The sequence below is a fragment of the Narcine bancroftii genome, chromosome 1 (assembly GCF_036971445.1).
Source record: "Narcine bancroftii isolate sNarBan1 chromosome 1, sNarBan1.hap1, whole genome shotgun sequence".
NCBI lineage: Eukaryota > Metazoa > Chordata > Chondrichthyes > Torpediniformes > Narcinidae > Narcine > Narcine bancroftii.
This window is the reverse complement of record NC_091469.1, coordinates 185,476,858-185,548,692: the sequence shown is the minus strand read 5'-3', so window position 1 is coordinate 185,548,692 and position 71,835 is coordinate 185,476,858.

Sequence of the window (71,835 nt, the reverse complement as noted above, 5' to 3'; positions counted from 1 at the left end):
GGGAATCAGAGGCAGGGAATCGGATGTGCAGAATCAGAGATAGGGAATCAGAGGAGGGGAATCAGAGTCTGGGAATCAGAGATGGGGAATCAGAGGCGGGGAATCAGAGGCGGGGAAACATAGGTGGGGAATAAGATATGGGGAATCAGAGGTGGGGAATCAGAGGGGATGAATCAGAGATGGCGAATCAGAGGCAGGGAATCAGAGGCAGGAAATCAGACATGGGGAATCAGAGGCTGGGAATCAGACGCGGGGAATCAGAGGCGGGGAATCAGAGCTGGGGAATCAGAGGCGGGGAATCAGAGTTGGGGAATCAGAGGCAGGAAATCAGACATGGGGAATCAGAGGCTGGGAATCAGACGCGGGGAGTGAGAGGCGTGGAATCAGAGCTGGGGAATCAGAGGCGGGGAATCAGAGTTGGGGTATCAGAGGCGGGGAATCAGATATGGGGAAACAGAGGCGGGGAATCAGAGGCAGGGAAACGGAGGCGGGGAATCAGATATGGGGAATCAGAGGAGGGGAATCAGAGGTTGTGAATCAGAGGCAGGGAATCAGAGGTGGGGATTCAGAGGCAGTGAATCAGATGTGGGGAATCAGAGGCGGGGATTCAGAGCTGGGGAATCAGAGCGGGGAATCAGAGTTGGGGAATCAGATGCGGGGAATTAGATATGGGGAAACAGAGGCGGGGAATCAGAGGCGGGGAAACAGAGGCGGGGAATCAGAGGCGGGGAAACAGAGGCGGGGAATCAGATATGGGTAATCAGAGGTGGGAAATCAGAGGCAGGGAATCAGATGTGCGGAATCAGAGATGGGGAATCAGAGGCAGGGAATCAGAATCAGAAGCGGGGAATCAGAGGCCGGGAATCAGAGGCCGGGAATCAGATGCCGGGAATAAGAGGCCGGGAATCAGAGATGGGGAATCAGAGGCTGCGAATGAGATATGGGGAATCAGAGGCGGGGAATCAGAGGCGGCGAAACAGAGGCGGGGAATCACATATGGGGAATCAGAGGTGGCGAATCAAAGGCGGTGAATCAGAGATGGGGAAGCAGAGGCGGGGAATCAGAGGCAGGGAATCAGAGCTGGGGATTCAGAGGCGGGGAATCAGAGTTGGGGAATCAGAGGCGGGGAATCAGATATGGGGAAACAGAGGCGGGGAATCAGAGGCGGGGAAACAGAGGCGGGGAATCAGATATGGGGAATCAGAGGTGGGGAATCAGAGGTTGGGAATCAGAGGCTGGGAATCAGAGGCTGGGAAACAGAGGCGGGGAATCAGATATGGGGAATCAGAGGTGGGGAATCAGAGGTTGGGAATCAGAGGCAGTGAATCAGAGGCGGGGAATCAGAGGCGGGGAATAAGAGCCAGGGAATCAGATGTGCGGAATCAGAGATGGGGAATCAGAGGCAGGGAATCAGAGGCGGGGAATCAGAGGCGGGGAATCAGGGGCAGGAAATCAGACATGGGGAATCAGAGGCTGCGAATCAGACGTGGGGAGTCAGATGCGGGGAATCAGAGCTGGGGAATCAGAGGCGGGGAATCAGAGTTGGGGAATCAGAGGCGGAGTATCAGATATTGGGAATCAGAGGTGGGGAATCAGAGGCAGGGATTCAGACGCGGGGAATCAGAGGTGGGGAATCATAGCTAGCGAATCAGAGGCGGGGAATCAGCGTTGGGAAATCATAGGTGGGGAATCAGATATGGGGAATCGGAGGCGGGGAATCAGAGGCGGGGAAACAGAGGCGGGGAATCAGATATGGGGAATCATAGGTGGGGAATCAGAGGCGGGAATTCAGAGCTGGGGAATCAGAGCGGGGAATCAGAGTTGGGGAATCAGAGGCGGGGAATTAGATATGGGGAAACAGAGGCGGGGAATCAGAGGTGGGGAAACAGAGGTGGGGAATCAGAGGTGGGGAATCAGAAGTGGGGAATCAGAGGCAGGGAATCAGAGGCGGGGTAACAGAGGTGGGGAATCAGAGGCAGGGAATCACAGGCAGGGAATCAGACGCGGGGAATCAGAGGCCGGGAATCATAGCTGGCGAATCACAGGCGGGAAATCAGAGTTGGGGAATCAGAGGCGGGGATTCAGATATGGGGAATCAGAGGCGGGGAATCAGAGGCAGGGAAACAGAGGCGGGGAATCAGACATGGGGAATCAGAGGCGGGGGATCAGAGGTGGTGAATCAGAGATGGGGAATCAGAGGCGGGGAATCAGAGGCAGGGAATCAGACGCGGGGAATCAGAGGCGGGGAATCAGAGCTGGTGAATCAGAGGCGGGGTATCAGAGTTGGGGAATCAGCGGCGGGGAATCAGGTATGGGGAATCAGAGGCGGGGAATCAGAGCTGGGGAATGAGAGGCCGGGAATCAGATATGGGGAAACAGAGGCGGGGAGTAAGAGGCGGGGAAACAGAGGCGGGGAATCAGATATGGGGAATCAGAGGTCGGGAATCAGTGGTTGTTAATCAGAGGCAGTGAATCAAAGGCGGGGAATCAGAATTGGGGAATCAGTGATAGGGAATCAGAGATGGGGAATTAGAGGCGGGGAATCAGACGCGGGGAATCAGAGGTGGTGAATCAGAGCTGGGGAATCAGAGGCGGGGAATCAGTGTTGGGGAATCAGAGGAGGGGAATCAGATATGAGGAAACAGATGCAGGGAATCAGAGGCGGGGAAACAGAGGCGGGGAATCAGATATGGGAAATCAGAGGTGGGGAATCAGAGGTTGGGAATCAGAGGCATGGAATCAGAGGCTGGGCATCAGAGGCGGGGAATCAGAGGCAGGGAATTGGATGAGCAGAATCAGAGATGGGGAATCAGAGGTGGGGAATCAGAGTCCGGGAATCAGAGATGGGGAATCTGAGGCGGGGAATCAGAGGCGGGGAAACATAGGTGGGAAATCAGATATGGGGAATCAGAGGTGGGGAATCAGAGGCGATGAATCAGAGCTGGCGAATCAGAGGCGGGGAATCATAGGCAGGAAATCAGACATGGGGAATCAGAGGCTGGGAATCAGACGCGGGGAGTCAGAGGCGGGGAATCAGAGCTGGGGAATCAGAGGCGGGGAATCAGAGTTGGGGTATCAGAGGCGGGGAATCAGATATGGGGAAACAGAGGCGGGGAATCAGAGGCAGGGAAACGGAGGCGGGGAATCAGATATGGGGAATCAGAGGAGGGGAATCAGAGGTTGTGAATCAGAGGCAGGGAATCAGAGGTGGGGATTCAGAGGCAGTGAATCAGATGCGGGGAATCAGAGGCGGGGATTCAGAGCTGGGGAATCAGAGCGGGGAATCAGAGTTGGGGAATCAGAGGCGGGGAATTAGATATGGGGAAACAGAGGTGGGGAATCAGAGGCGGGGAAACAGAGGCGGGGAATCAGAGGCGGGGAAACAGAAGCGGGGTATCAGATATGGGTAATCAGAGGTGGGAAATCAGAGGCAGGGAATCAGATGTGCGGAATCAGAGATGGGGAATCAGAGGCAGGGAATCAGAATCAGTAGCGGGGAATCAGAGGCCGGGAATCAGAGGCCGGGAATCAGATGCCGGGAATAAGAGGCCGGGAATCAGAGGTAGGGAATCAGAGTCCGGGAATCAGAGATGGGGAATCAGAGGCTGGGAATGAGATATGGGGAATCAGAGGCGGGGAATCAGAGGCGGGGAAACAGAGGCGGGGAATCACATATGGGGAATCAGAGGTGGCGAATCAAAGGCGCTGAATCAGAGATGGGGAAGCAGAGGCGGGGAATCAGAGGCAGGGAATCAAACACAGGGAATCAGAGGCGGGGAATCAGAGCTGGGGAATCAGAGGCAGGGAATCAGTGTTGGGGAATCAGAGGCGGGGAATCAGATATGGGGAAACAGAGGCGGGGAATCAGAGGCGGGGAAACAGAGGCGGGGAATCAGATATGGGGAATCAGAGGTGGGGAATCAGAGTTTGGGAATCAGAGGCAGGGAATCAGAGGCGGGGAATCAGAGGCGGGGAATCAGAGGCAGGGAATCAGATGTGCGGAATCAGAGATGGGGAATCAGAGGCAGGGAATCAGAGGCGGGGAATCAGAGGCCGGGAATCAGAGGCGGGGAATGAGAGGCCGGGAATGAGAGGCCGGGAATCAGAGGCCGGGAATCAGAGGCCGGGAATCAGAGGTGGGGAAAAAGAGGCAGGGAATCAGATGTGCAGAATCAGAGTTGGGGAATCAGAGGCGGGGAATCAGATATGGGGTAACAGATGCGGGGAATCAGAGGCAGGGAAACAGAGGAGGGGAATCAGATATGGGGAATCAGAGGAGGGGAATCAGAGGTTGGGAATCAGAGGCAGGGAATCAGAGGTGGGGATTCAGAGGCAGGGAATCAGATGCGGGGAATCAGAGGCGGGAATTCAGAGCTGGGGAATCAGAGCGGGGAATCAGAGGTGGGAAATCAGAGGCGATGAATCAGAGATGGCGAATCAGAGGCGGAAAATAAGACATGGGGAATCAGAGGCTGGGAATCAGACGCGGGGAATCAGAGGCGGGGAATCAGAGCTGGGGAATGAGAGGCGGGGAATCAGAGTTGGGGAATCAGAGGCGGGGAATCAGATATGGGGAAACAGAGGCGGGGAATGAGAGGCAGGGAAACGGAGGCGGGGAATCAGATATGGGGAATCAGAGGAGGTGAATCAGAGGTTGGGAATCAGAGGCAGGGAATCAGAGGTGGGGATTTAGAGGCAGGGAATCAGATGCGGGGAATCTGAGGCGGGGATTCAGAGCTGGGGAATCAGTGCGGGGAATAAGAGTTGGGGAATCAGAGGCGGGGAATTAGATATGGGGAAACAGAGGCGGTGAATCAGAGGCGGGGAAACAGAGGCGGGGAATCAGATATGGGGAATCAGAAGTGGGGAATCAGAGGCAGGGAATCAGATGTGCGGAATCAGGGATGGGGAATCAGAGGCAGGGAATCAGAATCAGAAGCGGGGAATCAGAGGCCGGGAATCAGAGGCCGAGAATCAGATGCCGGGAATCAGATGCCGGGAAAAAGAGGCCGGGAATCAGAGGTGGGGAATCAGAGTCAGGGAATCAGATATGGGGAATCAGAGGCGGGGAATGAGATATGGGGAATCAGAGGCGGGGAATCAGATGCGGGGAAACAGAGGCGGGGAATCACATATGGGGAATCAGAGGTGGCCAATCAAAGGCGGGGAATCAGATATGGGGAAACAGAGGCGGGGAATCAGAGGCGGGGAAACAGAGGCGGGGAATCAGATATGGGGAATCAGAGGTGGGGAATCAGAGGTTGGGAATCAGAGGCAGGGAATCAGAGGCAGGGAATCAAACACGGGGAATCAGAGGCGGGGAATCAGAGCTGGGGATCAGAGGTGGGGAATCAGAGTTGGGGAATCAGAGGCGGGGAATCAGATATGGGGAAACAGAGGCGGGGAATCAGAGGCGGGGAAACAGAGGCGGGGAATCAGATATGGGGAATCAGAGGTGGGGAATCAGAGGTTGGGAATCAGAGGCAGGGAATCAGAGGCAGGGAATCAGAGGCGGGGAATCAGAGGCAGGGAATCAGATGTGCGGAATCAGAGATGGGGAATCAGAGGCAGGGAATCAGAGGCGGGGAATCAGAGGCGGGGAATCAGAGGCCGGGAATCAGAGGCCGGGAATGAGAGTTCGGGAATCAGAGGCCGGGAATCAGAGGCCGGGAATCAGAGGTGGGGAATAAGAGGCCGGGAATCAGAAGCGGGGAATCAGACGCGGGGAATCAGAGGTGGTGAATCAGAGCTGGGGAATCAGAGGCGGGGAATCAGTGTTGGGGAATCAGAGGCGGGGAATCAGATATGAGGAAACAGAGGCAGGGAATCAGAGGCGGGGAAACAGAGGCGGGGAATCAGATATGGGGAATCAGAGGTGGGGAATCAGAGGTGGGGAATCAGAGGCGGGGAATCAGAGGCAGGGAATCGGATGTGCAGAATCAGAGATAGGGAATCAGAGGAGGGGAATCAGAGTCTGGGAATCAGAGATGGGGAATCAGAGGCGGGGAATCAGAGGCGGGGAAACATAGGTGGGGAATAAGATATGGGGAATCAGAGGTGGGGAATCAGAGGGGATGAATCAGAGATGGCGAATCAGAGGCAGGGAATCAGAGGCAGGAAATCAGACATGGGGAATCAGAGGCTGGGAATCAGACGCGGGGAATCAGAGGCGGGGAATCAGAGCTGGGGAATCAGAGGCGGGGAATCAGAGTTGGGGAATCAGAGGCAGGAAATCAGACATGGGGAATCAGAGGCTGGGAATCAGACGCGGGGAGTGAGAGGCGTGGAATCAGAGCTGGGGAATCAGAGGCGGGGAATCAGAGTTGGGGTATCAGAGGCGGGGAATCAGATATGGGGAAACAGAGGCGGGGAATCAGAGGCAGGGAAACGGAGGCGGGGAATCAGATATGGGGAATCAGAGGAGGGGAATCAGAGGTTGTGAATCAGAGGCAGGGAATCAGAGGTGGGGATTCAGAGGCAGTGAATCAGATGTGGGGAATCAGAGGCGGGGATTCAGAGCTGGGGAATCAGAGCGGGGAATCAGAGTTGGGGAATCAGATGCGGGGAATTAGATATGGGGAAACAGAGGCGGGGAATCAGAGGCGGGGAAACAGAGGCGGGGAATCAGAGGCGGGGAAACAGAGGCGGGGAATCAGATATGGGTAATCAGAGGTGGGAAATCAGAGGCAGGGAATCAGATGTGCGGAATCAGAGATGGGGAATCAGAGGCAGGGAATCAGAATCAGAAGCGGGAAATCAGAGGCCGGGAATCAGAGGCCGGGAATCAGATGCCGGGAATAAGAGGCCGGGAATCAGAGATGGGGAATCAGAGGCTGCGAATGAGATATGGGGAATCAGAGGCGGGGAATCAGAGGCGGCGAAACAGAGGCGGGGAATCACATATGGGGAATCAGAGGTGGCGAATCAAAGGCGGTGAATCAGAGATGGGGAAGCAGAGGCGGGGAATCAGAGGCAGGGAATCAGAGCTGGGGATTCAGAGGCGGGGAATCAGAGTTGGGGAATCAGAGGCGGGGAATCAGATATGGGGAAACAGAGGCGGGGAATCAGAGGCGGGGAAACAGAGGCGGGGAATCAGATATGGGGAATCAGAGGTGGGGAATCAGAGGTTGGGAATCAGAGGCTGGGAATCAGAGGCTGGGAAACAGAGGCGGGGAATCAGATATGGGGAATCAGAGGTGGGGAATCAGAGGTTGGGAATCAGAGGCAGTGAATCAGAGGCGGGGAATCAGAGGCGGGGAATAAGAGCCAGGGAATCAGATGTGCGGAATCAGAGATGGGGAATCAGAGGCAGGGAATCAGAGGCGGGGAATCAGAGGCGGGGAATCAGGGGCAGGAAATCAGACATGGGGAATCAGAGGCTGCGAATCAGACGTGGGGAGTCAGATGCGGGGAATCAGAGCTGGGGAATCAGAGGCGGGGAATCAGAGTTGGGGAATCAGAGGCGGAGTATCAGATATTGGGAATCAGAGGTGGGGAATCAGAGGCAGGGATTCAGACGCGGGGAATCAGAGGTGGGGAATCATAGCTAGCGAATCAGAGGCGGGGAATCAGCGTTGGGAAATCATAGGTGGGGAATCAGATATGGGGAATCGGAGGCGGGGAATCAGAGGCGGGGAAACAGAGGCGGGGAATCAGATATGGGGAATCATAGGTGGGGAATCAGAGGCGGGAATTCAGAGCTGGGGAATCAGAGCGGGGAATCAGAGTTGGGGAATCAGAGGCGGGGAATTAGATATGGGGAAACAGAGGCGGGGAATCAGAGGTGGGGAAACAGAGGTGGGGAATCAGAGGTGGGGAATCAGAAGTGGGGAATCAGAGGCAGGGAATCAGAGGCGGGGTAACAGAGGTGGGGAATCAGAGGCAGGGAATCACAGGCAGGGAATCAGACGCGGGGAATCAGAGGCCGGGAATCATAGCTGGCGAATCACAGGCGGGAAATCAGAGTTGGGGAATCAGAGGCGGGGATTCAGATATGGGGAATCAGAGGCGGGGAATCAGAGGCAGGGAAACAGAGGCGGGGAATCAGACATGGGGAATCAGAGGCGGGGGATCAGAGGTGGTGAATCAGAGATGGGGAATCAGAGGCGGGGAATCAGAGGCAGGGAATCAGACGCGGGGAATCAGAGGCGGGGAATCAGAGCTGGTGAATCAGAGGCGGGGTATCAGAGTTGGGGAATCAGCGGCGGGGAATCAGGTATGGGGAATCAGAGGCGGGGAATCAGAGCTGGGGAATGAGAGGCCGGGAATCAGATATGGGGAAACAGAGGCGGGGAGTAAGAGGCGGGGAAACAGAGGCGGGGAATCAGATATGGGGAATCAGAGGTCGGGAATCAGTGGTTGTTAATCAGAGGCAGTGAATCAAAGGCGGGGAATCAGAATTGGGGAATCAGTGATAGGGAATCAGAGATGGGGAATTAGAGGCGGGGAATCAGACGCGGGGAATCAGAGGTGGTGAATCAGAGCTGGGGAATCAGAGGCGGGGAATCAGTGTTGGGGAATCAGAGGAGGGGAATCAGATATGAGGAAACAGATGCAGGGAATCAGAGGCGGGGAAACAGAGGCGGGGAATCAGATATGGGAAATCAGAGGTGGGGAATCAGAGGTTGGGAATCAGAGGCATGGAATCAGAGGCTGGGCATCAGAGGCGGGGAATCAGAGGCAGGGAATTGGATGAGCAGAATCAGAGATGGGGAATCAGAGGTGGGGAATCAGAGTCCGGGAATCAGAGATGGGGAATCTGAGGCGGGGAATCAGAGGCGGGGAAACATAGGTGGGAAATCAGATATGGGGAATCAGAGGTGGGGAATCAGAGGCGATGAATCAGAGCTGGCGAATCAGAGGCGGGGAATCATAGGCAGGAAATCAGACATGGGGAATCAGAGGCTGGGAATCAGACGCGGGGAGTCAGAGGCGGGGAATCAGAGCTGGGGAATCAGAGGCGGGGAATCAGAGTTGGGGTATCAGAGGCGGGGAATCAGATATGGGGAAACAGAGGCGGGGAATCAGAGGCAGGGAAACGGAGGCGGGGAATCAGATATGGGGAATCAGAGGAGGGGAATCAGAGGTTGTGAATCAGAGGCAGGGAATCAGAGGTGGGGATTCAGAGGCAGTGAATCAGATGCGGGGAATCAGAGGCGGGGATTCAGAGCTGGGGAATCAGAGCGGGGAATCAGAGTTGGGGAATCAGAGGCGGGGAATTAGATATGGGGAAACAGAGGTGGGGAATCAGAGGCGGGGAAACAGAGGCGGGGAATCAGAGGCGGGGAAACAGAAGCGGGGTATCAGATATGGGTAATCAGAGGTGGGAAATCAGAGGCAGGGAATCAGATGTGCGGAATCAGAGATGGGGAATCAGAGGCAGGGAATCAGAATCAGTAGCGGGGAATCAGAGGCCGGGAATCAGAGGCCGGGAATCAGATGCCGGGAATAAGAGGCCGGGAATCAGAGGTAGGGAATCAGAGTCCGGGAATCAGAGATGGGGAATCAGAGGCTGGGAATGAGATATGGGGAATCAGAGGCGGGGAATCAGAGGCGGGGAAACAGAGGCGGGGAATCACATATGGGGAATCAGAGGTGGCGAATCAAAGGCGCTGAATCAGAGATGGGGAAGCAGAGGCGGGGAATCAGAGGCAGGGAATCAAACACAGGGAATCAGAGGCGGGGAATCAGAGCTGGGGAATCAGAGGCAGGGAATCAGTGTTGGGGAATCAGAGGCGGGGAATCAGATATGGGGAAACAGAGGCGGGGAATCAGAGGCGGGGAAACAGAGGCGGGGAATCAGATATGGGGAATCAGAGGTGGGGAATCAGAGTTTGGGAATCAGAGGCAGGGAATCAGAGGCGGGGAATCAGAGGCGGGGAATCAGAGGCAGGGAATCAGATGTGCGGAATCAGAGATGGGGAATCAGAGGCAGGGAATCAGAGGCGGGGAATCAGAGGCCGGGAATCAGAGGCGGGGAATGAGAGGCCGGGAATGAGAGGCCGGGAATCAGAGGCCGGGAATCAGAGGCCGGGAATCAGAGGTGGGGAAAAAGAGGCAGGGAATCAGATGTGCAGAATCAGAGTTGGGGAATCAGAGGCGGGGAATCAGATATGGGGTAACAGATGCGGGGAATCAGAGGCAGGGAAACAGAGGAGGGGAATCAGATATGGGGAATCAGAGGAGGGGAATCAGAGGTTGGGAATCAGAGGCAGGGAATCAGAGGTGGGGATTCAGAGGCAGGGAATCAGATGCGGGGAATCAGAGGCGGGAATTCAGAGCTGGGGAATCAGAGCGGGGAATCAGAGTTGGGGAATCAGAGGCGGGGAATTAGATATGGGGAAACAGAGGCGGGGAATCAGAGGTGGGGAAACAGAGGTGGGGAATCAGAGGCGGGGAATCAGAAGTGGGGAATCAGAGGCAGGGAATCAGATGTGTGGAATCAGAGATGGGGAATCAGAGGCAGGGAATCAGAATCAGAAGCGGGGAATCAGAGGCTGGGAATCAGAGGCCGGGAATCTGATGCCGGGAATAAGAGGCCGGGAATCAGAGGTGGGGAATCTTAGTCCGGGAATCAGAGATGGGGAATCAGAGGTGGCGAATCAAAGGCGGTGAATCAGAGATGGGGAATCAGAGGCGGGGAATCAGATGCGGGGAATCAGAGGCAGGGAATCAGAACTGGGGAATCAGAGGCGGGGAATCAGAGTTGGGGAATCAGAGGAGGGGAATCAGATATGGGGAATCAGTGGCGGGGAATCAGAGGCGGGGAATCAGAGTTGGGGAATCAGAGGAGGGGAATCAGATATGGGGAATCAGAGGCGGGGAATCATAGCTGGCGAATCACAGGCGGGGAATCAGAGTTGGGTAATCAGAGGCGGGGAATCAGTTATGGGGAATCAGAGGCGGGGATTCAGAGGCGGGGAAACAGAGGCGGGGAATCAGACATGGGTAATCAGAGGCGGGGGATCAGAGGTGGTGAATCAGAGATGGGGAATCAGAGGCGGGGAATCAGAGGCAGGGAATCAGACGCGGGGAATCAGAGGTGGGGAATCAGAGCTGGGGAATCAGAGGCGGGGTATCAGAGTTGGGGAATCAGCGGCGGGGAATCAGATATGGGGAATCAGAGGCGGGGAATCAGAGCTGGGGAATGAGAGGCCGGGAATCAGATATGGGGAATCAGAGGCGGTGAATAAGAGGCGGGGAAACAGAGGCGGGGAATCAGATATGGGGAATCAGAGGTCGGGAATCAGAGGTTGGGAATCAGAGGCAGGGAATCAAAGGTGGGGAATCAGAATTGGGGAATCAGAGATAGGGAATCAGAGATGGGTAATCAGATGCGGGGAATCAGACGCGGGGAATCAGAGGTGGTGAATCAGAGCTGGGGAATCAGAGGCGGGGAATCAGTGTTGGGGAATCAGAGGCGGGGAATCAGGTATGAGGAAACAGAGGCAGGGAATCAGAGGCGGGGAAACAGAGGCGGGGAATCAGATATGGGGAATCAGAGGTGGGGAATCAGAGGTTGGGAATCAGAGGCATGGAATCAGAGGCGGGGCATCAGAGGTGGGGAATCAGAGGCAGGGAATCGGATGTGCGGAATCAGAGATGGGGAATCAGAGGTGGGGAATCAGAGTCCGGGAATCAGAGATGGGGAATCAGAGGCGGGGAATCAGAGGCGGGGAATCAGAGGCAGGAAATCAGACTTGGGGAATCAGAGGCTGGGAATCAGACGCGGGGAGTCAGAGGCGGGGAATCAGAGCTGGGGAATCAGAGGCGGGGAATCAGAGTTGGGGTATCAGAGGCGGGGAATCAGATATGGGGAAACAGAGGCGGGGAATCAGAGGCAGGGAAACGGAGGCGGGGAATCAGATATGGGGAATCAGAGGAGGGGAATCAGAGGTTGGGAATCAGAGGCAGGGAATCAGAGGTGGGGATTCAGAGGCAGTGAATCAGATGCGGGGAATCAGAGTCGGGGATTCAGAGCTGGGGAATCAGAGCGGGGAATCAGAGTTGGGGTATCAGAGGCGGGGAATTAGATATGGGGAAACAGAGGAGGGGAATCAGAGGCGGGGAAACAGAGGCGGGGAATCAGAGGCGGGGAAACAGAGGCGGGGAATCAGATATGGGTAATCAGAGGTGGGAAATCAGAGGCAGGGAATCAGATGTGCGGAATCAGAGATGGGGAATCAGAGGCAGGGAATCAGAATCAGAAGCGGGGAATCAGAGGCCGGGAATCAGAGGCCGGGAATCAGATGCCGGGAATAAGAGGCCGGGAATCAGAGGTGGGGAGTCAGAGGCTGGTAATGAGATATGGGGAATAAGAGGCGGGGAATCAGAGGCGGGGAAACAGAGGCGGGGAATCACATATGGGGAATCAGAGGTGGCGAATCAAAGGCGGTGGATCAGAGATGGGGAAGCAGAGGCGGGGAATCAGAGGCAGGGAATCAAACACGGGGAATCAGAGGCGGGGATTCAGAGCTGGGGAATCAGAGGCGGGGAATCAGAGTTGGGGAATCAGAGGCGGGGCATCAGATAGGGGGAAACAGAGGCCCGGAATCAGAGGCGGGGAAACTGAGGCGGGGAATCAGATATGGGGAATCAGTGGTGGGGAATCAGAGGTTGGGAATCAGAGGCAGGGAATCAGAGGTGGGGAATGAGAGGCAGGGAATCAGATGTGCAGAATCAGAGTTGGGGAATCAGAGGCGGGGAATCAGATATGGGGTAACAGAGGCGGGGAATCAGAGGCAGGGAAACAGAGGAGGGGAATCAGATATGGGGAATCAGAGGAGGGGAATCAGAGGTTGGGAATCAGAGGTGGGGATTCAGAGGCAGGGAATCAGATGTGGGGAATCAGAGGCGGGAATTCAGAGCTGTGGAATCAGAGCGGGGAATCAGAGTTGGGGAATCAGAGGCGGGGAATTAGATATGGGGAAACAGAGGCGGGGAATCAGAGGTGGGGAAACAGAGGTGGGGAATCAGAGGCGGGGAATCAGAAGTGGGGAATCTGAGGCAGGGAATCAGATGTGTGGAATCAGAGATGGGGAATCAGAGGCAGGGAATCAGAATCAGAAGCGGGGAATCAGAGGCTGGAAAGCAGAGGCCGGGAATCAGATGCCGGGAATAAGAGGCCGGGAATCAGAGGTGGGGAATTAGAGGTGGCGAATCAAAGGAGGTGAATCAGAGATGGGGAATCAGAGGCAGGGAATCAGACGCGGGGAATCAGAGGCAGGGAATCTGAGATGGGGAATCAGAGGCGGGGAATCAGAGTTGGGGAATGAGAGGAGTGGAATCATATATGGGGAATCGGAAGCGGGGAATTAGAGGCGGGGTAACAGAGGTGGGGAATCAGAGGCAGGGAATCACAGGCAAGGAATCAGATGCGGGGAATCAGAGGCGGGGAATCATAGCTGGCGAATCACAGGCGGGGAATCAGAGTTGGGGAATCAGAGGCGGGGAATCAGATATGGGGAATCAGAGGCGGGGATTCAGAGGCGGGGAAACAGAGGCGGGGAATCAGACATGGGTAATCAGAGGCGGGGGATCAGAGGTGGTGAATCACAGATGGGGAATCAGAGGCGGGGAATCAGAGGCAGGGAATCAGACGCGGGGAATCATAGGCGGGGAATCAGAGCTGGGGAATCAGAGGCGGGGTATCAAAGTTGGGGAATGAGAGGCCGGGAATCAGATATGGGGAAAGAGAGGCGGGGAATAAGAGGCGGGGAAACAGAGGCGGGGAATCAGATATGGGGAATCAGAGGTCGGGAATCAGAGGTTGGGAATCAGAGGCAGGGAACCAAAGGCGGGGAATCAGAATTGGGGAATCAGAGATAGGGAATCAGAGATGGGTAATAAGAGGCGGGGAATCAGACGCGGGGAATCAGAGGTGGTGAATCAGAGCTGGGGAATCAGAGGCGGGGAATCAGTGTTGGGGAATCAGAGGCGGGAAAGCAGGTATGAGGAAACAGAGGCAGGGAATCAGAGGCAGGGAAACAGAGGCGGGGTATCAGATATGGGGAATCAGAGGTGGGGAATCAGAGGTTGGGAATCAGAGGCATGGAATCAGAGGCGGGGCATCAGAGGCGGGGAATCAGAGGCAGGGAATCGGATGTGCGGAATCAGAGATGGGGAATCAGAGGTGGGGAATCAGAGTCCGGGAATCAGAGGTGGGGAATCAGAGGCGGGGAATCAGAGGCGGGGAAACATAGGTGGGGAATCAGATATGGGGAATCAGAGGTGTGGAATCAGAGGCGATGAATCAGAGATGGCGAATCAGAGGCGGGGAATCAGAGGCAGGAAATCAAACATGGGGAATCAGAGGCTGGGAATCAGACGCGGGGAGTCAGAGGCGGGGAATCAGAGCTGGGGAATCAGAGGCGGGGAATCAGAGCTGGGGAATGAGAGGCAGGGAATCAGATATGGGGAAACAGAGGCGGGGAATAAGAGGCGGGGAAACAGTGGCAGGGAATCAGATATGGGGAATCAGAGGTTGGGAATCAGAGGCAGGGAATCAAAGGCGGGGAATCAGAATTGGGGAATCAGAGATTGGAATCAGAGATGGGGAATCAGACGCGGGGAATCAGACGCGGGGAATCAGAGGTGGTGAATCAGAGCTGGGGAATGAGAGGCAGGGAATCAGATATGGGGAAACAGAGGTGGGGAATAAGAGGCGGGGAAACAGAGGCGGGGAATCAGATATGGGGAATCAGAGGTCGGGAATCAGAGGTTGGGAATCAGAGGCAGGTTATCAAAGGCGGGGAATCAGAATTGGGGAATCAGAGATAGTGAATCAGAGATGGGGAATCAGAGGCGGGGAATCAGACGCGGGGAATCAGAGGTGGTGAATCAGAGCTGGGGAATCAGGGGCGGGAAATCAGTGTTGGGGAATCAGAGGCGGGGAATCAGATATGAGGAAACAGAGGCAGGGAATCAGAGGGGGGAAACAGAGGCGGGGAATCAGATATGGGGAATCAGACGCGGGGAATCAGTGTTGGGGAATCAGAGGAGTGGAATCAGATATGAGGAAACAGATGCAGGGAATCAGAGGCGGGGAAACAGAGGCGGGGAATCAGATATGGGAAATCAGAGGTGGGGAATCAGAGGTTGGGAATCAGAGGCATGGAATCAGAGGCGGGGCATCAGAGGCGGGGAATCAGAGGCAGGGAATTGGATGTGTGGAATAAGAGATGGGGAATCAGAGGTGGGGAATCAGAGTCCGGGAATAAGAGATGGGGAATCAGAGGCGGGGAATCAGAGGCGGGGAAACATAGGTGGGGAATCAGATATGGGGAATCAGAGGTGGGGAATCAGAGGTGATGAATCAGAGCTGGCGAATCAGAGGCGGGGAATCAGAGGCAGGAAATCAGACATGGGGAATCAGAGGTCGGGAATCAGAGGTTGGGAATCAGAGGCAGGGAATCAAAGGTGGGGAATCAGAATTGGGGAATCAGAGATAGGGAATCAGAGATGGGTAATCAGATGCGGGGAATCAGACGCGGGGAATCAGAGGTGGTGAATCAGAGCTGGGGAATCAGAGGCGGGGAATCAGTGTTGGGGAATCAGAGGCGGGGAATCAGGTATGAGGAAACAGAGGCAGGGAATCAGAGGCGGGGAAACAGAGGCGGGGAATCAGATATGGGGAATCAGAGGTGGGGAATCAGAGGTTGGGAATCAGAGGCATGGAATCAGAGGCGGGGCATCAGAGGCGGGGAAACAGAGGCAGGGAATCGGATGTGCGGAATCAGAGATGGGGAATCAGAGGTGGGGAATCAGAGTCCGGGAATCAGAGATGGGGAATCAGAGGCGGGGAATCAGAGGCGGGGAATCAGAGGCGGGGAATCAGAGGCAGGAAATCAGACTTGGGGAATCAGAGGCTGGGAATCAGACGCGGGGAGTCAGAGGCGGGGAATCAGAGCTGGGGAATCAGAGGCGGGGAATCAGAGTTGGGGTATCAGAGGCGGGGAATCAGATATGGGGAAACAGAGGCGGGGAATCAGAGGCAGGGAAACGGAGGCGGGGAATCAGATATGGGGAATCAGAGGAGGGGAATCAGAGGTTGGGAATCAGAGGCAGGGAATCAGAGGTGGGGATTCAGAGGCAGTGAATCAGATGCGGGGAATCAGAGTCGGGGATTCAGAGCTGGGGAATCAGAGCGGGGAATCAGAGTTGGGGTATCAGAGGCGGGGAATTAGATATGGGGAAACAGAGGAGGGGAATCAGAGGCGGGGAAACAGAGGCGGGGAATCAGAGGCGGGGAAACAGAGGCGGGGAATCAGATATGGGTAATCAGAGGTGGGAAATCAGAGGCAGGGAATCAGATGTGCGGAATCAGAGATGGGGAATCAGAGGCAGGGAATCAGAATCAGAAGCGGGGAATCAGAGGCCGGGAATCAGAGGCCGGGAATCAGATGCCGGGAATAAGAGGCCGGGAATCAGAGGTGGGGAGTCAGAGGCTGGTAATGAGATATGGGGAATCAGAGGCGGGGAATCAGAGGCGGGGAAACAGAGGCGGGGAATCACATATGGGGAATCAGAGGTGGCGAATCAAAGGCGGTGGATCAGAGATGGGGAAGCAGAGGCGGGGAATCAGAGGCAGGGAATCAAACACGGGGAATCAGAGGCGGGGATTCAGAGCTGGGGAATCAGAGGCGGGGAATCAGAGTTGGGGAATCAGAGGCGGGGCATCAGATAGGGTGAAACAGAGGCCCGGAATCAGAGGCGGGGAAACTGAGGCGGGGAATCAGATATGGGGAATCAGAGGTGGGGAATCAGAGGTTGGGAATCAGAGGCAGGGAATCAGAGGCGGGGAATCAGAGGCGGGGAATTAGAGGCATGGAATCAGATGTGCGGAATTAGAGATGGGGAATCACAGGCAGGGAATCAGAGGCGGGGAATCTGAGGCCGGGAATCAGAGGCGGGGAATGAGAGCCCGGGAATGAGAGGCCGGGAATCAGAGGCCGGGAATCAGAGGTGGGGAATAAGAGGCAGGGAATCAGATGTGCAGAATCAGAGTTGGGGAATCAGAGGCGGGGAATCAGATATGGGGTAACAGAGGCGGGGAATCAGAGGCAGGGAAACAGAGGAGGGGAATCAGATATGGGGAATCAGAGGAGGGGAATCAGAGGTTGGGAATCAGAGGTGGGGATTCAGAGGCAGGGAATCAGATGTGGGGAATCAGAGGCGGGAATTCAGAGCTGTGGAATCAGAGCGGGGAATCAGAGTTGGGGAATCAGAGGCGGGGAATTAGATATGGGGAAACAGAGGCGGGGAATCAGAGGTGGGGAAACAGAGGTGGGGAATCAGAGGCGGGGAATCAGAAGTGGGGAATCAGAGGCAGGGAATCAGATGTGTGGAATCAGAGATGGGGAATCAGAGGCAGGGAATCAGAATCAGAAGCGGGGAATCAGAGGCTGGAAAGCAGAGGCCGGGAATCAGATGCCGGGAATAAGAGGCCGGGAATCAGAGGTGGGGAATTAGAGGTGGCGAATCAAAGGAGGTGAATCAGAGATGGGGAATCAGAGGCAGGGAATCAGACGCGGGGAATCAGAGGCAGGGAATCTGAGATGGGGAATCATAGGCGGGGAATCAGAGCTGGGGAATCAGAGGCGGGGTATCAAAGTTGGGGAATCAGCGGCGGGGAATCAGATATGGGGAATCAGAGGCGGGGAATCAGAGCTGGGGAATGAGAGGCCGGGAATCAGATATGGGGAAAGAGAGGCGGGGAATAAGAGGCGGGGAAACAGAGGCGGGGAATCAGATATGGGGAATCAGAGGTCGGGAATCAGAGGTTGGGAATCAGAGGCAGGGAACCAAAGGCGGGGAATCAGAATTGGGGAATCAGAGATAGGGAATCAGAGATGGGTAATAAGAGGCGGGGAATCAGACGCGGGGAATCAGAGGTGGTGAATCAGAGCTGGGGAATCAGAGGCGGGGAATCAGTGTTGGGGAATCAGAGGCGGGAAAGCAGGTATGAGGAAACAGAGGCAGGGAATCAGAGGCAGGGAAACAGAGGCGGGGTATCAGATATGGGGAATCAGAGGTGGGGAATCAGAGGTTGGGAATCAGAGGCATGGAATCAGAGGCGGGGCATCAGAGGCGGGGAATCAGAGGCAGGGAATCGGATGTGCGGAATCAGAGATGGGGAATCAGAGGTGGGGAATCAGAGTCCGGGAATCAGAGATGGGGAATCAGAGGCGGGGAATCAGAGGCGGGGAAACATAGGTGGGGAATCAGATATGGGGAATCAGAGGTGGGGAATCAGAGGCGATGAATCAGAGATGGCGAATCAGAGGTGGGGAATCAGAGGCAGGAAATCAAACATGGGGAATCAGAGGCTGGGAATCAGACGCGGGGAGTCAGAGGCGGGGAATCAGAGCTGGGGAATCAGAGGCGGGGAATCAGAGCTGGGGAATGAGAGGCAGGGAATCAGATATGGGGAAACAGAGGCGGGGAATAAGAGGCGGGGAAACAGTGGCAGGGAATCAGATATGGGGAATCAGAGGTCGGGAATCAGAGGTTGGGAATCAGAGGCAGGGAATCAAAGGCGGGGAATCAGAATTGGGGAATCAGAGATTGGAATCAGAGATGGGGAATCAGACGCGGGGAATCAGACGCGGGGAATCAGAGGTGGTGAATCAGAGCTGGGGAATGAGAGGCAGGGAATCAGATATGGGGAAACAGAGGTGGGGAATAAGAGGCGGGGAAACAGAGGCGGGGAATCAGATATGGGGAATCAGAGGTCGGGAATCAGAGGTTGGGAATCAGAGGCAGGTTATCAAAGGCGGGGAATCAGAATTGGGGAATCAGAGATAGTGAATCAGAGATGGGGAATCAGAGGCGGGGAATCAGACGCGGGGAATCAGAGGTGGTGAATCAGAGCTGGGGAATCAGGGGCGGGAAATCAGTGTTGGGGAATCAGAGGCGGGGAATCAGATATGAGGAAACAGAGGCAGGGAATCAGAGGGGGGAAACAGAGGCGGGGAATCAGATATGGGGAATCAGACGCGGGGAATCAGTGTTGGGGAATCAGAGGAGGGGAATCAGATATGAGGAAACAGATGCAGGGAATCAGAGGCGGGGAAACAGAGGCGGGGAATCAGATATGGGAAATCAGAGGTGGGGAATCAGAGGTTGGGAATCAGAGGCATGGAATCAGAGGCGGGGCATCAGAGGCGGGGAATCAGAGGCAGGGAATTGGATGTGTGGAATAAGAGATGGGGAATCAGAGGTGGGGAATCAGAGTCCGGGAATAAGAGATGGGGAATCAGAGGCGGGGAATCAGAGGCGGGGAAACATAGGTGGGGAATCAGATATGGGGAATCAGAGGTGGGGAATCAGAGGTGATGAATCAGAGCTGGCGAATCAGAGGCGGGGAATCAGAGGCAGGAAATCAGACATGGGGAATCAGAGGCTGGGAATCAGACGCGGGGAGTCAGAGGCGTGGAATCAGAGCTGGGGAATCAGAGGCGGGGAATCAGAGTTGGGGTATCAGAGGCGGGGAATCAGATATGGGGAAATAGAGGCGGGGAATCAGAGGCAGGGAAACGGAGGCGGGGAATCAGATATGGGGAATCAGAGGAGGGGAATCAGAGGTTGTGAATCAGAGGCAGGGAATCAGAGGTGGGGATTCAGAGGCAGTGAATCAGATGTGGGGAATCAGAGGCGGGGATTCAGAGCTGGGGAATCAGAGCGGGGAATCAGAGTTGGGGAATCAGATGCGGGGAATTAGATATGGGGAAACAGAGGCGGGGAATCAGAGGCGGGGAAACAGAGGCGGGGAATCAGAGGCGGGGAAACAGAGGCGGGGAATCAGATATGGGTAATCAGAGGTGGGAAATCAGAGGCAGGGAATCAGATGTGCGGAATCAGAGATGGGGAATCAGAGGCAGGGAATCAGAATCAGAAGCGGGGAATCAGAGGCCGGGAATCAGAGGCCGGGAATCAGATGCCGGGAATAAGAGGCCGGGAATCAGAGATGGGGAATCAGAGGCTGGGAATGAGATATGGGGAATCAGAGGCGGGGAATCAGAGGCGGCGAAACAGAGGCGGGGAATCACATATGGGGAATCAGAGGTGGCGAATCAAAGGCGGTGAATCAGAGATGGGGAAGCAGAGGCGGGGAATCAGAGGCAGGGAATCAGAGCTGGGGATTCAGAGGCGGGGAATCAGAGTTGGGGAATCAGAGGCGGGGAATCAGATATGGGGAAACAGAGGCGGGGAATCAGAGGCGGGGAAACAGAGGCGGGGAATCAGATATGGGGAATCAGAGGTGGGGAATCAGAGGTTGGGAATCAGAGGCTGGGAATCAGAGGCTGGGAAACAGAGGCGGGGAATCAGATATGGGGAATCAGAGGTGGGGAATCAGAGGTTGGGAATCAGAGGCAGGGAATCAGAGGCGGGGAATCAGAGGCGGGGAATAAGAGCCAGGGAATCAGATGTGCGGAATCAGAGATGGGGAATCAGAGGCAGGGAATCAGAGGCGGGGAATCAGAGGCGGGGAATCAGAGGCTGGGAATCAGAGGCGGGGAATGAGAGGCCGGGAATGAGAGGCCGGGAATCAGAGGCCGGGAATCAGAGGCCGGGAATCAGAGGTGGGGAAAAAGAGGCAGGGAATCAGATGTGCAGAATCAGAAGTTGGGGAATCAGAGGCGGGGAATCAGATATGGGGTAACAGAGGCGGGGAATCAGAGGCAGGGAAACAGAGGAGGGGAATCAGATATGGGGAATCAGAGGAGGGGAATCAGAGGTTGGGAATCAGAGGCAGGGAATCAGAGGTGGGGATTCAGAGGCAGTGAATCAGATGCGGGGAATCAGAGGCGGGAATTCAGAGCTAGGGAATCAGAGCGGGGAATCAGAGTTGGGGAATCAGAGGCGGGGAATTAGATATGGGGAAACAGAGGCGGGGAATCAGAGGTGGGGAAACAGAGGTGGGGAATCAGAGGCGGGGAATCAGAAGTGGGGAATCAGAGGCAGGGAATCAGATGTGTGGAATCAGAGATGGGGAATCAGAGGCAGGGAATCAGAATCAGAAGCGGGGAATCAGAGGCTGGGAATCAGAGGCCGGGAATCAGATGCCGGGAATAAGAGTCCGGGAATCAGAGGTGGGGAATCAGAGTCCGGGAATCAGAGATGGGGAATCAGAGGTCGGGAATCAGAGGTTTGGAATCAGAGGCAGGGAATCAAAGGCGGGGAATCAGAATTGGGGAATCAGAGATAGGGAATCAGAGATGGGGAATCAGAGGCGGGGAATCAGATGCGGGGAGTTAGAGGTGGTGAATCAGAGCTGTGGAATCAGAGGCGGGAAATCAGTGTTGGGGAATCAGAGGCTGGGAATCAGATATGAGGAAACAGGGGCAGGGAATCAGAGGCGGGGAAACAGAGGCAGGGAATCAGATATGGGGAATCAGAGGTGGGGAATCAGAGGTTGGGAATCAGAAGCATGGAATCAGAGGCGGGGCATCAGAGGCGGGGAATCAGAGGCAGGGAATCGGATGTGCGGAATCAGAGATGGGGAATCAGAGGTGGGGAATCAGAGTCCGGGAATCAGAGATGGGGAATCAGAGGCGGGGAATCAGACGCGGGGAAACATAGGTGGGGAATCAGATATGGGTAATCAGAGGTGGGGAATCAGAGGCGATGAATCAGAGATGGCGAATCAGAGGTGGGGAATCAGAGGCAGGAAATCAGACATGGGGAATCAGAGGCTGGGAATCAGACGCGGGGAGTCAGATGCGGGGAATCAGAGCTGGGGAATCAGAGGCGGGGAATCAGAGTTGGGGAATCAGAGGCGGAGTATCAGATATGGGGAAACAGAGGCGGGGAATCAGAGGCAGGGAAACGGAGGCGGGGAATCAGATATTGGGAATCAGAGGCGGGGAATCAGAGGCAGGGATTCAGACGCGGGGAATCAGAGGCGGGGAATCATAGCTAGCGAATCAGAGGCAGGGAATCAGCGTTGGGAAATCATAGGTGGGGAATCAGATATGGGGAATCAGAGGCGGGGAATCAGAGGCGGGGAAACAGAGGCGGGGAATCAGATATGGGGAATCATAGGTGGGGAATCAGAGGCGGGAATTCAGAGCTGGGGAATCAGAGCGGGGAATCAGAGTTGGGGAATCAGAGGCGGGGAATTAGATATGGGGAAACAGAGGCGGGGAATCAGAGGTGGGGAAACAGAGGTGGGGAATCAGAGGCGGGGAATCAGAAGTGGGGAATCAGAGGCAGGGAATCAGAGGCGGGGTAACAGAGGTGGGGAATCAGAGGCAGGGAATCACAGGCAGGGAATCAGACGCGGGGAATCAGAGGCCGGGAATCATAGCTGGCGAATCACAGGCGGGGAATCAGAGTTGGGGAATCAGAGGCGGGGATTCAGATATGGGGAATCAGAGGCGGGGAATCAGAGGCAGGGAAACAGAGGCGGGGAATCAGACATGGGGAATCAGAGGCGGGGGATCAGAGGTGGTGAATCAGAGATGGGGAATCAGAGTTGGGGAATCAGCGGCGGGGAATCAGATATGGGGAATCAGAGGCGGGGAATCAGAGCTGGGGAATGAGAGGCCGGGAATCAGATATGGGGAAACAGAGGCGGGGAATAAGAGGCGGGGAAACAGAGGCGGGGAATCAGATATGGGGAATCAGAGGTCGGGAATCAGTGGTTGTTAATCAGAGGCAGTGAATCAAAGGCGGGGAATCAGAATTGGGGAATCAGTGATAGGGAATCAGAGATGGGGAATTAGAGGCGGGGAATCAGACGCGGGGAATCAGAGGCGGGGAATCAGAGCTGGTGAATCAGAGGCGGGGTATCAGAGTTGGGGAATCAGCGGCGGGGAATCAGATATGGGGAATCAGAGGCGGGGAATCAGAGCTGGGGAATGAGAGGCCGGGAATCAGATATGGGGAAACAGAGGCGGGGAATAAGAGGCGGGGAAACAGAGGCGGGGAATCAGATATGGGGAATCAGAGGTCGGGAATCAGTGGTTGTTAATCAGAGGCAGTGAATCAAAGGCGGGGAATCAGAATTGGGGAATCAGTGATAGGGAATCAGAGATGGGGAATTAGAGGCGGGGAATCAGACGCGGGGAATCAGAGGTGGTGAATCAGAGCTGGGGAATCAGAGGCGGGGAATCAGTGTTGGGGAATCAGAGGAGGGGAATCAGATATGAGGAAACAGATGCAGGGAATCAGAGGCGGGGAAACAGAGGCGGGGAATCAGATATGGGAAATCAGAGGTGGGGAATCAGAGGTTGGGAATCAGAGGCATGGAATCAGAGGCTGGGCATCAGAGGCGGGGAATCAGAGGCAGGGAATTGGATGAGCGGAATCAGAGGTGGGGAATCAGAGGTGGGGAATCAGAGTCCGGGAATCAGAGATGGGGAATCTGAGGCGGGGAATCAGAGGCAGGGAAACATAGGTGGGAAATCAGATATGGGGAATCAGAGGTGGGGAATCAGAGGCGATGAATCAGAGCTGGCGAATCAGAGGCGGGGAATCATAGGCAGGAAATCAGACATGGGGAATCAGAGGCTGGGAATCAGACGCGGGGAGTCAGAGGCGGGGAATCAGAGCTGGGGAATCAGAGGCGGGGAATCAGAGTTGGGGTATCAGAGGCGGGGAATCAGATATGGGGAAACAGAGGCGGGGAATCAGAGGCAGGGAAACGGAGGCGGGGAATCAGATATGGGGAATCAGAAGAGGGGAATCAGAGGTTGTGAATCAGAGGCAGGGAATCAGAGGTGGGGATTCAGAGGCAGTGAATCAGATGCGGGGAATCAGAGGCGGGGATTCAGAGCTGGGGAATCAGAGCGGGGAATCAGAGTTGGGGAATCAGAGGCGGGGAATTAGATATGGGGAAACAGAGGCGGGGAATCAGAGGCGGGGAAACAGAGGCGGGGAATCAGAGGCGGGGAAACAGAGGCGGGGTATCAGATATGGGTAATCAGAGGTGGGAAATCAGAGGCAGGGAATCAGATGTGCGGAATCAGAGATGGGGAATCAGAGGCAGGGAATCAGAATCAGTAGCGGGGAATCAGAGGCCGGGAATCAGAGGCCGGGAATCAGATGCCGGGAATAAGAGGCCGGGAATCAGAGGTAGGGAATCAATCAGAGATGGGGAATCAGAAGCTGGGAATGAGATATGGGGAATCAGAGGCGGGGAATCAGAGGCGGGGAAACAGAGGTGGGGAATCACATATGGGGAATCAGAGGTGGCGAATCAAAGGCGCTGAATCAGAGATGGGGAAGCAGAGGCGGGGAATCAGAGGCATGGAATCAAACACAGGGAATCAGAGGCGGGGAATCAGAGCTGGGGAATCAGAGGCAGGGAATCAGTGTTGGGGAATCAGAGGCGGGGAATCAGATATGGGGAAACAGAGGCGGGGAATCAGAGGCGGGGAAACAGAGGCGGGGAATCAGATATGGGGAATCAGAGGTGGGGAATCAGAGGTTGGGAATCAGAGGCAGGGAATCAGAGGCGGGGAATCAGAGGCGGGGAATCAGAGGCAGGGAATCAGATGTGCGGAATCAGAGATGGCGAATCAGAGGCAGGGAATCAGAGGCGGGGAATCAGAGGCGGGGAATCAGAGGCCGGGAATCAGAGGCGGGGAATGAGAGGCCGGGAATGAGAGGCCGGGAATCAGAGGCCGGGAATCAGAGGCCGGGAATCAGAGGTGGGGAAAAAGAGGCAGGGAATCAGATGTGCAGAATCAGAGTTGGGGAATCAGAGGCGGGGAATCAGATATGGGGTAACAGATGCGGGGAATCAGAGGCAGGGAAACAGAGGAGGGGAATAAGATATGGGGAATCAGAGGAGGGGAATCAGAGGTTGGGAATCAGAGGCAGGGAATCAGAGGTGGGGATTCAGAGGCAGGGAATCAGATGCGGGGAATCAGAGGCGGGAATTCAGAGCTGGGGAATCAGAGCGGGGAATCAGAGTTGGGGAATCAGAGGCGGGGAATTAGATATGGGGAAACAGAGGCGGGGAATCAGAGGTGGGGAAACAGAGGTGGGGAATCAGAGGCGGGGAATCAGAAGTGGGGAATCAGAGGCAGGGAATCAGATGTGTGGAATCAGAGATGGGGAATCAGAGGCAGGGAATCAGAATCAGAAGCGGGGAATCAGAGGCTGGGAATCAGAGGCCGGGAATCTGATGCCGGGAATAAGAGGCCGGGAATCAGAGGTGGGGAATCTTAGTCCGGGAATCAGAGATGGGGAATCAGAGGTGGCGAATCAAAGGCGGTGAATCAGAGATGGGGAATCAGTGGCGGGGAATCAGATGCGGGGAATCAGAGGCAGGGAATCAGAACTGGGGAATCAGAGGCGGGGAATCAGAGTTGGGGAATCAGAGGAGGGGAATCAGATATGGGGAATCAGTGGCGGGGAATCAGAGGCGGGGTAACAGTGGTGGGGAATCAGACGCAGGGAATCACAGGCAGGGAATCAGACGCGGGGAATCAGAGGCGGGGAATCATAGCTGGCGAATCACAGGCGGGGAATCAGAGTTGGGTAATCAGAGGCGGGGAATCAGATATGGGGAATCAGAGGCGGGGATTCAGAGGCGGGGAAACAGAGGCGGGGAATCAGACATGGGTAATCAGAGGCGGGGGATCAGAGGTGGTGAATCAGAGATGGGGAATCAGAGGCGGGGAATCAGAGGCAGGGAATCAGACGCGGGGAATCAGAGGCGGGGAATCAGAGCTGGGGAATCAGAGGCGGGGTATCAGAGTTGGGGAATCAGCGGCGGGGAATCAGATATGGGGAATCAGAGGCGGGGAATCAGAGCTGGGGAATGAGAGGCCGGGAATCAGATATGGGGAATCAGAGGCGGTGAATAAGAGGCGGGGAAACAGAGGCGGGGAATCAGATATGGGGAATCAGAGGTCGGGAATCAGAGGTGGGGAAACAGAGGCGGTGAATCAGACATGGGGAATCAGAGGCGGGGGATCAGAGGTGGTGAATCAGAGATGGGGAATCAGAGGCGGGGAATCAGAGGCAGGGATTCAGACGCGGGGAATCAGAGGCGGGGAATCAGAGGTGGGGAATCAGAGACGGGCTATCAGAGTTGGGGAATCAGCGGCGGGGAATCAGATATGGGGAATCAGAGGCGGGGAATCAGAGCTGGGGAATGAGAGGCCGGGAATCAGATATGGGGAAACAGAGGCGGAGAATAAGAGGCAGGGAAACAGTGGCGGGGAATCAGAGGTGGGGAATCAGAGGTTAGGAATCAGAGGCAGGGAATCAAAGGCGGGGAATCAGAATTGGGGAATCAGAGATAGGGAATCAGAGATGGGGAATCAGAGGCGGGGAATCAGACGCGGGGAATCAGAGGTGGTGAATCAGAGCTGGGGAATCAGAGGCGGGGAATCAGTGTTGGGGAATCAGAGGCGGGGAATCAGATATGAGGAAACAGAGGCAGGGAATCAGAGGCGGGGAAACAGAGGCGGGGAATCAGATATGGGGAATCAGAGGTGGGGAATCAGAGGTTGGGAATCAGAGGCATGGAATCAGAGGTGGGGCATCAGAGGCGGGGAAACATAGGTGGGGAATCAGATATGGGGAATCAGAGGTGGGGAATCAGAGGCGATGAATCAGAGATGGCGAATCAGAGGCGGGGAATAAGACATGGGGAATCAGAGGCTGGGAATCAGACGCGGGGAATCAGAGGCGGGGAATCAGAGCTGGGGAATGAGAGGCGGGGAATCAGAGTTGGGGAATCAGAGGCGGGGAATCAGATATGGGGAAACAGAGGCGGGGAATGAGAGGCAGGGAAACAGAGGCGGGGAATCAGATATGGGGAATCAGAGGAGGTGAATCAGAGGTTGGGAATCAGAGGCAGGGAATCAGAGGTGGGGATTTAGAGGCAGGGAATCAGATGCGGGGAATCTGAGGCGGGGATTCAGAGCTGGGGAATCAGTGCGGGGAATAAGAGTTGGGGAATCAGAGGCGGGGAATTAGATATGGGGAAACAGAGGCGGTGAATCAGAGGCGGGGAAACAGAGGCGGGGAATCAGATATGGGGAATCAGAAGTGGGGAATCAGAGGCAGGGAATCAGATGTGCGGAATCAGGGATGGGGAATCAGAGGCAGGGAATCAGAATCAGAAGCGGGGAATCAGAGGCCGGGAATCAGAGGCCGAGAATCAGATGCCGGGAATCAGATGCCGGGAAAAAGAGGCCGGGAATCAGAGGTGGGGAATCAGAGTCAGGGAATCAGATATGGGGAATCAGAGGCGGGGAATGAGATATGGGGAATCAGAGGCGGGGAATCAGATGCGGGGAAACAGAGGCGGGGAATCACATATGGGGAATCAGAGGTGGCCAATCAAAGGCGGGGAATCAGATATGGGGAAACAGAGGCGGGGAATCAGAGGCGGGGAAACAGAGGCGGGGAATCAGATATGGGGAATCAGAGGTGGGGAATCAGAGGTTGGGAATCAGAGGCAGGGAATCAGAGGCAGGGAATCAAACACGGGGAATCAGAGGCGGGGAATCAGAGCTGGGGATCAGAGGTGGGGAATCAGAGTTGGGGAATCAGAGGCAGGGAATCAGATATGGGGAAACAGAGGCGGGGAATCAGAGGCGGGGAAACAGAGGCGGGGAATCAGATATGGGGAATCAGAGGTGGGGAATCAGAGGTTGGGAATCAGAGGAAGGGAATCAGAGGCAGGGAATCAGAGGCGGGGAATCAGAGGCAGGGAATCAGATGTGCGGAATCAGAGATGGGGAATCAGAGGCAGGGAATCAGAGGCGGGGAATCAGAGGCGGGGAATCAGAGGCCGGGAATCAGAGGCCGGGAATGAGAGTTCGGGAATCAGAGGCCGGGAATCAGAGGCCGGGAATCAGAGGTGGGGAATAAGAGGCCGGGAATCAGAAGCGGGGAATCAGACGCGGGGAATCAGAGGTGGTGAATCAGAGCTGGGGAATCAGAGGCGGGGAATCAGTGTTGGGGAATCAGAGGCGGGGAATCAGATATGAGGAAACAGAGGCAGGGAATCAGAGGCGGGGAAACAGAGGCGGGGAATCAGATATGGGGAATCAGAGGTGGGGAATCAGAGGTGGGGAATCAGAGGCGGGGAATCAGAGGCAGGGAATCGGATGTGCAGAATCAGAGATAGGGAATCAGAGGAGGGGAATCAGAGTCTGGGAATCAGAGATGGGGAATCAGAGGCGGGGAATCAGAGGCGGGGAAACATAGGTGGGGAATAAGATATGGGGAATCAGAGGTGGGGAATCAGAGGGGATGAATCAGAGATGGCGAATCAGAGGCAGGGAATCAGAGGCAGGAAATCAGACATGGGGAATCAGAGGCTGGGAATCAGACGCGGGGAATCAGAGGCGGGGAATCAGAGCTGGGGAATCAGAGGCGGGGAATCAGAGTTGGGGAATCAGAGGCGGGGAATCAGATATGGGGAAACAGAGGCGGGGAATCAGAGGCAGGGAAACGGAGGCGGGGAATCAGATATGGGGAATCAGAGGAGGGGAATCAGAGATTGGGAATCAGAGGCGGGGCATCAGAGGCGGGGAATCAGAGGCAGGGAATCGGATGTGTGGAATCAGAGATAGGGAATCAGAGGTGGGGAATCAGAGTCCGGGAATCAGAGATGGGGAATCAGAGGCGGGGAATCAGAGGCGGGGAAACATACGTGGGGAATAAGATATGGGGAATCAGAGGTGGGGAATCAGAGGCGATGAATCAGAGATGGCGAATCAGAGGCGGGGAATCAGAGGCAGGAAATCAGACATGGGGAATCAGAGGCTGGGAATCAGATGCGGGGAATCAGAGGCGGGGAATCAGAGCTGGGGAATCAGAGGCGGGGAATCAGAGTTGGGGAATCAGAGGCGGGGAATCAGATATGGGGAAACAGAGGCGGTTAATCAGAGGCAGGGAAACGGAGGCGGGGAATCAGATATGGGGAATCAGAGGAGGGGAATCAGAGGTTGGGAATCAGAGGCAGGGAATCAGAGGTGGGGATTCAGAGGCAGGGAATCAGATGCGGGGAATCAGAGGCGGGGAATGAGATATGGGGAATCAGAGGCGGGGAATCAGAGGCGGGGAAACAGAGGAGGGGAATCACATATGGGGAATCAGAGGTGGCGAATCAAAGGCGGTGAATCAGAGATGGGGAAGCAGAGGCGGGGAATCAGAGGCAGGTAATCAAACACGTGGAATCAGAGGCGGGGAATCAGACCTGGGGAATCAGAGGCGGGGAATCAGAGTTGGGGAATCAGAGGCGGGGAATCAGATATGGGGAAACAGAGGCGGGGAATCAGAGGCGGGGAAACAGAGGCGGGGAATCAGATATGGAGAATCAGAGGTAGGGTATCAGAGGCCGGGAATCAGAGGCCGGGAATTAGAGGTGGGGAATAAGAGGCAGGGAATCAGATGTGCAGAAACAGAGTTGGGGAATCAGAGGCGGGGAATCAGATATTGGGTAACAGAGGCGGGGAATCAGAGGCAGGGAAATGGAGGTGGGGAATCAGATATGGGGAATCAGAGGAGGGGAATCAGAGGTTGGGAATCAGAGGCAGGGAATCAAGGTGGGGATTCAGAGGCAGGGAATCAGATGCGGGGAATCAGAGGCGGGGAATAAGAGGCAGGGAATCACAGGCAGGGAATCAGACGTGGGGAATCAGATGCGGGGAATCAGATATTGGGAAACAGAGGTGGGGAATCAGAGGCGGGGAAACAGAGGCGGGGAATCAGATATGGAGAATCAGAGGTGGGGAATCAGAGGCCGGGAATCAGAGGCCGGGAATTAGAGGTGGGGAATAAGAGGCAGGGAATCAGATGTGCAGAATCAGAGTTGGGGAATCAGAGGCGGGGAATCAGATATGGGGTAACAGAGGCGGGGAATCAGAGGCAGGGAAATGGAGGCGGGGAATCAGATATGGGGAATCAGAGGAGGGGAATCAGAGGTTGGGAATCAGAGGCAGGGAATAGCGGTGGGGATTCAGAGGCAGGGAATCAGATGCGGGGAATCAGAGCTGGGGAATCAGAGGCGGGGAATCAGAGGTGGGGAAACAGAGGCTGTGAATCAGACATGGGGAATCAGAGGCGGGGGATCAGAGGTGGTGAATCAGAGATGGTGAATCAGAGGCGGGGAATCAGAGGCAGGGATTCAGACGCGGGGAATCAGAGGCGGGGAATCAGAGCTGGGGAATCAGAGGCGGGCTATCAGAGTTGGGGAATCAGCGGCGGGGAATCAGATATGGGGAATCAGAGGCGGGGAATCGGAGCTGGGGAATGAGAGGCCGGGAATCAGATATGGGGAAACAGAGGCGGGGAATAAGAGGCGGGGAAACAGAGGCGGGGAATCAGATATGGGGAATTAGAGGTGGAGAATCAGAGGTTGGGAATCAGAGGCAGGGAATCAAAGGCGGGGAATCAGAATTGGGGAATCAGAGATAGGGAATCAGAGATGGGGAATCAGAGGCGGGGAATCAGACGCGGGGAATCAGAGGTGGTGAATCAGACCTGGGGAATCAGAGGCGGGGAATCAGTGTTGGGGAATCAGAGGCGGGGAATCAGATATGAGGAAACAGAGGCAGGGAATCAGAGGCGGGGAAACAGAGGCGGGGAATCAGAGGTTGGGAATCAGAGGCATGGAATCAGAGGCGGGGCATCAGAGGCGGGGAAACATAGGTGGGGAATCAGATATGGGGAATCAGAGGTGGGGAATAAGACATGGGGAATCAGAGGCTGGGAATCAGAGGAGATGAATCAGAGATGGCGAATCAGAGGCGGGGAATCAGAGGCAGGAAATCAGACATGGGGAATCAGAGGCTGGGAATCAGACGCGGGGAATCAGAGGCGGGGAATCAGAGCTGGGGAATCAGAGGCGGGGAATCAGAGTTGGGGAATCAGAGGCGGGGAATCAGATATGGGGAAACAGAGGCGGTTAATCAGAGGCAGGGAAACGGAGGCGGGGAATCAGATATGGGGAATCAGAGGAGGGGAATCAGAGGTTGGGAATCAGAGGCAGGGAATCAGAGGTGGGGATTCAGAGGCAGGGAATCAGATGCGGGGAATCAGAGGCGGGGAATGAGATATGGGGAATCAGAGGCGGGGAATCATAGGCGGGGAAACAGAGGAGGGGAATCACATATGGGGAATCAGAGGTGGCGAATCAAAGGCGGTGAATCAGAGATGGGGAAGCAGAGGCGGGGAATCAGAGGCAGGTAATCAAACACGTGGAATCAGAGGCGGGGAATCAGACCTGGGGAATCAGAGGCGGGGAATCAGAGTTGGGGAATCAGAGGCGGGGAATCAGATATGGGGAAACAGAGGCGGGGAATCAGAGGCGGGGAAACAGAGGCGGGGAATCAGATATGGAGAATCAGAGGTAGGGTATCAGAGGCCGGGAATCAGAGTCCGGGAATTAGAGGTGGGGAATAAGAGGCAGGGAATCAGATGTGCAGAAACAGAGTTGGGGAATCAGAGGCGGGGAATCAGATATTGGGTAACAGAGGCGGGGAATCAGAGGCAGGGAAATGGAGGTGGGGAATCAGATATGGGGAATCAGAGGAGGGGAAGCAGTGGTTGGGAATCAGAGGCAGGGAATCAAGGTGGGGATTCAGAGGCAGGGAATCAGATGCGGGGAATCAGAGGCGGGGAATAAGAGGCAGGGAATCACAGGCAGGGAATCAGACGTGGGGAATCAGATGCGGGGAATCAGATATGGGGAAACAGAGGTGGGGAATCAGAGGCGGGGAAACAGAGGCGGGGAATCAGATATGGAGAATCAGAGGTGGGGAATCAGAGGCCGGGAATCAGAGGCCGGGAATTAGAGGTGGGGAATAAGAGGCAGGGAATCAGATGTGCAGAATCAGAGTTGGGGAATCAGAGGCGGGGAATCAGATATGGGGTAACAGAGGCGGGGAATCAGAGGCAGGGAAATGGAGGCGGGGAATCAGATATGGGGAATCAGAGGAGGGGAATCAGAGGTTGGGAATCAGAGGCAGGGAATAGCGGTGGGGATTCAGAGGCAGGGAATCAGATGCGGGGAATCAGAGCTGGGGAATCAGAGGCGGGGAATCAGAGGTGGGGAAACAGAGGCGGTGAATCAGACATGGAGAATCAGAGGTGGGGAATCAGAGGCCGGGAATCAGAGGCCGGGAATTAGAGGTGGGGAATAAGAGGCAGGGAATCAGATGTGCAGAATCAGAGTTGGGGAATCAGAGGCGGGGAATCAGATATGGGGTAACAGAGGCGGGGAATCAGAGGCAGGGAAATGGAGGCGGGGAATCAGATATGGGGAATCAGAGGAGGGGAATCAGAGGTTGGGAATCAGAGGCAGGGAATAGCGGTGGGGATTCAGAGGCAGGGAATCAGATGCGGGGAATCAGAGCTGGGGAATCAGAGGCGGGGAATCAGAGGTGGGGAAACAGAGGCTGTGATTCAGACATGGGGAATCAGAGGCGGGGGATCAGAGGTGGTGAATCAGAGATGGTGAATCAGAGGCGGGGAATCAGAGGCAGGGATTCAGACGCGGGGAATCAGAGGCGGGGAATCAGAGCTGGGGAATCAGAGGCGGGCTATCAGAGTTGGGGAATCAGCGGCGGGGAATCAGATATGGGGAATCAGAGGCGGGGAATCGGAGCTGGGGAATGAGAGGCCGGGAATCAGATATGGGGAAACAGAGGCGGGGAATAAGAGGCGGGGAAACAGAGGCGGGGAATCAGATATGGGGAATTAGAGGTGGAGAATCAGAGGTTGGGAATCAGAGGCAGGGAATCAAAGGCGGGGAATCAGAATTGGGGAATCAGAGATAGGGAATCTGAGATGGGGAATCAGAGGCGGGGAATCAGACGCGGGGAATCAGAGGTGGTGAATCAGACCTGGGGAATCAGAGGCGGGGAATCAGTGTTGGGGAATCAGAGTCGGGGAATCAGATATGAGGAAACAGAGGCAGGGAATCAGAGGCGGGGAAACAGAGGCGGGGAATCAGAGGTTGGGAATCAGAGGCATGGAATCAGAGGCGGGGCATCAGAGGCGGGGAAACATAGGTGGGGAATCAGATATGGGGAATCAGAGGCGATGAATCAGAGATGGCGAATCAGAGGTGGGGAATAAGACATGGGGAATCAGAGGCTGGGAATCAGAGGCGATGAATCAGAGATGGCGAATCAGAGGCGGGGAATCAGAGGCAGGAAATCAGACATGGGGAATCAGAGGCTGGGAATCAGACGCGGGGAATCAGAGGCGGGGAATCAGAGCTGGGGAATCAGAGGCGGGGAATCAGAGTTGGGGAATCAGAGGCGGGGAATCAGATATGGGGAAACAGAGGCGGTTAATCAGAGGCAGGGAAACGGAGGCGGGGAATCAGATATGGGGAATCAGAGGAGGGGAATCAGAGGTTGGGAATCAGAGGCAGGGAATCAGAGGTGGGGATTCAGAGGCAGGGAATCAGATGCGGGGAATCAGAGGCGGGGAATGAGATATGGGGAATCAGAGGCGGGGAATCAGAGGCGGGGAAACAGAGGAGGGGAATCACATATGGGGAATCAGAGGTGGCGAATCAAAGGCGGTGAATCAGAGATGGGGAAGCAGAGGCGGGGAATCAGAGGCAGGTAATCAAACACGTGGAATCAGAGGCGGGGAATCAGACCTGGGGAATCAGAGGCGGGGAATCAGAGTTGGGGAATCAGAGGCGGGGAATCAGATATGGGGAAACAGAGGCGGGGAATCAGAGGCGGGGAAACAGAGGCGGGGAATCAGATATGGAGAATCAGAGGTAGGGTATCAGAGGCCGGGAATCAGAGTCCGGGAATTAGAGGTGGGGAATAAGAGGCAGGGAATCAGATGTGCAGAAACAGAGTTGGGGAATCAGAGGCGGGGAATCAGATATTGGGTAACAGAGGCGGGGAATCAGAGGCAGGGAAATGGAGGTGGGGAATCAGATATGGGGAATCAGAGGAGGGGAAGCAGTGGTTGGGAATCAGAGGCAGGGAATCAAGGTGGGGATTCAGAGGCAGGGAATCAGATGCGGGGAATGAGAGGCGGGGAATAAGAGGCAGGGAATCACAGGCAGGGAATCAGACGTGGGGAATCAGATGCGGGGAATCAGATATGGGGAAACAGAGGTGGGGAATCAGAGGCGGGGAAACAGAGGCGGGGAATCAGATATGGAGAATCAGAGGTGGGGAATCAGAGGCCGGGAATCAGAGGCCGGGAATTAGAGGTGGGGAATAAGAGGCAGGGAATCAGATGTGCAGAATCAGAGTTGGGGAATCAGAGGCGGGGAATCAGATATGGGGTAACAGAGGCGGGGAATCAGAGGCAGGGAAATGGAGGCGGGGAATCAGATATGGGGAATCAGAGGAGGGGAATCAGAGGTTGGGAATCAGAGGCAGGGAATAGCGGTGGGGATTCAGAGGCAGGGAATCAGATGCGGGGAATCAGAGCTGGGGAATCAGAGGCGGGGAATCAGAGGTGGGGAAACAGAGGCGGTGAATCAGACATGGGGAATCAGAGGCGGGGGATCAGAGGTGGTGAATCAGAGATGGTGAATCAGAGGCGGGGAATCAGAGGCAGGGATTCAGACGCGGGGAATCAGAGGCGGGGAATCAGAGCTGGGGAATCAGAGGCGGGCTATCAGAGTTGGGGAATCAGCGGCGGGGAATCAGATATGGGGAATCAGAGGCGGGGAATCGGAGCTGGGGATGAGAGGCCGGGAATCAGATATGGGGAAACAGAGGCGGGGAATAAGAGGCAGGGAAACAGAGGCGGGGAATCAGATATGGGGAATTAGAGGTGGAGAATCAGAGGTTGGGAATCAGAGGCAGGGAATCAAAGGCGGGGAATCAGAATAGGGGAATCAGAGATAGGGAATCAGAGATGGGGAATCAGAGGCGGGGAATCAGACGCGGGGAATCAGAGGTGGTGAATCAGACCTGGGGAATCAGAGGCGGGGAATCAGTGTTGGGGAATCAGAGGCGGGGAATCAGATATGAGGAAACAGAGGCAGGGAATCAGAGGTTGGGAATCAGAGGCATGGAATCAGAGGCGGGGCATCAGAGGCGGGGAAACATAGGTGGGGAATCAGATATGGGGAATCAGAGGTGGGGAATCAGAGGCGATGAATCAGAGATGGCGAATCAGAGGTGGGGAATAAGACATGGGGAATCAGAGGCTGGGAATCAGAGGCGATGAATCAGAGATGGCGAATCAGAGGCGGGGAATCAGAGGCAGGAAATCAGACATGGGGAATCAGAGGCTGGGAATCAGACGCGGGGAATCAGAGGCGGGGAATCAGAGCTGGGGAATCAGAGGCGGGGAATCAGAGTTGGGGAATCAGAGGCGGGGAATCAGATATGGGGAAACAGAGGCGGTTAATCAGAGGCAGGGAAACGGAGGCGGGGAATCAGATATGGGGAATCAGAGGAGGGGAATCAGAGGTTGGGAATCAGAGGCAGGGAATCAGAGGTGGGGATTCAGAGGCAGGGAATCAGATGCGGGGAATCAGAGGCGGGGAATGAGATATGGGGAATCAGAGGCGGGGAATCAGAGGCGGGGAAACAGAGGAGGGGAATCACATATGGGGAATCAGAGGTGGCGAATCAAAGGCGGTGAATCAGAGATGGGGAAGCAGAGGCGGGGAATCAGAGGCAGGTAATCAAACACGTGGAATCAGAGGCGGGGAATCAGACCTGGGGAATCAGAGGCGGGGAATCAGAGTTGGGGAATCAGAGGCGGGGAATCAGATATGGGGAAACAGAGGCGGGGAATCAGAGGCGGGGAATCAGAGGCGGGGAATCAGATATGGAGAATCAGAGGTAGGGTATCAGAGGCCGGGAATCAGAGGCCGGGAATTAGAGGTGGGGAATAAGAGGCAGGGAATCAGATGTGCAGAAACAGAGTTGGGGAATCAGAGGCGGGGAATCAGATATTGGGTAACAGAGGCGGGGAATCAGAGGCAGGGAAATGGAGGTGGGGAATCAGATATGGGGAATCAGAGGAGGGGAATCAGAGGTTGGGAATCAGAGGCAGGGAATCAAGGTGGGGATTCAGAGGCAGGGAATCAGATGCGGGGAATCAGAGGCGGGGAATAAGAGGCAGGGAATCACAGGCAGGGAATCAGACGTGGGGAATCAGATGCGGGGAATCAGATATGGGGAAACAGAGGTGGGGAATCAGAGGCGGGGAAACAGAGGCGGGGAATCAGATATGGAGAATCAGAGGTGGGGAATCAGAGGCCGGGAATCAGAGGCCGGGAATTAGAGGTGGGGAATAAGAGGCAGGGAATCAGATGTGCAGAATCAGAGTTGGGGAATCAGAGGCGGGGAATCAGATATGGGGTAACAGAGGCGGGGAATCAGAGGCAGGGAAATGGAGGTGTGGAATCAGATATGGGGAATCAGAGGAGGGGAATCAGAGGTTGGGAATCAGAGGCAGGGAATAGCGGTGGGGATTCAGAGGCAGGGAATCAGATGCGGGGAATCAGAGCTGGGGAATCAGAGGCGGGGAATCAGAGGTGGGGAAACAGAGGCGGTGAATCAGACATGGGGAATCAGAGGCGGGGGATCAGAGGTGGTGAATCAGAGATGGTGAATCAGAGGCGGGGAATCAGAGGCAGGGATTCAGACGCGGGGAATCAGAGGCGGGGAATCAGAGCTGGGGAATCAGAGGCGGGCTATCAGAGTTGGGGAATCAGCGGTGGGGAATCAGATATGGGGAATCAGAGGCGGGGAATCGGAGCTGGGGAATGAGAGGCCGGGAATCAGATATGGGGAAACAGAGGCGGGGAATAAGAGGCGGGGAAACAGAGGCGGGGAATCAGATATGGGGAATTAGAGGTGGAGAATCAGAGGTTGGGAATCAGAGGCAGGGAATCAAAGGCGGGGAATCAGAATTGGGGAATCAGAGATAGGGAATCAGAGATGGGGAATCAGAGGCGGGGAATCAGACGCGGGGAATCAGAGGTGGTGAATCAGACCTGGGGAATCAGAGGCGGGGAATCAGTGTTGGGGAATCAGAGGCGGGGAATCAGATATGAGGAAACAGAGGCAGGGAATCAGAGGCGGGGAAACAGAGGCGGGGAATCAGAGGTTGGGAATCAGAGGCATGGAATCAGAGGCGGGGCATCAGAGGCGGGGAAACATAGGTGGGGAATCAGATATGGGGAATCAGAGGTGGGGAATCAGAGGCGATGAATCAGAGATGGCGAATCAGAGGTGGGGAATAAGACATGGGGAATCAGAGGCTGGGAATCAGACGCGGGGAATCAGAGGCGGGGAATCAGAGCTGGGGAATCAGAGGCGGGGAATCAGAGTTGGGGAATCAGAGGCGGGGAATCAGATATGGGGAAACAGAGGCGGGGAATCAGATGCAGGGAAACGGAGGCGGGGAATCAGATATGGGGAATCAGAGGAGGGGAATCAGAGGTTGGGAATCAGAGGCAGGGAATCAGAGGTGGGGATTCAGAGGCAGGGAATCAGATGCGGGGAATCTGAGGTGGGGATTCAGAGCTGGGGAATCAGTGCGGGGAATCAGAGTTGGGGAATCAGAGGCGGGGAATTAGATATGGGGAAACAGAGGCGGGGAATCAGAGGCGGGGAAACAGAGGCGCGGAATCAGATATGGGGAATCAGAAGTGGGGAATCAGAGGCAGGGATTCAGATGTGCGGAATCAGAGATGGGGAATCAGAGGCAGGGAATCAGAATCAGAAGCGGGGAATCAGAGGGCGGGAATCAGAGGCCGGGAATCAGATGCCGGGAATAAGAGGCCGGGAATCAGATGTGGGGAATCAGAGTCCGGGAATCAGATATGGGGAATCAGAGGCGGGGAATGAGATATGGGGTATCAGAGGCGGGGAATCAGAGGCGGGGAAACAGAGGCGGGGAATCACATATGGGGAATCAGAGGTGGCGAATCAAAGGCGGGGAATCAGATATGGGGAAACAGAGGAGGGGAATCAGAGGCAGGGAAACAGAGGCGGGGAATCAGATATGGGGAATCAGAGGTGGGGAATCAGAGGTTGGGAATCAGAGGCAGGGAATCAGAGGCAGGGAATCAAACACGGGGAATCAGAGGCGGGGAATCAGAGCTGGGGATCAGAGGTGGGTAATCAAAGTTGGGGAATCAGAGGCGGGGAATCAGATATGGGGAAACAGAGGCGGGAAATCAGAGGCGGGGATACAGAGGCGGGGAATCAGATATGGGGAATCAGAGGTGGGGAATCAGAGGTTGGGAATCAGAGGCAGGGAATCAGAGGCAGGGAATCAGAGGCAGGGAATCAGGCAGGGAATCAGATGTGCGGAATCAGAGAAGGGGAATCAGAGGCAGGGAAACAGAGGCGGGGAATCAGAGGCGGGGAATCAGAGGCCGGGAATGAGAGGCCGGGAATGAGAGTCCGGGAATGAGAGGCCGGGAATCAGAGGCCGGGAATCAGAGGCCGGGAATCAGAGGTGGGGAATAAGAGGCAGGGAATCAGATGTGCAGAATCAGAGATGGGGAATCAGAGGCAGGGAATCAGAGTCGGGGAATCAGAGGCGGGGAATCAGAGGCCGGGAATCAGAGGCCGGGAATGAGAGGTCGGGAATCAGAGGCCGGGAATCAGAGGCCGGGAATCAGAGGTGGGGAATCAGAGGCTGGGAATCAGAGGTGGGGATTCAGAGGCAGGGAATCAGATGCGGGGAATCAGAGGCGGGGAATGAGATATGGGGAATCAGAGGCGGGGAATCAGAGGCGGGGAAACAGAGGCGTGGAATCACATATGGGGAATCAGTGGTGGCGAATCAAAGGCTGTGAATCAGAGATGGGGAAGCAGAGGCGGGGAATCAGAGGCAGGTAATCAAACACGTGGAATCAGAGGCGGGGAATCAGACCTGGGGAATCAGAGGCGGGGAATCAGAGTTGGGGAATCAGAGGCGGGGAATTAGATATGGGGAAACAGAGGCGGGGAATCAGAGGCGGGGAAACAGAGGCGGCGAATCAGATATGGAGAATCAGAGGTGGGGAATCAGAGGCTGGGAATCAGAGGCCGGGAATTTGAGGTGGGGAATAAGAGGCAGGGAATCAGATGTGCAGAATCAGAGTTGGGGAATCAGAGGCGGGGAATCAGATATGGGGTAACAGAGGCGGGGAATCAGAGGCAGGGAAATGGAGGCGGGGAATCAGATATGGGGAATCAGAGGAGGGGAATCAGAGGTTGGGAATCAGATGCGGGGAATCAGAGGCGGGGAATAAGAGGCAGGGAATCACAGGCAGGGAATCAGACGTGGGGAATCAGAGGCGGGGAATCATAGCTGGCGAATCACAGGCGGGGAATCAGAGTTGGGGAATCAGAGGCGGGGAATCAGATATGGGGAATCAGAGGCGGGGAATCAGAGGTGGGGAAACAGAGGCGGTGAATCAGACATGGGGAATCAGAGGCGGGGGATCACAGGTGGTGAATCAGAGATGGGGAATCAGAGGCGGGGAATCAGAGGCAGGGATTCAGACGCGGGGAATCAGAGGCGGGGAATCAGAGCTGGGGATTCAGAGTTTGGGAATCAGCGGCGGGGAATCAGATATGGGGAATCAGAGGAGGGGAATCAGAGCTGGGGAATGAGAGGCCGGGAATCAGATATGGGGAAACAGAGGTGGGGAATAAGAGGCGGGGAAACAGAGGCGGGGAATCAGATATGGGGAATCAGAGGTGGGGAATCAGAGGTTGGGAATCAGAGGCAGGGAATCAAAGGCGGGGAATCAGAATTGGGGAATCAGAGATAGGGAATCAGAGATGGGGAATCAGAGGCGGGGAATCAGACGCGGGGAATCAGATATGGAGAATCAGAGGTGGGGAATCAGAGGACGGGAATCTGAGGCCGGGAATTAGAGGTGGGGAATAAGAGGCAGGGAATCAGATGTGCAGAATCAGAGTTGGGGAATGAGAGGCGGGGAATCAGATATGGGGTAACAGAGGCGGGGAATCAGAGGCAGGGAAATGGAGGCGGGGAATCAGATATGGGGAATCAGAGGAGGGGAATCAGAGGTTGGGAATCAGATGCGGGGAATCAGAGCTGGGGAATCAGAGACGGGCTATCAGAGTTGGGGAATCAGCGGCGGGGAATCAGATATGGGGAATCAGAGGCGGGGAATCAGAGCTGGGGAATGAGAGGCCGGGAATCAGATATGGGGAAACAGAGGCGGAGAATAAGAGGCAGGGAAACAGTGGCGGGGAATCAGAGGTGGGGAATCAGAGGTTAGGAATCAGAGGCAGGGAATCAAAGGCGGGGAATCAGAATTGGGGAATCAGAGATAGGGAATCAGAGATGGGGAATCAGAGGCGGGGAATCAGACGCGGGGAATCAGAGGTGGTGAATCAGAGCTGGGGAATCAGAGGCGGGGAATCAGTGTTGGGGAATCAGAGGCGGGGAATCAGATATGAGGAAACAGAGGCAGGGAATCAGAGGCGGGGAAACAGAGGCGGGGAATCAGATATGGGGAATCAGAGGTGGGGAATCAGAGGTTGGGAATCAGAGGCATGGAATCAGAGGTGGGGCATCAGAGGCGGGGAAACATAGGTGGGGAATCAGATATGGGGAATCAGAGGTGGGGAATCAGAGGCGATGAATCAGAGATGGCGAATCAGAGGCGGGGAATAAGACATGGGGAATCAGAGGCTGGGAATCAGACGCGGGGAATCAGAGGCGGGGAATCAGAGCTGGGGAATGAGAGGCGGGGAATCAGAGTTGGGGAATCAGAGGCGGGGAATCAGATATGGGGAAACAGAGGCGGGGAATGAGAGGCAGGGAAACGGAGGCGGGGAATCAGATATGGGGAATCAGAGGAGGTGAATCAGAGGTTGGGAATCAGAGGCAGGGAATCAGAGGTGGGGATTTAGAGGCAGGGAATCAGATGCGGGGAATCTGAGGCGGGGATTCAGAGCTGGGGAATCAGTGCGGGGAATAAGAGTTGGGGAATCAGAGGCGGGGAATTAGATATGGGGAAACAGAGGCGGTGAATCAGAGGCGGGGAAACAGAGGCGGGGAATCAGATATGGGGAATCAGAAGTGGGGAATCAGAGGCAGGGAATCAGATGTGCGGAATCAGGGATGGGGAATCAGAGGCAGGGAATCAGAATCAGAAGCGGGGAATCAGAGGCCGGGAATCAGAGGCCGAGAATCAGATGCCGGGAATCAGATGCCGGGAAAAAGAGGCCGGGAATCAGAGGTGGGGAATCAGAGTCAGGGAATCAGATATGGGGAATCAGAGGCGGGGAATGAGATATGGGGAATCAGAGGCGGGGAATCAGATGCGGGGAAACAGAGGCGGGGAATCACATATGGGGAATCAGAGGTGGCCAATCAAAGGCGGGGAATCAGATATGGGGAAACAGAGGCGGGGAATCAGAGGCGGGGAAACAGAGGCGGGGAATCAGATATGGGGAATCAGAGGTGGGGAATCAGAGGTTGGGAATCAGAGGCAGGGAATCAGAGGCAGGGAATCAAACACGGGGAATCAGAGGCGGGGAATCAGAGCTGGGGATCAGAGGTGGGGAATCAGAGTTGGGGAATCAGAGGCGGGGAATCAGATATGGGGAAACAGAGGCGGGGAATCAGAGGCGGGGAAACAGAGGCGGGGAATCAGATATGGGGAATCAGAGGTGGGGAATCAGAGGTTGGGAATCAGAGGCAGGGAATCAGAGGCAGGGAATCAGAGGCGGGGAATCAGAGGCAGGGAATCAGATGTGCGGAATCAGAGATGGGGAATCAGAGGCAGGGAATCAGAGGCGGGGAATCAGAGGCGGGGAATCAGAGGCCGGGAATCAGAGGCCGGGAATGAGAGTTCGGGAATCAGAGGCCGGGAATCAGAGGCCGGGAATCAGAGGTGGGGAATAAGAGGCCGGGAATCAGAAGCGGGGAATCAGACGCGGGGAATCAGAGGTGGTGAATCAGAGCTGGGGAATCAGAGGCGGGGAATCAGTGTTGGGGAATCAGAGGCGGGGAATCAGATATGAGGAAACAGAGGCAGGGAATCAGAGGCGGGGAAACAGAGGCGGGTAATCAGATATGGGGAATCAGAGGTGGGGAATCAGAGGTGGGGAATCAGAGGCGGGGAATCAGAGGCGGGGAATCGGATGTGCAGAATCAGAGATAGGGAATCAGAGGAGGGGAATCAGAGTCTGGGAATCAGAGATGGGGAATCAGAGGCGGGGAATCAGAGGCGGGGAAACATAGGTGGGGAATAAGATATGGGGAATCAGAGGTGGGGAATCAGAGGGGATGAATCAGAGATGGCGAATCAGAGGCAGAGAATCAGAGGCAGGAAATCAGACATGGGGAATCAGAGGCTGGGAATCAGACGCGGGGAATCAGAGGCGGGGAATCAGAGCTGGGGAATCAGAGGCGGGGAATCAGAGTTGGGGAATCAGAGGCGGGGAATCAGATATGGGGAAACAGAGGCGGGGAATCAGAGGCAGGGAAACGGAGGCGGGGAATCAGATATGGGGAATCAGAGGAGGGGAATCAGAGATTGGGAATCAGAGGCGGGGCATCAGAGGCGGGGAATCAGAGGCAGGGAATCGGATGTGTGGAATCAGAGATAGGGAATCAGAGGTGGGGAATCAGAGTCCGGGAATCAGAGATGGGGAATCAGAGGCGGGGAATCAGAGGCGGGGAAACATACGTGGGGAATAAGATATGGGGAATCAGAGGTGGGGAATCAGAGGCGATGAATCAGAGATGGCGAATCAGAGGCGGGGAATCAGAGGCAGGAAATCAGACATGGGGAATCAGAGGCTGGGAATCAGACGCGGGGAATCAGAGGCGGGGAATCAGAGCTGGGGAATCAGAGGCGGGGAATCAGAGTTGGGGAATCAGAGGCGGGGAATCAGATATGGGGAAACAGAGGCGGTTAATAAGAGGCAGGGAAACGGAGGCGGGGAATCAGATATGGGGAATCAGAGGAGGGGAATCAGAGGTTGGGAATCAGAGGCAGGGAATCAGAGGTGGGGATTCAGAGGCAGGGAATCAGATGCGGGGAATCAGAGGCGGGGAATGAGATATGGGGAATCAGAGGCGGGGAATCAGAGGCGGGGAAACAGAGGAGGGGAATCACATATGGGGAATCAGAGGTGGCGAATCAAAGGCGGTGAATCAGAGATGGGGAAGCAGAGGCGGGGAATCAGAGGCAGGTAATCAAACACGTGGAATCAGAGGCGGGGAATCAGACCTGGGGAATCAGAGGCGGGGAATCAGAGTTGGGGAATCAGAGGCGGGGAATCAGATATGGGGAAACAGAGGCGGGGAATCAGAGGCGGGGAAACAGAGGCGGGGAATCAGATATGGAGAATCAGAGGTAGGGTATCAGAGGCCGGGAATCAGAGGCCGGGAATTAGAGGTGGGGAATAAGAGGCAGGGAATCAGATGTGCAGAAACAGAGTTGGGGAATCAGAGGCGGGGAATCAGATATTGGGTAACAGAGGCGGGGAATCAGAGGCAGGGAAATGGAGGTGGGGAATCAGATATGGGGAATCAGAGGAGGGGAATCAGAGGTTGGGAATCAGAGGCAGGGAATCAAGGTGGGGATTCAGAGGCAGGGAATCAGATGCGGGGAATCAGAGGCGGGGAATAAGAGGCAGGGAATCACAGGCAGGGAATCAGACGTGGGGAATCAGATGCGGGGAATCAGATATTGGGAAACAGAGGTGGGGAATCAGAGGCGGGGAAACAGAGGCGGGGAATCAGATATGGAGAATCAGAGGTGGGGAATCAGAGGCCGGGAATCAGAGGCCGGGAATTAGAGGTGGGGAATAAGAGGCAGGGAATCAGATGTGCAGAATCAGAGTTGGGGAATCAGAGGCGGGGAATCAGATATGGGGTAACAGAGGCGGGGAATCAGAGGCAGGGAAATGGAGGCGGGGAATCAGATATGGGGAATCAGAGGAGGGGAATCAGAGGTTGGGAATCAGAGGCAGGGAATAGCGGTGGGGATTCAGAGGCAGGGAATCAGATGCGGGGAATCAGAGCTGGGGAATCAGAGGCGGGGAATCAGAGGTGGGGAAACAGAGGCTGTGAATCAGACATGGGGAATCAGAGGCGGGGGATCAGAGGTGGTGAATCAGAGATGGTGAATCAGAGGCAGGGAATCAGAGGCAGGGATTCAGACGCGGGGAATCAGAGGCGGGGAATCAGAGCTGGGGAATCAGAGGCGGGCTATCAGAGTTGGGGAATCAGCGGCGGGGAATCAGATATGGGGAATCAGAGGCGGGGAATCGGAGCTGGGGAATGAGAGGCCGGGAATCAGATATGGGGAAACAGAGGCGGGGAATAAGAGGCGGGGAAACAGAGGCGGGGAATCAGATATGGGGAATTAGAGGTGGAGAATCAGAGGTTGGGAATCAGAGGCAGGGAATCAAAGGCGGGGAATCAGAATTGTGGAATCAGAGATAGGGAATCAGAGATGTGGAATCAGAGGCGGGGAATCAGACGCGGGGAATCAGAGGTGGTGAATCAGACCTGGGGAATCAGAGGCGGGGAATCAGTGTTGGGGAATCAGAGGCGGGGAATCAGATATGAGGAAACAGAGGCAGGGAATCAGAGGTGGGGAAACAGAGGCGGGGAATCAGAGGTTGGGAATCAGAGGCATGGAATCAGAGGCGGGGCATCAGAGGCGGGGAAACATAGGTGGGGAATCAGATATGGGGAATCAGAGGTGGGGAATCAGAGGCGATGAATCAGAGATGGCGAATCAGAGGTGGGGAATAAGACATGGGGAATCAGAGGCTGGGAATCAGAGGCGATGAATCAGAGATGGCGAATCAGAGGCGGGGAATCAGAGGCAGGAAATCAGACATGGGGAATCAGAGGCTGGGAATCAGACGCGGGGAATCAGAGGCGGGGAATCAGAGCTGGGGAATCAGAGGCGGGGAATCAGAGTTGGGGAATCAGAGGCGGGGAATCAGATATGGGGAAACAGAGGCGGTTAATCAGAGGCAGGGAAACGGAGGCGGGGAATCAGATATGGGGAATCAGAGGAGGGGAATCAGAGGTTGGGAATCAGAGGCAGGGAATCAGAGGTGGGGATTCAGAGGCAGGGAATCAGATGCGGGGAATCAGAGGCGGGGAATGAGATATGGGGAATCAGAGGCGGGGAATCAGAGGCGGGGAAACAGACGAGGGGAATCACATATGGGGAATCAGAGGTGGCGAATAAAAGGCGGTGAATCAGAGATGGGGAAGCAGAGGCGGGGAATCAGAGGCAGGTAATCAAACACGTGGAATCAGAGGCGGGGAATCAGACCTGGGGAATCAGAGGCGGGGAATCAGAGTTGGGGAATCAGAGGCGGGAAATCAGATATGGGGAAACAGAGGCGGGGAATCAGAGGCGGGGAAACAGAGGCGGGGAATCAGATATGGAGAATCAGAGGTAGGGTATCAGAGGCCGGGAATCAGAGTCCGGGAATTAGAGGTGGGGAATAAGAGGCAGGGAATCAGATGTGCAGAAACAGAGTTGGGGAATCAGAGGCGGGGAATCAGATATTGGGTAACAGAGGCGGGGAATCAGAGGCAGGGAAATGGAGGTGGGGAATCAGATATGGGGAATCAGAGGAGGGGAAGCAGTGGTTGGGAATCAGAGGCAGGGAATCAAGGTGGGGATTCAGAGGCAGGGAATCAGATGCGGGGAATCAGAGGCGGGGAATAAGAGGCAGGGAATCACAGGCAGGGAATCAGACGTGGGGAATCAGATGCGGGGAATCAGATATGGGGAAACAGAGGTGGGGAATCAGAGGCGGGGAAACAGAGGCGGGGAATCAGATATGGAGAATCAGAGGTGGGGAATCAGAGGCCGGGAATCAGAGGCCGGGAATTAGAGGTGGGGAATAAGAGGCAGGGAATCAGATGTGCAGAATCAGAGTTGGGGAATCAGAGGCGGGGAATCAGATATGGGGTAACAGAGGCGGGGAATCAGAGGCAGGGAAATGGAGGCGGGGAATCAGATATGGGGAATCAGAGGAGGGGAATCAGAGGTTGGGAATCAGAGGCAGGGAATAGCGGTGGGGATTCAGAGGCAGGGAATCAGATGCGGGGAATCAGAGCTGGGGAATCAGAGGCGGGGAATCAGAGGTGGGGAAACAGAGGCGGTGAATCAGACATGGGGAATCAGAGGCGGGGGATCAGAGGTGGTGAATCAGAGATGGTGAATCAGAGGCGGGGAATCAGAGGCAGGGATTCAGACGCGGGGAATCAGCGGCGGGGAATCAGATATGGGGAATCAGAGGCGGGGAATCGGAGCTGGGGAATGAGAGGCCGGGAATCAGATATGGGGAAACAGAGGCGGGGAATAAGAGGCGGGGAAACAGAGGCGGGGAATCAGATATGGGGAATTAGAGGTGGAGAATCAGAGGTTGGGAATCAGAGGCAGGGAATCAAAGGCGGGGAATCAGAATTGGGGAATCAGAGATAGGGAATCAGAGATGGGGAATCAGAGGCGGGGAATCAGACGCGGGGAATCAGAGGTGGTGAATCAGACCTGGGGAATCAGAGGCGGGGAATCAGTGTTGGGGAATCAGAGGCGGGGAATCAGATATGAGGAAACAGAGGCAGGGAATCAGAGGCGGGGAAACAGAGGCGGGGAATCAGAGGTTGGGAATCAGAGGCATGGAATCAGAGGCGGGGCATCAGAGGCGGGGAAACATAGGTGGGGAATCAGATATGGGGAATCAGAGGTGGGGAATCAGAGGCGATGAATCAGAGATGGCGAATCAGAGGTGGGGAATAAGACATGGGGAATCAGAGGCTGGGAATCAGAGGCGATGAATCAGAGATGGCGAATCAGAGGCGGGGAATCAGAGGCAGGAAATCAGACATGGGGAATCAGAGGCTGGGAATCAGACGCGGGGAATCAGAGGCGGGGAATCAGAGCTGGGGAATCAGAGGCGGGGAATCAGAGTTGGGGAATCAGAGGCGGGGAATCAGATATGGGGAAACAGAGGCGGTTAATCAGAGGCAGGGAAACGGAGGCGGGGAATCAGATATGGGGAATCAGAGGAGGGGAATCAGAGGTTGGGAATCAGAGGCAGGGAATCAGAGGTGGGGATTCAGAGGCAGGGAATCAGATGCGGGGAATCAGAGGCGGGGAATGAGATATGGGGAATCAGAGGCGGGGAATCAGAGGCGGGGAAACAGAGGAGGGGAATCACATATGGGGAATCAGAGGTGGCGAATCAAAGGCGGTGAATCAGAGATGGGGAAGCAGAGGCGGGGAATCAGAGGCAGGTAATCAAACACGTGGAATCAGAGGCGGGGAATCAGACCTGGGGAATCAGAGGCGGGGAATCAGAGTTGGGGAATCAGAGGCGGGGAATCAGATATGGGGAAACAGAGGCGGGGAATCAGAGGCGGGGAAACAGAGGCGGGGAATCAGATATGGAGAATCAGAGGTAGGGTATCAGAGGCCGGGAATCAGAGGCCGGGAATTAGAGGTGGGGAATAAGAGGCAGGGAATCAGATGTGCAGAAACAGAGTTGGGGAATCAGAGGCGGGGAATCAGATATTGGGTAACAGAGGCGGGGAATCAGAGGCAGGGAAATGGAGGTGGGGAATCAGATATGGGGAATCAGAGGAGGGGAATCAGAGGTTGGGAATCAGAGGCAGGGAATCAAGGTGGGGATTCAGAGGCAGGGAATCAGATGCGGGGAATCAGAGGCGGGGAATAAGAGGCAGGGAATCACAGGCAGGGAATCAGACGTGGGGAATCAGATGCGGGGAATCAGATATGGGGAAACAGAGGTGGGGAATCAGAGGCGGGGAAACAGAGGCGGGGAATCAGATATGGAGAATCAGAGGTGGGGAATCAGAGGCCGGGAATCAGAGGCCGGGAATTAGAGGTGGGGTATAAGAGGCAGGGAATCAGATGTGCAGAATCAGAGTTGGGGAATCAGAGGCGGGGAATCAGATATGGGGTAACAGAGGCGGGGAATCAGAGGCAGGGAAATGGAGGCGGGGAATCAGATATGGGGAATCAGAGGAGGGGAATCAGAGGTTGGGAATCAGAGGCAGGGAATAGCGGTGGGGATTCAGAGGCAGGGAATCAGATGCGGGGAATCAGAGCTGGGGAATCAGAGGCGGGGAATCAGAGGTGGGGAAACAGAGGCGGTGAATCAGACATGGGGAATCAGAGGCGGGGGATCAGAGGTGGTGAATCAGAGATGGTGAATCAGAGGCGGGGAATCAGAGGCAGGGATTCAGACGCGGGGAATCAGAGGCGGGGAATCAGAGCTGGGGAATCAGAGGCGGGCTATCAGAGTTGGGGAATCAGCGGCGGGGAATCAGATATGGGGAATCAGAGGCGGGGAATCGGAGCTGGGGAATGAGAGGCCGGGAATCAGATATGGGGAAACAGAGGCGGGGAATAAGAGGCGGGGAAACAGAGGCGGGGAATCAGATATGGGGAATTAGAGGTGGAGAATCAGAGGTTGGGAATCAGAGGCAGGGAATCAAAGGCGGGGAATCAGAATTGGGGAATCAGAGATAGGGAATCAGAGATGGGGAATCAGAGGCGGGGAATCAGACGCGGGGAATCAGAGGTGGTGAATCAGACCTGGGGAATCAGAGGCGGGGAATCAGTGTTGGGGAATCAGAGGCGGGGAATCAGATATGAGGAAACAGAGGCAGGGAATCAGAGGCGGGGAAACAGAGGCGGGGAATCAGAGGTTGGGAATCAGAGGCATGGAATCAGAGGCGGGGCATCAGAGGCGGGGAAACATAGGTGGGGAATCAGATATGGGGAATCAGAGGTGGGGAATCAGAGGCGATGAATCAGAGATGGCGAATCAGAGGTGGGGAATAAGACATGGGGAATCAGAGGCTGGGAATCAGACGCGGGGAATCAGAGGCGGGGAATCAGAGCTGGGGAATCAGAGGCGGGGATTCAGAGTTGGGGAATCAGAGGCGGGGAATCAGATATGGGGAAACAGAGGCGGGGAATCAGATTGCGGGAAACGGAGGCGGGGAATCAAATATGGGGAATCAGAGGAGGGGAATCAGAGGTTGGGAATCAGAGGCAGGGAATCAGAGGTGGGGATTCAGAGGCAGGGAATCAGATGCGGGGAATCTGAGGTGGGGATTCAGAGCTGGGGAATCAGTGCGGGGAATCAGAGTTGGGGAATCAGAGGCGGGGAATTAGATATGGGGAAACAGAGGCGGGGAATCAGAGGCGGGGAAACAGAGGCGGGGAATCAGATATGGGGAATCAGAAGTGGGGAATCAGAGGCAGGGATTCAGATGTGCGGAATCAGAGATGGGGAATCAGAGGCAGGGAATCAGAATCAGAAGCGGGGAATCAGAGGCCGGGAATCAGAGGTCGGGAATCAGATGCCGGGAATAAGAGGCCGGGAATCAGATGTGGGGAATCAGAGTCCGGGAATCAGATATGGGGAATCAGAGGCGGGGAATGAGATATGGGGTATCAGAGGCGGGGAATCAGAGGCGGGGAAACAGAGGCGGGGAATCACATATGGGGAATCAGAGGTGGCGAATCAAAGGCGGGGAATCAGATATGGGGAAACAGAGGAGGGGAATCAGAGGCAGGGAAACAGAGGCGGGGAATCAGATATGGGGAATCAGAGGTGGGGAATCAGAGGTTGGGAATCAGAGGCAGGGAATCAGAGGCAGGGAATCAAACACGGGGAATCAGAGGCGGGGAATCAGAGCTGGGGATCAGAGGTGGGTAATCAAAGTTGGGGAATCAGAGGCGGGGAATCAGATATGGGGAAACAGAGGCGGGAAATCAGAGGCGGGGATACAGAGGCGGGGAATCAGATATGGGGAATCAGAGGTGGGGAATCAGAGGTTGGGAATCAGAGGCAGGGAATCAGAGGCAGGGAATCAGAGGCAGGGAATCAGGCAGGGAATCAGATGTGCGGAATCAGAGAAGGGGAATCAGAGGCAGGGAAACAGAGGCGGGGAATCAGAGGCGGTGAATCAGAGGCCGGGAATGAGAGGCCGGGAATGAGAGTCCGGGAATGAGAGGCCGGGAATCAGAGGCCGGGAATCAGAGGCCGGGAATCAGAGGTGGGGAATAAGAGGCAGGGAATCAGATGTGCAGAATCAGAGATGGGGAATCAGAGGCAGGGAATCAGAGTCGGGGAATCAGAGGCGGGGAATCAGAGGCCGGGAATCAGAGGCCGGGAATGAGAGGTCGGGAATCAGAGGCCGGGAATCAGAGGCCGGGAATCAGAGGTGGGGAATCAGAGGCAGGGAATCAGAGGTGGGGATTCAGAGGCAGGGAATCAGATGCGGGGAATCAGAGGCGGGGAATGAGATATGGGGAATCAGAGGCGGGGAATCAGAGGCGGGGAAACAGAGGCGGGGAATCACATATGGGGAATCAGTGGTGGCGAATCAAAGGCGGTGAATCAGAGATGGGGAAGCAGAGGCGGGGAATCAGAGGCAGGTAATCAAACACGTGGAATCAGAGGCGGGGAATCAGACCTGGGGAATCAGAGGCGGGGAATCAGAGTTGGGGAATCAGAGGCGGGGAATTAGATATGGGGAAACAGAGGCGGGGAATCAGAGGCGGGGAAACAGAGGCGGCGAATCAGATATGGAGAATCAGAGGTGGGGAATCAGAGGCTGGGAATCAGAGGCCGGGAATTTGAGGTGGGGAATAAGAGGCAGGGAATCAGATGTGCAGAATCAGAGTTGGGGAATCAGAGGCGGGGAATCAGATATGGGGTAACAGAGGCGGGGAATCAGAGGCAGGGAAATGGAGGCGGGGAATCAGATATGGGGAATCAGAGGAGGGGAATCAGAGGTTGGGAATCAGATGCGGGGAATCAGAGGCGGGGAATAAGAGGCAGGGAATCACAGGCAGGGAATCAGACGTGGGGAATCAGAGGCGGGGAATCATAGCTGGCGAATCACAGGCGGGGAATCAGAGTTGGGGAATCAGAGGCGGGGAATCAGATATGGGGAATCAGAGGCGGGGAATCAGAGGTGGGGAAACAGAGGCGGTGAATCAGACATGGGGAATCAGAGGCGGGGGATCACAGGTGGTGAATCAGAGATGGGGAATCAGAGGCGGGGAATCAGAGGCAGGGATTCAGACGCGGGGAATCAGAGGCGGGGAATCAGAGCTGGGGATTCAGAGTTTGGGAATCAGCGGCGGGGAATCAGATATGGGGAATCAGAGGAGGGGAATCAGAGCTGGGGAATGAGAGGCCGGGAATCAGATATGGGGAAACAGAGGTGGGGAATAAGAGGCGGGGAAACAGAGGCGGGGAATCAGATATGGGGAATCAGAAGTGGGGAATCAGAGGTTGGGAATCAGAGGCAGGGAATCAAAGGCGGGGAATCAGAATTGGGGAATCAGAGATAGGGAATCAGAGATGGGGAATCAGAGGCGGGGAATCAGACGCGGGGAATCAGAGGCGGGGAATCAGATATGGGGAAACAGAGGCGGGGAATCAGAGGCGGGGAAACAGAGGCGGGGAATCAGATATGGAGAATCAGAGGTGGGGAATCAGAGGACGGGAATCAGAGGCCGGGAATTAGAGTTGGGGAATAAGAGGCAGGGAATCAGATGTGCAGAATCAGAGTTGGGGAATCAGAGGCGGGGAATCAGATATGGGGTAACAGAGGCGGGGAATCAGAGGCAGGGAAATGGAGGCGGGGAATCAGATATGGGGAATCAGAGGAGGGGAATCAGAGGTTGGGAATCAGAGGCAGGGAATCAGAGGTGGGGATTCAGAGGCAGGGAATCAGATGCGGGGAATCAGAGGCGGGGAATAAGAGGCAGGGAATCACAGGCAGGGAATCAGACGTGGGGAATCAGAGGCGGGGAATCATAGCTGGCGAATCACAGGCGGGGAATCAGAGTTGGCGAATCAGAGGCGGGGAATCAGATATGGGGAATCAGAGGCGGGGAATCAGAGATGGGGAAACAGAGGCGGTGGATCAGAAATGGGGAATGAGAGGCGGGGGATCAGAGGTGGTGAATCAGAGATGGGGGATCAGAGGCGGGCTATCAGAGTTGGGGAATCAGCGGCGGGGAATCAGATATGGGGAATCAGAGGCGGGGAATCAGAGCTGGGGAATGAGTGGCCGGGAATCAGATATGGGGAAACAGAGGCGGGGAATAAGAGGCGGGGAAACAGAGGCGGGGAATCAGATATGGGGAATCAGAGGTGGGGAATCAGAGGTTGGGAATCAGAGGCAGGGAATCAAAGGCGGTGAATCAGAATTGGGGAATCAGAGATAGGGAATCAGAGATGGGGAATCAGAGGCGGGGAATCAGACGCGGGGAATCAGAGGTGGTGAATCAGAGGTGGGGAATCAGAGGCGGGGAATCAGTGTTGGGGAATCAGAGGCGGGGAATCAGAGGCGGGGAAACAGAGGCGGGGAATCTGATATGGGGAATCAGAGGTTGGGGAATCAGAGGTTGGGGAATCAGAGGTTGGGAATCAGAGGCATGGAATCAGAGGCGGGGCATCAGAGGCGGGGAAACATAGGTGGGGAATCAGATATGGGGAATCAGAGGTGGGGAATCAGAGGTGATGAATCAGAGATGGCGAATCAGAGGCGGGGAATCAGAGGCGGGAAATAAGACATGGGGAATCAGAGGCTGGGAATCAGACGCGGGGAATCAGAGGCGGGGAATCAGAGCTGGGGAATCAGAGGCGGGGAATCAGAGTTGGGGAATCAGAGGCGGGGAATCAGATATGGGGAAACAGAGGCGGGGAATCAGAGGCAGGGAAACGGAGGCGGGGAATCAGATATGGGGAATCAGAGGAGGGGAATCAGAGGTTGGGAATCAGAGGCAGGGAATCAGAGGTGGGGATTCAGAGGCAGGGAATCAGATGCGGGGAATCTGAGGCGGGGATTCAGAGCTGGGGAATCAGTGCGGGGAATCAGAGTTGGGGAATCAGAGGCTGGGAATTAGATATGGGGAAACAGAGGCGGGGAATCAGAGGCGGGGAAACAGAGGCGGGGAATCAGATATGGGGAATCAGAAGTGGGGAATCAGAGGCAGGGAATCAGATGTGCGGAATCAGAGATGGGGAATCAGAGGCAGGGAATCAGAATCGGAAGCTGGGAATCAGATGCCGGGAATCAGAGTCCGGGAATCAGATGCCGGGAATCAGATGCCGGGAAAAAGAGGCCGGGAATCAGAGGTGGGGAATCAGAGTCCGGGAATCAGATATGGGGAATCAGAGGCGGGGAATGAGATATGGGGAATCAGAGGCGGGGAATCAGATGCGGGGAAACAGAGGCGGGGAATCACATATGGGGAATCAGAGGTGGCGAATCAAAGGCGGGGAATCAGATATTGGGAAACAGAGGCGGGGAATCAGAGGCGGGGAAACAGAGGCGGGGAATCAGATATGGGGAATCAGAGGTGGGGAATCAGAGGTTGGGAATCAGAGGCAGGGAATCAGAGGCAGGGAATCAAACACGGGGATTCAGAGGCGGGGAATCAGAGCTGGGGATCAGAGGTGGGGAATCAGAGTTGGGGAATCAGAGGCGGGGAATCAGATATGGGAAAACAGAGGCGGAGAATCAGAGGCGGGGAAACAGAGGCGGGGAATCAGATATGGGGAATCAGAGGTGGGGAATCAGAGGTTGGGAATCAGAGGCAGGGAATCAGAGGCAGGGAATCAGAGGCGGGGAATCAGAGGCAGGGAATCAGATGTGCGGAATCAGAGATGGGGAATCAGAGGCAGGGAATCAGAGGCGGGGAATCAGAGCCGGGGTATCAGAGGCCGGGAATCAGAGGCCGGGAATGAGAGGTCGGGAATCAGAGGCCGGGAATCAGAGGCCGGGAATCAGAGGTGGGGAATAAGAGGCCGGGAATCATAAGCGGGGAATCAGACGTGGGGAATCAGAGGTGGTGAATCAGAGCTGGGGAATCAGAGGCGGGGAATCAGTGTTGGGGAATCAGAGGCGGGGAATCAGATATGAGGAAACAGAGGCAGGGAATCAGAGGCGGGGAAACAGAGGCGGGGAATCAGATATGGGGAATCAGAGGTGGGGAATCAGAGGTGGGGAATCAGAGGCGGGGAATCAGAGGCAGGGAATCGGATGTGCAGAATCAGAGATAGGGAATCAGAGGTGGGGAATCAGAGTCTGGGAATCAGAGATGGGGAATCAGAGGCGGGGAATCAGAGGCGGGGAAACATAGGTGGGGAATAAGATATGGGGAATCAGAGGTGGGGAATCAGAGGGGATGAATCAGAGATGGCGAATCAGAGGCGGGGAATCAGAGGCAGGAAATCAGACATGGGGAATCAGAGGCTGGGAATCAGACGCGGGGAATCAGAGGCGGGGAATCAGAGCTGGGGAATCAGAGGCGGGGAATCAGAGTTGGGGAATCAGAGGCGGGGAATCAGATATGGGGAAACAGAGGCGGGCAATCAGAGGCAGGGAAACGGAGGCGGGGAATCAGATATGGGGAATCAGAGGAGGGGAATCAGAGGTTGGGAATCAGAGGCAGTTAATCAGAGGTGGGGATTCAGAGGCAGGGAATCAGATGCGGGGAATCAGAGGCGGGGAATGAGATATGGGGAATCAGAGGCGGGGAATCAGAGGCGGGGAAACAGAGTCAGGGAATCAGAGGCGGGGAATCAGATATGGGGAATCAGAGGCGGGGAATCAGAGGTGGGGAAACAGAGGCGGTGAATCAGACATGGGGAATCAGAGGCGGGGGATCAGAGGTGGTGAATCAGAGATGGGGAATCAGAGGCGGGGAATCAGATATGGGGAATCAGAGGTGGGGAATCAGAGGTTGGGAATCAGAGGCATGGAATCAGAGGCGGGGCATCAGAGGCGGGGAAACATAGGTGGGAATCAGATATGGGGAATCAGAGGCGGGGAATGAGATATGGGGAATCAGAGGCGGGGAATCAGAGCTGGGGAATCAGAGGCGGGGAATCAGATATGGGGAATCAGAGGCGGGGAATGAGATATGGGGAATCAGAGGCGGGGAATCAGATGCGGGGAAACAGAGGCGGGGAATCACATATGGGGAATCAGAGGTGGCGAATCAAAGGCGGGGAATCAGATATTGGGAAACAGAGGCGGGGAATCAGAGGCGGGGAAACAGAGGCGGGGAATCAGATATGGGGAATCAGAGGTGGGGAATCAGAGGTTGGGAATCAGAGGCAGGGAATCAGAGGCAGGGAATCAAACACGGGGATTCAGAGGCGGGGAATCAGAGCTGGGGATCAGAGGTGGGGAATCAGAGTTGGGGAATCAGAGGCGGGGAATCAGATATGGGAAAACAGAGGCGGAGAATCAGAGGCGGGGAAACAGAGGCGGGGAATCAGATATGGGGAATCAGAGGTGGGGAATCAGAGGTTGGGAATCAGAGGCAGGGAATCAGAGGCAGGGAATCAGAGGCGGGGAATCAGAGGCAGGGAATCAGATGTGCGGAATCAGAGATGGGGAATCAGAGGCAGGGAATCAGAGGCGGGGAATCAGAGCCGGGGTATCAGAGGCCGGGAATCAGAGGCCGGGAATGAGAGGTCGGGAATCAGAGGCCGGGAATCAGAGGCCGGGAATCAGAGGTGGGGAATAAGAGGCCGGGAATCATAAGCGGGGAATCAGACGTGGGGAATCAGAGGTGGTGAATCAGAGCTGGGGAATCAGAGGCGGGGAATCAGTGTTGGGGAATCAGAGGCGGGGAATCAGATATGAGGAAACAGAGGCAGGGAATCAGAGGCGGGGAAACAGAGGCGGGGAATCAGATATGGGGAATCAGAGGTGGGGAATCAGAGGTGGGGAATCAGAGGCGGGGAATCAGAGGCAGGGAATCGGATGTGCAGAATCAGAGATAGGGAATCAGAGGTGGGGAATCAGAGTCTGGGAATCAGAGATGGGGAATCAGAGGCGGGGAATCAGAGGCGGGGAAACATAGGTGGGGAATAAGATATGGGGAATCAGAGGTGGGGAATCAGAGGGGATGAATCAGAGATGGCGAATCAGAGGCGGGGAATCAGAGGCAGGAAATCAGACATGGGGAATCAGAGGCTGGGAATCAGACGCGGGGAATCAGAGGCGGGGAATCAGAGCTGGGGAATCAGAGGCGGGGAATCAGAGTTGGGGAATCAGAGGCGGGGAATCAGATATGGGGAAACAGAGGCGGGCAATCAGAGGCAGGGAAACGGAGGCGGGGAATCAGATATGGGGAATCAGAGGAGGGGAATCAGAGGTTGGGAATCAGAGGCAGTTAATCAGAGGTGGGGATTCAGAGGCAGGGAATCAGATGCGGGGAATCAGAGGCGGGGAATGAGATATGGGGAATCAGAGGCGGGGAATCAGAGGCGGGGAAACAGAGTCAGGGAATCAGAGGCGGGGAATCAGATATGGGGAATCAGAGGCGGGGAATCAGAGGTGGGGAAACAGAGGCGGTGAATCAGACATGGGGAATCAGAGGCGGGGGATCAGAGGTGGTGAATCAGAGATGGGGAATCAGAGGCGGGGAATCAGAGGCAGGGATTCAGACGCGGGGAATCAGAGGCGGGGAATCAGAGCTGGGGAATCAGAGGTGGGGAATCAGAGGTTGGGAATCAGAGGCAGGGAATCAAAGGCGGGGAATCAGAATTGGGGAATCAGAGATAGGGAATCAGAGATGGGGAATCAGAGGCGGGAAATCAGACGCGGGGAATCAGAGGTGGTGAATCAGAGCTGGGGTATCAGAGGAGGGGAATCAGTGTTGGGGAATCAGAGGCGGGGAATCAGATATGAGGAAACAGAGGCAGGGAATCAGAGGCGGGGAAACAGAGGCGGGGAATCAGATATGGGGAATCAGAGGTGGGGAATCAGAGGTTGGGAATCAGAGGCATGGAATCAGAGGCGGGGCATCAGAGGCGGGGAAACATAGGTGGGAATCAGATATGGGGAATCAGAGGTGGGGAATCAGAGGCGATGAATCAGAGATGGCGAATCAGAGGCGGGGAATCAGAGGCGGGGAATAAGACATGGGGAATCAGAGGCTGGGAATCAGACGCGGGGAATCAGAGGCGGGGAATCAGAGCTGGGGAATCAGAGGCTGGGAATCAGAGTTGGGGAATCAGAGGAGGGGAATCAGATATGGGGAAACAGAGGCGGGGAATCAGAGGCAGGGAAACGGAGGCGGGGAATCAGATATGGGGAATCAGAGGAGGGGAATCAGAGGTTGGGAATCAGAGGCGGGGCATCAGAGGCGGGGAATCAGAGGCAGGGAATCGGATGTGCGGAATCAGAGATAGGGAATCAGAGGTGGGGAATCAGAGTCCGGGAATCAGAGATGGGGAATCAGAGGCGGGGAATCAGAGGCGGGGAAACATAGGTGGGGAATAAGATATGGGGAATCAGAGGTGGGGAATCAGAGGCGATGAATCAGAGATGGCGAATCAGAGGCGGGGAATCAGAGGCAGGAAATCAGACATGGGCAATCAGAGGCTGGGAATCAGACGCGGGGAAACAGAGGCGGGGAATCAGAGCTGGGGAATCAGAGGCGGGGAATCAGAGTTGGGGAATCAGAGGCGCGGAATCAGATATGGGGAAACAGAGGCGGTTAATCAGAGGCAGGGAAACGGAGGCGAGGAATCAGATATGGGGAATCAGAGGAGGGGAATCAGAGGTTGGGAATCAGAGGCAGGGAATCAGAGGTGGGGATTCAGAGGCAGGGAATCAGATGCGGGGAATCAGAGGCGGGGAATGAGATATGGGGAATCAGAGGCGGGGAATCAGAGGCGGGGAAACAGAGGAGGGGAATCACATATGGGTAATCAGAGGTGGCGAATCAAAGGCGGTGAATCAGATATGGGGAAACAGAGGCGGGGAATCAGAGGCGGGGAAACAGAGGCGGGGAATCAGATATGGAGAATCAGAGGTGGGGAATCAGAGGCCGGGAATCAGAGGCCGGGAATTAGAGGTGGGGAATAAGAGGCAGGGAATCAGATGTGCAGAATCAGAGTTGGGGAATCAGAGGCGGGGAATCAGATATTGGGTAACAGAGGCGGGGAATCAGAGGCAGGGAAATGGAGGTGGGGAATCAGATATGGGGAATCAGAGGAGGGGAATAAGAGGTTGGGAATCAGAGGCAGGGAATCAGAGGTGGGGATTCAGAGGCAGGGAATCAGATGCGGGGAATCAGAGGCGGGGAATAAGAGGCAGGGAATCACAGGCAGGGAATCAGACGTGGGGAATCATAGCTGGCGAATCACAGGCGGCGAATCAGAGTTGGGGAATCAGAGGCGGGGAATCAGATATGGGGAATCAGAGGCGGGGAATCAGAGATGGGGAAACAGAGGCGGTGAATCAGACATGGGGAATCAGAGGCGGGGGATCAGAGGTGGTGAATCAGAGAATGGGAATCAGAGGCGGGGAATCAGAGGCAGGGATTCAGACGCGGGGAATCAGAGGCGGGGAATCAGAGCTGGGGAATCAGAGGCGGGCTATCTGAGTTGGGGAATCAGCGGCGGGGAATCAGATATGGGGAATCAGAGGCGGGGAATCAGAGCTGGGGAATGAGAGGCCGGGTATCAGATATGGGGAAACAGAGGCGGGGAATAAGAGGCGGGGAAACAGAGGCGGGGAATCAGATATGGGATATCAGAGGTGGGGAATCAGAGGTTGGGAATCAGAGGCAGGGAATCAAAGGCGGGGAATCAGAATTGGGGAATCAGAGATAGGGAATCAGAGATGGGGAATCAGAGGCAGGGAATCAGAGGCGGGGAAACAGAGGCGGGGAATCAGATATGGGGAATCAGAGGTGGGGAATCAGAGGTGGGGAATCAGAGGCGGGGAATCAGAGGCAGGGAATCGGATGTGCAGAATCAGAGATAGGGAATCAGAGGAGGGGAATCAGAGTCTGGGATTCAGAGATGGGGAATCAGAGGCGGGGAATCAGAGGCGGGGAAACATAGGTGGGGAATAAGATATGGGGAATCAGAGGTGGGGAATCAGAGGGGATGAATCAGAGATGGCGAATCAGAGGCAGGGAATCAGAGGCAGGAAATCAGACATGGGGAATCAGAGGCTGGGAATCAGACGCGGGGAATCAGAGGCGGGGAATCAGAGCTGGGGAATCAGAGGCGGGGAATCAGAGTTGGGGAATCAGAGGCGGGGAATCAGATATGGGGAAACAGAGGCGGGGAATCAGAGGCAGGGAAACGGAGGCGGGGAATCAGATATGGGGAATCAGAGGAGGGGAATCAGAGATTGGGAATCAGAGGCGGGGCATCAGAGGCGGGGAATCAGAGGCAGGGAATCGGATGTGTGGAATCAGAGATAGGGAATCAGAGGTGGGGAATCAGAGTCCGGGAATCAGAGATGGGGAATCAGAGGCGGGGAATCAGAGGCGGGGAAACATACGTGGGGAATAAGATATGGGGAATCAGAGGTGGGGAATCAGAGGCGATGAATCAGAGATGGCGAATCAGAGGCGGGGAATCAGAGGCAGGAAATCAGACATGGGGAATCAGAGGCTGGGAATCAGACGCGGGGAATCAGAGGTGGGGAATCAGAGCTGGGGAATCAGAGGCGGGGAATCAGAGTTGGGGAATCAGAGGCGGGGAATCAGATATGGGGAAACAGAGGCGGTTAATCAGAGGCAGGGAAACGGAGGCGGGGAATCAGATATGGGGAATCAGAGGAGGGGAATCAGAGGTTGGGAATCAGAGGCAGGGAATCAGAGGTGGGGATTCAGAGGCAGGGAATCAGATGCGGGGAATCAGAGGCGGGGAATGAGATATGGGGAATCAGAGGCGGGGAATCAGAGGCGGGTAACAGAGGAGGGGAATCACATATGGGGAATCTGAGGTGGCGAATCAAAGGCGGTGAATCAGAGATGGGGAAGCAGAGGCGGGGAATCAGAGGCAGGTAATCAAACACGTGGAATCAGAGGCGGGGAATCAGACCTGGGGAATCAGAGGCGGGGAATCAGAGTTGGGGAATCAGAGGCGGGGAATCAGATATGGGGAAACAGAGGCGGGGAATCAGAGGCGGGGAAACAGAGGCGGGGAATCAGATATGGAGAATCAGAGGTAGGGTATCAGAGGCCGGGAATCAGAGGCCGGGAATTAGAGGTGGGGAATAAGAGGCAGGGAATCAGATGTGCAGAAACAGAGTTGGGGAATCAGAGGCGGGGAATCAGATATTGGGTAACAGAGGCGGGGAATCAGAGGCAGGGAAATGGAGGTGGGGAATCAGATATGGGGAATCAGAGGAGGGGAATCAGAGGTTGGGAATCAGAGGCAGGGAATCAAGGTGGGGATTCAGAGGCAGGGAATCAGATGCGGGGAATCAGAGGCGGGGAATAAGAGGCAGGGAATCACAGGCAGGGAATCAGACGTGGGGAATCAGATGCGGGGAATCAGATATTGGGAAACAGAGGTGGGGAATCAGAGGCGGGGAAACAGAGGCGGGGAATCAGATATGGAGAATCAGAGGTGGGGAATCAGAGGCCGGGAATCAGAGGCCGGGAATTAGAGGTGGGGAATAAGAGGCAGGGAATCAGATGTGCAGAATCAGAGTTGGGGAATCAGAGGCGGGGAATCAGATATGGGGTAACAGAGGCGGGGAATCAGAGGCAGGGAAATGGAGGCGGGGAATCAGATATGGGGAATCAGAGGAGGGGAATCAGAGGTTGGGCATCAGAGGCAGGGAATAGCGGTGGGGATTCAGACGCAGGGAATCAGATGCGGGGAATCAGAGCTGGGGAATCAGAGGCGGGGAATCAGAGGTGGGGAAACAGAGGCTGTGAATCAGACATGGGGAATCAGAGGCGGGGGATCAGAGGTGGTGAATCAGAGATGGTGAATCAGAGGCGGGGAATCAGAGGCAGGGATTCAGACGCGGGGAATCAGAGGCGGGGAATCAGAGCTGGGGAATCAGAGGCGGGCTATCAGAGTTGGGGAATCAGCGGCGGGGAATCAGATATGGGGAATCAGAGGCGGGGAATCGGAGCTGGGGAATGAGAGGCCGGGAATCAGATATGGGGAAACAGAGGCGGGGAATAAGAGGCGGGGAAACAGAGGCGGGGAATCAGATATGGGGAATTAGAGGTGGAGAATCAGAGGTTGGGAATCAGAGGCAGGGAATCAAAGGCGGGGAATCAGAATTGGGGAATCAGAGATAGGGAATCAGAGATGGGGAATCAGAGGCGGGGAATCAGACGCGGGGAATCAGAGGTGGTGAATCAGACCTGGGGAATCAGAGGCGGGGAATCAGTGTTGGGGAATCAGAGGCGGGGAATCAGATATGAGGAAACAGAGGCAGGGAATCAGAGGCGGGGAAACAGAGGCGGGGAATCAGAGGTTGGGAATCAGAGGCATGGAATCAGAGGCGGGGCATCAGAGGCGGGGAAACATAGGTGGGGAATCAGATATGGGGAATCAGAGGTGGGGAATCAGAGGCGATGAATCAGAGATGGCGAATCAGAGGTGGGGAATAAGACATGGGGAATCAGAGGCTGGGAATCAGAGGCGATGAATCAGAGATGGCGAATCAGAGGCGGGGAATCAGAGGCAGGAAATCAGACATGGGGAATCAGAGGCTGGGAATCAGACGCGGGGAATCAGAGGCGGGGAATCAGAGCTGGGGAATCAGAGGCGGGGAATCAGAGTTGGGGAATCAGAGGCGGGGAATCAGATATGGGGAAACAGAGGCGGTTAATCAGAGGCAGGGAAACGGAGGCGGGGAATCAGATATGGGGAATCAGAGGAGGGGAATCAGAGGTTGGGAATCAGAGGCAGGGAATCAGAGGTGGGGATTCAGAGGCAGGGAATCAGATGCGGGAAATCAGAGGCGGGGAATGAGATATGGGGAATCAGAGGCGGGGAATCAGAGGCGGGGAAACAGAGGAGGGGAATCACATATGGGGAATCAGAGGTGGCGAATCAAAGGCGGTGAATCAGAGATGGGGAAGCAGAGGCGGGGAATCAGAGGCAGGTAATCAAACACGTGGAATCAGAGGCGGGGAATCAGACCTGGGGAATCAGAGGCGGGGAATCAGAGTTGGGGAATCAGAGGCGGGGAATCAGATATGGGGAAACAGAGGTGGGGAATCAGAGGCGGGGAAACAGAGGCGGGGAATCAGATATGGAGAATCAGAGGTAGGGTATCAGAGGCCGGGAATCAGAGTCCGGGAATTAGAGGTGGGGAATAAGAGGCAGGGAATCAGATGTGCAGAAACAGAGTTGGGGAATCAGAGGCGGGGAATCAGATATTGGGTAACAGAGGCGGGGAATCAGAGGCAGGGAAATGGAGGTGGGGAATCAGATATGGGGAATCAGAGGAGGGGAATCAGTGGTTGGGAATCAGAGGCAGGGAATCAAGGTGGGGATTCAGAGGCAGGGAATCAGATGCGGGGAATCAGAGGCGGGGAATAAGAGGCAGGGAATCACAGGCAGGGAATCAGACGTGGGGAATCAGATGCGGGGAATCAGATATGGGGAAACAGAGGTGGGGAATCAGAGGCGGGGAAACAGAGGCGGGGAATCAGATATGGAGAATCAGAGGTGGGGAATCAGAGGCCGGGAATCAGAGGCCGGGAATTAGAGGTGGGGAATAAGAGGCAGGGAATCAGATGTGCAGAATCAGAGTTGGGGAATCAGAGGCGGGGAATCAGATATGGGGTAACAGAGGCGGGGAATCAGAGGCAGGGAAATGGAGGCGGGGAATCAGATATGGGGAATCAGAGGAGGGGAATCAGAGGTTGGGAATCAGAGGCAGGGAATAGCGGTGGGGATTCAGAGGCAGGGAATCAGATGCGGGGAATCAGAGCTGGGGAATCAGAGGCGGGGAATCAGAGGTGGGGAAACAGAGGCGGTGAATCAGACATGGGGAATCAGAGGCGGGGGATCAGAGGTGGTGAATCAGAGATGGTGAATCAGAGGCGGGGAATCAGAGGCAGGGATTCAGACGCGGGGAATCAGAGGCGGGGAATCAGAGCTGGGGAATCAGAGGCGGGCTATCAGAGTTGGGGTATCAGCGGCGGGGAATCAGATATGGGGAATCAGAGGCGGGGAATCGGAGCTGGGGAATGAGAGGCCGGGAATCAGATATGGGGAAACAGAGGCGGGGAATAAGAGGCGGGGAAACAGAGGCGGGGAATCAGATATGGGGAATTAGAGGTGGAGAATCAGAGGTTGGGAATCAGAGGCAGGGAATCAAAGGCGGGGAATCAGAATTGGGGAATCAGAGATAGGGAATCAGAGATGGGGAATCAGAGGCGGGGAATCAGACGCGGGGAATCAGAGGTGGTGAATCAGACCTGGGGAATCAGAGGCGGGGAATCAGTGTTGGGGAATCAGAGGCGGGGAATCAGATATGAGGAAACAGAGGCAGGGAATCAGAGGCGGGGAAACAGAGGCGGGGAATCAGAGGTTGGGAATCAGAGGCATGGAATCAGAGGCGGGGCATCAGAGGCGGGGAAACATAGGTGGGGAATCAGATATGGGGAATCAGAGGTGGGGAATCAGAGGCGATGAATCAGAGATGGCGAATCAGAGGTGGGGAATAAGACATGGGGAATCAGAGGCTGGGAATCAGAGGCGATGAATCAGAGATGGCGAATCAGAGGCGGGGAATCAGAGGCAGGAAATCAGACATGGGGAATCAGAGGCTGGGAATCAGACGCGGGGAATCAGAGGCGGGGAATCAGAGCTGGGGAATCAGAGGCGGGGAATCAGAGTTGGGGAATCAGAGGCGGGGAATCAGATATGGGGAAACAGAGGCGGTTAATCAGAGGCAGGGAAACGGAGGCGGGGAATCAGATATGGGGAATCAGAGGAGGGGAATCAGAGGTTGGGAATCAGAGGCAGGGAATCAGAGGTGGGGATTCAGAGGCAGGGAATCAGATGCGGGGAATCAGAGGCGGGGAATGAGATATGGGGAATCAGAGGCGGGGAATCAGAGGCGGGGAAACAGAGGAGGGGAATCACATATGGGGAATCAGAGGTGGCGAATCAAAGGCGGTGAATCAGAGATGGGGAAGCAGAGGCGGGGAATCAGAGGCAGGTAATCAAACACGTGGAATCAGAGGCGGGGAATCAGACCTGGGGAATCAGAGGCGGGGAATCAGAGTTGGGGAATCAGAGGCGGGGAATCAGATATGGGGAAACAGAGGCGGGGAATCAGAGGCGGGGAAACAGAGGCGGGGAATCAGATATGGAGAATCAGAGGTAGGGTATCAGAGGCCGGGAATCAGAGGCCGGGAATTAGAGGTGGGGAATAAGAGGCAGGGAATCAGATGTGCAGAAACAGAGTTGGGGAATCAGAGGCGGGGAATCAGATATTGGGTAACAGAGGTGGGGAATCAGAGGCTGGGAATCAGAGGCCGGGAATTTGAGGTGGGGAATAAGAGGCAGGGAATCAGATGTGCAGAATCAGAGTTGGGGAATCAGAGGCGGGGAATCAGATATGGGGTAACAGAGGCGGGGAATCAGAGGCAGGGAAATGGAGGCGGGGAATCAGATATGGGGAATCAGAGGAGGGGAATCAGAGGTTGGGAATCAGATGCGGGGAATCAGAGGCGGGGAATAAGAGGCAGGGAATCACAGGCAGGGAATCAGACGTGGGGAATCAGAGGCGGGGAATCATAGCTGGCGAATCACAGGCGGGGAATCAGAGTTGGGGAATCAGAGGCGGGGAATCAGATATGGGGAATCAGAGGCGGGGAATCAGAGGTGGGGAAACAGAGGCGGTGAATCAGACATGGGGAATCAGAGGCGGGGGATCACAGGTGGTGAATCAGAGATGGGGAATCAGAGGCGGGGAATCAGAGGCAGGGATTCAGACGCGGGGAATCAGAGGCGGGGAATCAGAGCTGGGGATTCAGAGTTTGGGAATCAGCGGCGGGGAATCAGATATGGGGAATCAGAGGAGGGGAATCAGAGCTGGGGAATGAGAGGCCGGGAATCAGATATGGGGAAACAGAGGTGGGGAATAAGAGGCGGGGAAACAGAGGCGGGGAATCAGATATGGGGAATCAGAGGTGGGGAATCAGAGGTTGGGAATCAGAGGCAGGGAATCAAAGGCGGGGAATCAGAATTGGGGAATCAGAGATAGGGAATCAGAGATGGGGAATCAGAGGCGGGGAATCAGACGCGGGGAATCAGATATGGAGAATCAGAGGTGGGGAATCAGAGGACGGGAATCTGAGGCCGGGAATTAGAGGTGGGGAATAAGAGGCAGGGAATCAGATGTGCAGAATCAGAGTTGGGGAATGAGAGGCGGGGAATCAGATATGGGGTAACAGAGGCGGGGAATCAGAGGCAGGGAAATGGAGGCGGGGAATCAGATATGGGGAATCAGAGGAGGGGAATCAGAGGTTGGGAATCAGATGCGGGGAATCAGAGCTGGGGAATCAGAGACGGGCTATCAGAGTTGGGGAATCAGCGGCGGGGAATCAGATATGGGGAATCAGAGGCGGGGAATCAGAGCTGGGGAATGAGAGGCCGGGAATCAGATATGGGGAAACAGAGGCGGAGAATAAGAGGCAGGGAAACAGTGGCGGGGAATCAGAGGTGGGGAATCAGAGGTTAGGAATCAGAGGCAGGGAATCAAAGGCGGGGAATCAGAATTGGGGAATCAGAGATAGGGAATCAGAGATGGGGAATCAGAGGCGGGGAATCAGACGCGGGGAATCAGAGGTGGTGAATCAGAGCTGGGGAATCAGAGGCGGGGAATCAGTGTTGGGGAATCAGAGGCGGGGAATCAGATATGAGGAAACAGAGGCAGGGAATCAGAGGCGGGGAAACAGAGGCGGGGAATCAGATATGGGGAATCAGAGGTGGGGAATCAGAGGTTGGGAATCAGAGGCATGGAATCAGAGGTGGGGCATCAGAGGCGGGGAAACATAGGTGGGGAATCAGATATGGGGAATCAGAGGTGGGGAATCAGAGGCGATGAATCAGAGATGGCGAATCAGAGGCGGGGAATAAGACATGGGGAATCAGAGGCTGGGAATCAGACGCGGGGAATCAGAGGCGGGGAATCAGAGCTGGGGAATGAGAGGCGGGGAATCAGAGTTGGGGAATCAGAGGCGGGGAATCAGATATGGGGAAACAGAGGCGGGGAATGAGAGGCAGGGAAACGGAGGCGGGGAATCAGATATGGGGAATCAGAGGAGGTGAATCAGAGGTTGGGAATCAGAGGCAGGGAATCAGAGGTGGGGATTTAGAGGCAGGGAATCAGATGCGGGGAATCTGAGGCGGGGATTCAGAGCTGGGGAATCAGTGCGGGGAATAAGAGTTGGGGAATCAGAGGCGGGGAATTAGATATGGGGAAACAGAGGCGGTGAATCAGAGGCGGGGAAACAGAGGCGGGGAATCAGATATGGGGAATCAGAAGTGGGGAATCAGAGGCAGGGAATCAGATGTGCGGAATCAGGGATGGGGAATCAGAGGCAGGGAATCAGAATCAGAAGCGGGGAATCAGAGGCCGGGAATCAGAGGCCGAGAATCAGATGCCGGGAATCAGATGCCGGGAAAAAGAGGCCGGGAATCAGAGGTGGGGAATCAGAGTCAGGGAATCAGATATGGGGAATCAGAGGCGGGGAATGAGATATGGGGAATCAGAGGCGGGGAATCAGATGCGGGGAAACAGAGGCGGGGAATCACATATGGGGAATCAGAGGTGGCCAATCAAAGGCGGGGAATCAGATATGGGGAAACAGAGGCGGGGAATCAGAGGCGGGGAAACAGAGGCGGGGAATCAGATATGGGGAATCAGAGGTGGGGAATCAGAGGTTGGGAATCAGAGGCAGGGAATCAGAGGCAGGGAATCAAACACGGGGAATCAGAGGCGGGGAATCAGAGCTGGGGATCAGAGGTGGGGAATCAGAGTTGGGGAATCAGAGGCGGGGAATCAGATATGGGGAAACAGAGGCGGGGAATCAGAGGCGGGGAAACAGAGGCGGGGAATCAGATATGGGGAATCAGAGGTGGGGAATCAGAGGTTGGGAATCAGAGGCAGGGAATCAGAGGCAGGGAATCAGAGGCGGGGAATCAGAGGCAGGGAATCAGATGTGCGGAATCAGAGATGGGGAATCAGAGGCAGGGAATCAGAGGCGGGGAATCAGAGGCGGGGAATCAGAGGCCGGGAATCAGAGGCCGGGAATGAGAGTTCGGGAATCAGAGGCCGGGAATCAGAGGCCGGGAATCAGAGGTGGGGAATAAGAGGCCGGGAATCAGAAGCGGGGAATCAGACGCGGGGAATCAGAGGTGGTGAATCAGAGCTGGGGAATCAGAGGCGGGGAATCAGTGTTGGGGAATCAGAGGCGGGGAATCAGATATGAGGAAACAGAGGCAGGGAATCAGAGGCGGGGAAACAGAGGCGGGTAATCAGATATGGGGAATCAGAGGTGGGGAATCAGAGGTGGGGAATCAGAGGCGGGGAATCAGAGGCGGGGAATCGGATGTGCAGAATCAGAGATAGGGAATCAGAGGAGGGGAATCAGAGTCTGGGAATCAGAGATGGGGAATCAGAGGCGGGGAATCAGAGGCGGGGAAACATAGGTGGGGAATAAGATATGGGGAATCAGTGGTGGGGAATCAGAGGGGATGAATCAGAGATGGCGAATCAGAGGCAGAGAATCAGAGGCAGGAAATCAGACATGGGGAATCAGAGGCTGGGAATCAGACGCGGGGAATCAGAGGCGGGGAATCAGAGCTGGGGAATCAGAGGCGGGGAATCAGAGTTGGGGAATCAGAGGCGGGGAATCAGATATGGGGAAACAGAGGCGGGGAATCAGAGGCAGGGAAACGGAGGCGGGGAATCAGATATGGGGAATCAGAGGAGGGGAATCAGAGATTGGGAATCAGAGGCGGGGCATCAGAGGCGGGGAATCAGAGGCAGGGAATCGGATGTGTGGAATCAGAGATAGGGAATCAGAGGTGGGGAATCAGAGTCCGGGAATCAGAGATGGGGAATCAGAGGCGGGGAATCAGAGGCGGGGAAACATACGTGGGGAATAAGATATGGGGAATCAGAGGTGGGGAATCAGAGGCGATGAATCAGAGATGGCGAATCAGAGGCGGGGAATCAGAGGCAGGAAATCAGACATGGGGAATCAGAGGCTGGGAATCAGACGCGGGGAATCAGAGGCGGGGAATCAGAGCTGGGGAATCAGAGGCGGGGAATCAGAGTTGGGGAATCAGAGGCGGGGAATCAGATATGGGGAAACAGAGGCGGTTAATAAGAGGCAGGGAAACGGAGGCGGGGAATCAGATATGGGGAATCAGAGGAGGGGAATCAGAGGTTGGGAATCAGAGGCAGGGAATCAGAGGTGGGGATTCAGAGGCAGGGAATCAGATGCGGGGAATCAGAGGCGGGGAATGAGATATGGGGAATCAGAGGCGGGGAATCAGAGGCGGGGAAACAGAGGAGGGGAATCACATATGGGGAATCAGAGGTGGCGAATCAAAGGCGGTGAATCAGAGATGGGGAAGCAGAGGCGGGGAATCAGAGGCAGGTAATCAAACACGTGGAATCAGAGGCGGGGAATCAGACCTGGGGAATCAGAGGCGGGGAATCAGAGTTGGGGAATCAGAGGCGGGGAATCAGATATGGGGAAACAGAGGCGGGGAATCAGAGGCGGGGAAACAGAGGCGGGGAATCAGATATGGAGAATCAGAGGTAGGGTATCAGAGGCCGGGAATCAGAGGCCGGGAATTAGAGGTGGGGAATAAGAGGCAGGGAATCAGATGTGCAGAAACAGAGTTGGGGAATCAGAGGCGGGGAATCAGATATTGGGTAACAGAGGCGGGGAATCAGAGGCAGGGAAATGGAGGTGGGGAATCAGATATGGGGAATCAGAGGAGGGGAATCAGAGGTTGGGAATCAGAGGCAGGGAATCAAGGTGGGGATTCAGAGGCAGGGAATCAGATGCGGGGAATCAGAGGCGGGGAATAAGAGGCAGGGAATCACAGGCAGGGAATCAGACGTGGGGAATCAGATGCGGGGAATCAGATATTGGGAAACAGAGGTGGGGAATCAGAGGCGGGGAAACAGAGGCGGGGAATCAGATATGGAGAATCAGAGGTGGGGAATCAGAGGCCGGGAATCAGAGGCCGGGAATTAGAGGTGGGGAATAAGAGGCAGGGAATCAGATGTGCAGAATCAGAGTTGGGGAATCAGAGGCGGGGAATCAGATATGGGGTAACAGAGGCGGGGAATCAGAGGCAGGGAAATGGAGGCGGGGAATCAGATATGGGGAATCAGAGGAGGGGAATCAGAGGTTGGGAATCAGAGGCAGGGAATAGCGGTGGGGATTCAGAGGCAGGGAATCAGATGCGGGGAATCAGAGCTGGGGAATCAGAGGCGGGGAATCAGAGGTGGGGAAACAGAGGCTGTGAATCAGACATGGGGAATCAGAGGCGGGGGATCAGAGGTGGTGAATCAGAGATGGTGAATCAGAGGCAGGGAATCAGAGGCAGGGATTCAGACGCGGGGAATCAGAGGCGGGGAATCAGAGCTGGGGAATCAGAGGCGGGCTATCAGAGTTGGGGAATCAGCGGCGGGGAATCAGATATGGGGAATCAGAGGCGGGGAATCGGAGCTGGGGAATGAGAGGCCGGGAATCAGATATGGGGAAACAGAGGCGGGGAATAAGAGGCGGGGAAACAGAGGCGGGGAATCAGATATGGGGAATTAGAGGTGGAGAATCAGAGGTTGGGAATCAGAGGCAGGGAATCAAAGGCGGGGAATCAGAATTGTGGAATCAGAGATAGGGAATCAGAGATGTGGAATCAGAGGCGGGGAATCAGACGCGGGGAATCAGAGGTGGTGAATCAGACCTGGGGAATCAGAGGCGGGGAATCAGTGTTGGGGAATCAGAGGCGGGGAATCAGATATGAGGAAACAGAGGCAGGGAATCAGAGGTGGGGAAACAGAGGCGGGGAATCAGAGGTTGGGAATCAGAGGCATGGAATCAGAGGCGGGGCATCAGAGGCGGGGAAACATAGGTGGGGAATCAGATATGGGGAATCAGAGGTGGGGAATCAGAGGCGATGAATCAGAGATGGCGAATCAGAGGTGGGGAATAAGACATGGGGAATCAGAGGCTGGGAATCAGAGGCGATGAATCAGAGATGGCGAATCAGAGGCGGGGAATCAGAGGCAGGAAATCAGACATGGGGAATCAGAGGCTGGGAATCAGACGCGGGGAATCAGAGGCGGGGAATCAGAGCTGGGGAATCAGAGGCGGGGAATCAGAGTTGGGGAATCAGAGGCGGGGAATCAGATATGGGGAAACAGAGGCGGTTAATCAGAGGCAGGGAAACGGAGGCGGGGAATCAGATATGGGGAATCAGAGGAGGGGAATCAGAGGTTGGGAATCAGAGGCAGGGAATCAGAGGTGGGGATTCAGAGGCAGGGAATCAGATGCGGGGAATCAGAGGCGGGGAATGAGATATGGGGAATCAGAGGCGGGGAATCAGAGGCGGGGAAACAGACGAGGGGAATCACATATGGGGAATCAGAGGTGGCGAATAAAAGGCGGTGAATCAGAGATGGGGAAGCAGAGGCGGGGAATCAGAGGCAGGTAATCAAACACGTGGAATCAGAGGCGGGGAATCAGACCTGGGGAATCAGAGGCGGGGAATCAGAGTTGGGGAATCAGAGGCGGGGAATCAGATATGGGGAAACAGAGGCGGGGAATCAGAGGCGGGGAAACAGAGGCGGGGAATCAGATATGGAGAATCAGAGGTAGGGTATCAGAGGCCGGGAATCAGAGTCCGGGAATTAGAGGTGGGGAATAAGAGGCAGGGAATCAGATGTGCAGAAACAGAGTTGGGGAATCAGAGGCGGGGAATCAGATATTGGGTAACAGAGGCGGGGAATCAGAGGCAGGGAAATGGAGGTGGGGAATCAGATATGGGGAATCAGAGGAGGGGAAGCAGTGGTTGGGAATCAGAGGCAGGGAATCAAGGTGGGGATTCAGAGGCAGGGAATCAGATGCGGGGAATCAGAGGCGGGGAATAAGAGGCAGGGAATCACAGGCAGGGAATCAGACGTGGGGAATCAGATGCGGGGAATCAGATATGGGGAAACAGAGGTGGGGAATCAGAGGCGGGGAAACAGAGGCGGGGAATCAGATATGGAGAATCAGAGGTGGGGAATCAGAGGCCGGGAATCAGAGGCCGGGAATTAGAGGTGGGGAATAAGAGGCAGGGAATCAGATGTGCAGAATCAGAGTTGGGGAATCAGAGGCGGGGAATCAGATATGGGGTAACAGAGGCGGGGAATCAGAGGCAGGGAAATGGAGGCGGGGAATCAGATATGGGGAATCAGAGGAGGGGAATCAGAGGTTGGGAATCAGAGGCAGGGAATAGCGGTGGGGATTCAGAGGCAGGGAATCAGATGCGGGGAATCAGAGCTGGGGAATCAGAGGCGGGGAATCAGAGGTGGGGAAACAGAGGCGGTGAATCAGACATGGGGAATCAGAGGCGGGGGATCAGAGGTGGTGAATCAGAGATGGTGAATCAGAGGCGGGGAATCAGAGGCAGGGATTCAGACGCGGGGAATCAGCGGCGGGGAATCAGATATGGGGAATCAGAGGCGGGGAATCGGAGCTGGGGAATGAGAGGCCGGGAATCAGATATGGGGAAACAGAGGCGGGGAATAAGAGGCGGGGAAACAGAGGCGGGGAATCAGATATGGGGAATTAGAGGTGGAGAATCAGAGGTTGGGAATCAGAGGCAGGGAATCAAAGGCGGGGAATCAGAATTGGGGAATCAGAGATAGGGAATCAGAGATGGGGAATCAGAGGCGGGGAATCAGACGCGGGGAATCAGAGGTGGTGAATCAGACCTGGGGAATCAGAGGCGGGGAATCAGTGTTGGGGAATCAGAGGCGGGGAATCAGATATGAGGAAACAGAGGCAGGGAATCAGAGGCGGGGAAACAGAGGCGGGGAATCAGAGGTTGGGAATCAGAG